The 72089-nt window shown below is 41.8% G+C and overlaps 1 protein-coding gene and 1 pseudogene across 2 annotated transcripts; both read left to right on the forward strand.

The window, feature by feature from the left end:
- Window positions 1-2462: 2462 nt before the first annotated feature.
- On the forward strand, window positions 2463-3476 carry OXGR1 (oxoglutarate receptor 1; the record flags this gene model as incomplete). The annotated part of the gene is made up of 1 exon (XM_080798784.1): window positions 2463-3476. The coding sequence occupies one exon, from the start codon at window positions 2463-2465 to the stop codon at window positions 3474-3476; it is 1014 nt and encodes a 337-aa protein (XP_080654910.1).
- Window positions 3477-12878: 9402 nt separating this feature from the next.
- LOC308340196 (polyadenylate-binding protein 2-like) lies at window positions 12879-17656 on the forward strand (annotated as a pseudogene). Its single transcript has 2 exons — window positions 12879-12893; window positions 17014-17656. The product of its transcript is annotated as a polyadenylate-binding protein 2-like (transcript).
- Window positions 17657-72089: the final 54433 nt, after the last annotated feature.

Here is a 72089-nt window from a genome sequence, read left to right on the forward strand (position 1 = left end):
ACAGGAAGGGAAACATTTGCTTTCCATCTGTAATACACAACCCAGTGAGCACTGGCCTCTCCTCCCAGAGGATCCTAGTGGCTGCCCAGTGGCAGTGGATATAATTCATATCCCTAGGCTAGTCTTTCCCCAATTCATAAGGAATAGAAGTCATAAATGTTTAAAGGCATCCTGATCTGCACCCTGAGTGCGAGCTGGAGAATATATTCAAGGCCAGGGAACAGGGCAAGATTCGACCGGTTCAGATTAGTGAAATTGGGCCAGTGTGAAATATACCTCTTTACTACACTGATGGAAAGCGTGAACGTGTAGATTTTGGTACCAGGTACTAGTAATAATGATGGTAGACAATGATACAACAGTTCGTATGTGTTAGGCATCCTTCAATGCACGCTATGTATATTAATACATTAACTCGTTTAACCCCCCCAACCCAAAGAGCTGAGTGAGTACCACTGCCATTGACAATCTAGCCCTGCATCACACAATTTAGGATGTTTGATTTACTTAACCCTTCTGCGATGAAGTCTAATTCAGCCTTGTTATTTTAGGGCACTTACTTTGATTCTTGCCTCTGCACTGTGAGAGGTAGCCCAGCTGCCCTGGTCTGTATTTTGGTTCTGTCCTAACTAGTAGGGTGACCTTGAGCAAATCACTGCTTCTTAGTGCCTCCGTTTCCTCTGTAAAAGGGGCTTGATCACAGAACTACCTCGCCAGGTTGCGGTGAGGATGGAATGAATGTATACATGCAAGACACTTAGAATAATAGAGCTTTGTCCACAGGAGGCGCTATGATTTTCATTATCAGCTCTTTTTCTTTCCAGCTTCATCTCCCACTGCTCCCTAATGTAGCAGCCACGCTAAGGCACTTAGAGCTCCCCTGAGCTTCCCGAAGTCTTCACATGTCAGTGGCTTTGCACATGCTTTTCCCTTTGCCTGGAATGCCTTCCCCTCCCTATTGCTACCTTCAGCTTAAATGTTCCTTCCTAACGATCTTCCTTTACTATCCTCCCCCGTTCTCCAGGTAGCTATTCCCATCCTTGTGTGCGATCTTGGTAGCTTCGTGCCATTTCTCCATCAAAGGACTTCGTGATTAACAACTACCCAACATTTATTGAGCACTTATCATGCACCCAGTAGTGTTCCAAGTGTTTTTCTTGCTTTTCAAAAAAATATATTGAGAGCTCCATGTGGTAGTGTTACATTTCGTTAAAATTATATCCGTGTCCATCTCCCCCAGTAGACTGCGATAGCGGCTTGTACATCTGTGTGTGTTATTCATTTTGTATCTCTAAGAGCTGGCGGAGTGCCTAATTAATACACAGTGGGCACTCCATAAATGTGTAAGTGGATGCATTTTACCAACATCTATTTACATTTGAATAAAAAGCTAATTGTAAGTAATTCTTCTTTTAAATAATCTTCATGCTTTTCTCATTGCAGAAATTCACTGACAAAATTTTAGAAAACACTGATAAGGGAGAAGAAGGACGTGAAAATCCCACTGCTCCCAGCCCGGGAGGACTTCAACAATGTGCTTAGGGACGCAGAAGTTCTCAGTGGCTAAACGGAGAATCAAGGTCAGGCCGGCTGGCGACAGAACCCAGAGCTCCCAACCCTGCATGAATCTGCTGCTCTTCCTCCCCCGGCAAACACACACGCCCTCCTGTGAACAAATTATGTTAGCTAGTAAAATAGGTTGGCAGAGCTGACCTTTGAAAATGAAATCTACCATACACATGATGGTGAAAGGCATGAAACCGACATTTAAAAAATGGCCAGTATTCCGTCTTCTCATGCTTTCCCATTTCACATCCCATCACGTATTTGGGGGAATCTGGATGGAGAGGCAGCACAGGGAGGTAAGGCAGAATAGAAGATGGCTTCTAAATCAGACTAACACAGGTTCGAACCCCGGCTTTGCCCCTAGATGCCATACCAGGGACAGGTGGCAAACATCCCTCAGTCTCCGTTTCTTCTGTAAGATAGAGATAATAAGAAACACTTCTCAGCATCTTGTGAAGTTTAGAGGTAACAGGATGGCGAAGTGCTTCATGCTTGATTAATGGTGGGTCTTGTGGTGAAGTCTCTGATGGTGACACCCTATGGCTTCCCCGAACAGCAAGCTTGCCAAACTGTTTTCCATAGCAAAGCGCCTTTGTTTTTTCCAATCCTTCATTTTAATTCTGGGAGTAATTTAACTTCTATATTATTATTAGATGTCTTGCCTCACAATAGTTTTCTTAGAAATTCAATCTCTTCTCCACAGGGTCTCTTTGAGATTAAAGAGAAAGAAGTGGCAAATTCAGGATCTTGGAGCAATTTTCATTTAAAAGAAGATCATTGTTTTCATTATCCCATCATTAATGCTTTCTATTTTCCTTTATCAGCAAGTTAAATCGAAGCCGATTTGAATTGCCCAACCCAGCTCTCGTTTCCCTGCAAGATGAAAGGGGACAGCCATGAATGAGCCACCAGACAATTTCGCAAATGCTTCTGACTTCCCCGAGGATGCGGCGCCATTCGGAAATTGCACCGATGAAAAAATCCCACTCAAGAGGCACTACCTCCCTGTTATTTATAGCATCATCTTCCTGGTGGGCTTTCCAGGGAATGCAGTGGCAATTTCCACTGACATTTTCAGAATGCGGCCCTGGAAAGGCAGCACCGTCATCCTGCTGAACCTGGCCTGCACTGACCTGCTCTATTTGAGCAGCTTCCCTTTCCTGATTCACTACTACGCCAGCGGCGAGAACTGGGTCTTCGGGGACGTCATGTGCAAGTTTATCCGCTTCGGCTTCCATTTCAACCTGTACAGCAGCATCCTCTTCCTCACCTGCTTTAGCGTCTTCCGGTATCTTGTGATCCTTCACCCACTTAGCTGCTTTTCCGTTCACAGAACGCGATGGGCCGTGGTGGCCTGCGCCGTGGTGTGGATCATTTCCCTGGTGGCCGTCATTCCCATGACCTTCCTGATCACCTCAACCACCGGGACCAACGGCTCCACCTGCCTTGACCTCACCAGCTCAGACGACCTCCCCACCATCAAATGGTACAACCTAATTTTGACGGCCATGACCTTCTGCCTTCCCCTGGTCATAGTGACGCTTTGCTATACGATGATTATCTACACCCTCACGCAAGGACCTCACAATCACAGCTGCCTGAAGCAGAAAGCGAGGAGGCTAGCCATTCTGCTACTCCTTGCGTTTTATGTATGTTTTTTACCCTTCCACATCTTGAGGGTCATCCGGATCGAATCTCGCCTGCTTTCGATCGGCTGCTCCGCCGAGAACCAGATCCATGAAGCTTACATTGTTTCTAGACCCTTGGCTGCCCTGAACACCTTTGGTAACCTGCTACTGTACGTGGTGGTCAGTGACAACTTTCAGCGGGCTCTCTGCTCGATGGTGAGATGCGATGCCGGCGGGGATTTGGAGCAAGCCAAAAAACCCAGTTACTCAAACAACCCTTGACGTACTTCATGTAGTCAACCAAGAAGAAGAGCCTGCTGAGACTTGAACTTCTAAGAAGTTCAGAATAGCTCCCTCAATGGCTCTCTGTAAATATGATATATTCGGGTAATTACGTGTCACAGCCAGCACAGATCTACCAGGAACTCTCTGCCACCCATTTACTGAGCTGTTCCCTAGGGTCAATGTAAGAATGGGATACGTGCCTATCAGTAGAGGATTCACATGGGGAATCGAAACTACTGGAACTCCGGGACATCTTGAGAAACGTCTAGTCTTGCTAACTTACTATGCATAAATGAGACCACTAGTCTCAGTAGTTTTATCAAATTAAAACGTCACACATTTGTCCCAGTTAAGGCAGTGCCAAAACGAGATGGACACTCCTCTTACTCTTGGTTTCCTGCTCCTTCATACTCAGGCTGTCTCTGTTGAACCCTTAGATTATCCAAGACATTATTTGTCTCTTTCTCAGTATTCTCTTGGTTTTCATTTCATGTCTTTAAGACTTTTTTTTTCCCTTCAAACTTTGCTTTGAGATCATTAAACAGTGTTTCTCACTAGGCCTTCATCAGTTTTGTAGATTCAAGCCAACCGGTACAATACACTTGAGACAATTCAAAGGTGTCAGTGCAGATGGCTGACGTGCCCGCGAGCTATTGGGGACATTATGTCTTTACTATTGTAGATCATTTTAGAAGTTGTTACTGAATTGAGAAAAATTACTAAGTGGTATTAGCAATTATCAACACATGCTGGGAAAGGAATGATGGGCCTCTTTCAGGGGGAACAGAAGTGCTTTTAAATATCATGTGTATATTAGGTATTAAGTAAAATTTAACAGTGCTTTGATTTCTGTGGGAAATATATCAGGAAACACCAATTCTCTTTAGATACCTTTCTCTTTTCTGACTCTCTTGAAAATGTTATCTATTTATGTAACAGCTAAAGCTATTTTTGAGTTATGTGTGTGCCTAATTATCACGGAGTGTAAATATTTGAGAAAGTGCGTAGTCTGGATATTTAAAACCTTAGTCAATGTGTTGATACAATTACTAAACTAATTTAAAATCACTGAATAAACTGGTAACATTTTTCTGTGAAAACGCAGCTTTACCGCCCTTCTATTTACATGAAGCGTATGTTCTCTGTGTTTAGGGAATAAAAATAATTTTAAGAGTCAGTTTTAGAATAAGTTTGGAATAGATGGTTGAAATAGAAGAACGAGTACCATGGGAATGCTTTGTGACTTTCAGGTGCTTCTAGAATATTTAGACCTAAGGGAGGATGTCTGCCAGGAACCTGTGTCAAGCATGCAGGGGGAGGAAAGAGGGAAGCCAGTGGCTCCGCACATGGACGTTTCTGGATGATGGCGCCATCTCTGCCATCCACCTCTGAGCCATCCTGTCTGGGCCTTTCTATAGCATAGGGCATGAGCTGTTTGACTGGAGGGCTTGACTAGCTCACGTAGGCTGACTGCACAGCATGGGGCAGCCTCCTGAGGTCCACTGGAAAGCTGGAGACTGGGTAGCTCTTCTCTCCCGTCTCTCAAATGCCGAGCCCAGCTCCAGGGCCCTCGCCACAGTGTGGCCAAGTCAGCCTTTATAGCACAGCTGCTGTTGTTCCAACCCTAGATGCAAAACCCTTCCCTTTCCCCCTGTCTCTCTCTTTTCTTATTTCAAAGATTTTGCCGACCAGAAGAAAGCCACCTCAACCTCCCTTATGTCGATCTCAACTTGTCCCTGTAGAATCTTTTTCCTTTTCCTCCTTCCCACCCGTGTTCAGAACAATAAATCGGTTCTCTTTCTGATACGAATTCTTCTGCTCCACCTTTCATCCTTCTACTTTCATAGGACCTTGCTCTGACACTTAATCCCACTTTCTCAAATTTTTAACCTCTCTGTTGCTCTGGATAACCGATCTTAGTTTGGGAACATGCCTTATTTTCCTTTATCCTCAAAAATACCTTCCCTCATTCAGCTGTGTTGTCATTCTCTTGTACCTGACCTGCTCTCTGCAGATCAGGGTCAGGCGCAGATGTCTGTCTGCCTTCCGGGGTTCTGCCCATAGGCTATCATCACAAAGACCCCAGCTAAATTGGATTCGAAGGGTCAGATTTATTTTCCAAAGTAAAGAGTTCTGGGCTAATTGTGTTTGGAACAGAAGCCAAAAAAGATATTGATGATACTTCTGAGACTAGAATGGGACCCAAGTGGCCTTGCCTGGTAGTAGTAGGCCAAGAAACTATGAGGACACAAGAGTGGAGCTGCTGGGGCTGTTCACCACTGTAAAGACTCCAAGTTCAAGTTAGGTCCATTGTACCTGAGGCCAGGGAATTTGGAAAAACATGTTCCAAATTTTGGGCACACAGTAACCCCTCCACTTTGTTTTTAATCAGTATATCATGGAAATTTAAACGGTCACAGAATTTTTTTAAAAAGTAACAAAATAACCCCACGTATCCATGACTGAATTTCACCAGTAATTAACATCCTTTCCTTGTCTCATCTATCCCTTTCCATGCTTTTTTGCTAGAATATTTAAAAGCAAGTCCTAGAGAACATAGTAGTTTTACCTATAAATGCTTCAACATTGATCTCTTTCAAAAAACAGAAAAACCACACAAAATTTAAAAAAATGATTCCTTAATAGTATCCAACATCTAATCCTTATTTTCTTTCCCTTAGTTATCTCAAACACATCTTTTTACAGGTTTTTTTTTTTTCTTTTTCAAATTAAAACCCAAACAAGGCCCATGTACCACACGTGGTTGAGAGGTCTATTAAATTTCTGTTAACCTATTAGTGTTCCCCTTTCCTTTATTTATGGTCATCCAGTAACAGAAGAAATTGCATCATTCGTCCTGTGGAATTTTCCTGATTGTGGGTTTGCCTGTCTTAATTCCATTTTGCTCTTTGTCATGTCTCTCTCTGCCCTGTATTTGGTGGAAATTAGAAGGCGGAGTTGGAGGTTAGATTAGATGCAGAGTCTTTTCTCCCACCTTCCTTCCCTCCCTCCCTCCTCTCTCTCCTCCTTTGCTTTCTTTCCACCAAAACAGTACTCGGCCTCAGGAGTTGCAGTGTCTGACTCCCTCCATAGAGCCAGGGTTTCAGAACTATCAGCCTGAAACTCGTTTCATAAAGATTTCCAACCTCGGGGCACCTGGGTGGCTCAGTTGGTTAAGCAACTGCCTTCGGCTCAGGTCATGATTCTGGAGTCCCAGGATCGAGTCCCACATCAGGCTCCCTGCTCGGTGGGGAGTCTGCTTCTCGTTCTGACCTCTCCCCTCTCATGGTCTCTCTCTCTCTCTCTCTCAAATAAATAAATAAAATCTTAAAAAAAAAAAAAAAAAGATTTCCAACCTTCTTTGTCCGGACCCACGAGGGCTTTCACAATGGTGACTTTTAAAATTCTAACACTCTTCTGTTTTTGTTCATTATGGCTTTTCTGTAAAGAACTTTGACCCATCAACTGTCCTTTACCTGTCCGCTGAGCGCAGACCCACGGATCAGACTTAACTCCGCCTCCTCCTTTGGGAAGGCACACGTAAGTGACAAAAAGAGATAGGTGAGGTGCCCCCCCAGTGCTCCCTCCATGGGAGTGTAAGTGTTGGCAGCGTTTCCTTTCTACAGCAGCCAGATTTTTATTCTTCAACTCCGCAGGGTTGGCAGCCATGCCTGTGATCCACAGCGTCAGAACTGTACCCTTGAAGAAAGAGCTTGCCTTACTGCTCCCATGCTTCTCGAAACCTACATTAGTGCCTTTGCTTGTCTTCTTGGACCAGGGCAGGGCAGTTTAACTTTCCCCGAGAAAGCTCTGAGAAGAGGCAGAACAAGACGTTAGTAGCTATGGGGCCATAGAGCCCTTGAAGCTGTTCTAATTTTCTGTTCTTTCTTTCTGTTTCTTCCTGTTCTAATTTTATTCTTAAGTTCTACCCAGCAACACGGTTTGATATGATCTACCTGATACTATACAGTGAGTCCAGATCATATTAAAGGATACAAGACCAGCAACACAAAAATCCCTGAAGTGGGAGAGCCCTTTCCATGGTGGAGTTCCTAGGAAGAAAATAAATTACTATGCACATTGACCTGTTTTCTTTCAATTCTATTTCCCTCTTCATGCTTCTGTCTGAATATTTTCTATTTATCTTTCATTAATCCTGGCTTGTACTGTACACAATCTGAAACCCATGCATTGAATTCCTAATTTCAAATACTGTATTTTTTTTAATTTATGCAATGAACTTTTATCTTTATTCTACCTCTTCTGTGACTTTTTTTTCATTTGATCTATTTTGTCCCTTTTCCTATATTTCCTAGAACTGAATAATCAGTTATTTTAAAGTCTTCTCCCGTTTACTCCAATATCACATAACCATTGGGTCTGCTTTTATTGCCTGCCATTTTACTCATGTTCATTGGTCATGTAATCTTGCCTCCTTGCATGTCCATTAATCTTTGCTTGAATGACAGAAATTGCGTTTGAAGGGACCCAAAGGGGCTCCCCTGAGAGGTTTTTTTATTTCAGTGATTTTACTTTTCAATTGTGAAATTTCTATTGAATTCCGCTTCTCTTCTGAAGTTTCCTCTCCTTCACTAACTACATAATTTTCCTGTGAACTCTTTAAACATATATAAATAGCTCCTTTAACATCTTTGTCTGTTAAATCCAGTCTCTGGTTCATATTCGTTTCCTCTGGATGCTGTAACAGATAATGACAAATTTAGTGGCTTAAGACAACACAGACTTACTTTCTCTCAGAGGTCAGAAATCTTGCCTTGCTTCTGCAGGTTCTGCACTACAAGCCATTTCCTTACGTTTCCCAGATGCAAGACGCCTGCCACCCGCATTCCTTGGTTCACGGCCCCTCCTTCCATCTTCAAAGCCAGCAGCACAGGATCTTGGAATCTCTCTGACCTGTGCTTCTAGCGGTCTATCTCCTCCGTCCGGCTCTGACTCTCCTGCCTTCCTTTTATTGTAACCCTTGCAATTACATTGCCCCCCCCCCCCGCCCCGATAAGTCAGGATAATCTCATCTCAAAACCCATAAATGAATCACATCCTCCAAGTCTCCTTTTCTGTGTAATTTAGCATATTTGCAGGTTCTTGGGATGAGGACAGGACATGTTTGGAAAGATGTTGTCTAGCTGACCACAGTGGTTTTTTGAAGACCAGCTGGCTAACCTAACAATAGCAACAATGTAACGGGACCTTGAGGCTAGTTTCTTTTTCCTTTTATTTTTTTAAAATATTTTTATTTATTTATTTGAGAGAGAGAGAGAGCAAGAGCATGCACAAGTGTGGGAGGAGCATAAGGGGAGGGACAAGCAGACTCCACGCAGAGCATGGAGCCCAACTCAGGGCTCGATCTCATGACCCTGAAATCATGACCTGAGCCAAAATCAAAAGTTAGATGCTTAACTCACTGAGCCACCCAGGTGCCCCGAGGCTAAATTCTAATTGCTTTTCTTTTCTTAGCTGTGAGACACATTTTTCTGTTTTGCATGTCTAATTTATTTTATTTATTTATTTTTTTTACTGCATATAGGACATTATGAATACATCATTGTGGAGACTTTAGAGTCTATTATTGTCCACTGTTGACTTTTCTCTGGCAGACGCATCAATTACTTGCTAATCACTTTAAAACTGCGTCGACTTGGTTTTACAGTTTTTTAAAGAACAGATTTGTGAAAAAACCCGAGATGTTTTCCACACCCTTCTAATCCAGCAGGACCCCAAATACCAAATTCTGTTTCTCCTTTGGTGTTGTCCAAACTTCAAAGCATGTTTAGGACGGACCTTACTTTGGGGCTTCCTCTTTACTACCAAGATACAGTTTTCTGCTGTCTCAGTGAGATTAGTTACTAGTTAGTTAGTTAGTAACATTTTTCTTCCCTGGCTGGGCCAGAATGGCAACCTCGCCTAGCATTGCTCCAACATTAGTTTTTCTCCGATGCCTTAACGGCCTCTTGCTGGTCAATCTCAAGTGATCTCGCCCTGCAAACACAGCCCTTGGCCCAGGAATCACAGGGAATCTCCATATATTTCTGCCCCTACGCTCCCCATGATTTCGTCATCCTTGGTGCTCTACTCCAAATATTTCAGATGCTTCGGCAACACCAAACTCCCATCTCCTTAGCTCAGTGGGACCACATGACCTCTGTTCTCTGCTTAAACTTCTGATCTCTGCACCGCAGTTAGGAAATGACACCCGGACACAGATCCGGGGTGACTGTGGGGCTCACACTATTACTTTGTCTATGGGCCTAGCTTGACGACACTGGATCATATGTGTTGTCCGGTCCTATTGTTGCTAACGGTGCAAGAGCATCTCCCTTCTGTTCCCCTACAGTCCGTGCCAGCTGAGGGAGCAGCACCCATGTGGGACGTTTCCCGCGTCTCCCATGAACCCTTTCCACTATTCACTCTTCTAAACTGTTGGGAGATTTTGATTTAAACATGGAGGTGGAACCACGTATCTCTTCCCCTCCAATGACACTAACATAACAACAGGAACGTAACTGTAAAGATATTAGAAAATTTAGAAACTGAAAGCCTGTGGCTGAATGGAGAAACCCAATGAAAACAAAGCTGGTCCAGTAGAGAATCCAGAAGCAGGCTAACGTAGTCCCTCTAACTACAAAATTCTCAGGGGTTAGAGCTACCCGCTATTTCTTGGAGAGGGTTGTAAGTGGGGCTGACGGCAAGGAGTTTGATTTAAAGCTTGAATAAGAAACAGCGGCATCTCTGGATACTCCCTCTTCTCCTATACAAACCAATGATGGACCCTTTTCCACAGCAGAATTCAAAGCTTTTCAATCTGGGAAGGTCAGACCAGGAAGTTTCTTGGGGACAACAGACAACACTGAAGGCAGCATCAAAGCGAGGTCCGATATATCTGGTAGAAACATGTGGCTCTGATACCTGATACTGGAAACTCATGTTTCCATTTCCCAGCAGAATATTGGTGCGTTCTTCTCTATGGAAATGAAAAGATGTCAATAACCAATATAATTTATTAGCACTAGTGATATGCTGGGCTCCCTTTTCTTCCTCCACTTTCTTCATGCACCTGGGTAATCTGACTTCAAAGACCATGCACAGAACCACTACACTCTCCTGACTTACATAAAAGAAGAGAAAATTCTCGATGCTAACAGTTGGGGCAGAGCTCAGCCTACTTACCCACCGTGCTGCCCACTAGTTGACCCGCTTGTCAACCCTACTTCTTAGTGCCTTACACTTCAGAACAAGCAGAGCCACAGATAACAAGGCAAGCGATGAAAGCCTATAGTACAGAGATTCCAAAATAAACAAACAGGGAAAAAGCACATTGGGAAACAGAAACACTGTAGCGAGCATAAGAAAATTTCAATAACACCTTTAAATTAATATTCTCTGGGACAACTTTGACATAGACCAGGAGGTTCTAAGGAATGACTGTTCAAAGAACAACACAGAGCTCTTGGATACTGACCTGGGGAAGATGAGTGGGGTTAGTCCACATCCCCTTCATTAATGGCCCACAGCTTGGCACGTACTTTGCTCTGGGGAGTCGAGAGTTCTCCTGGCATGTCCTTTCAATGTGTTCTAACTGTTTCATAACTAGAAGAAAGTCTATGAGGCTGGTCACAGGATGCCAGAGTTAGTGCCTGATTTCAGTGCAGGTGAAGCGTTCTCTGATTTTTGTAACTTTGTGCACATTTCAGAGGTTTTCAGAAAGTGGAATTTCTTTTGAGTGCACCTAAACCATGGAGTTTCTTGGAGTTGCTCTATTTCCTTATTCTTTTTTAGTCCTATGATTAGATATGAAATAAAAGTAGATGCTATGGGATTACATAATAGCATATAATTTGTTTTCTATGATTTAAAAATATGCTCATAGCTTGAACACATTGTTTCTCTTCTAGAAATGTTCACTAACACTACCTTGATGTTTCTAAAGGATGTGGTTGTTTGTTTTTTTTTTTTTTTTTTGATTAATCACAATGCCTTCCACAAACATTTAAAAAATTAAAACATAGATACATAAAATCCTTATTCTTTATTTAAATTGTTGCTCGTTGAGTAGAGGGATTTCTAGAATGGGGGCATGCGTGTTTAGGACTCAGTATTAGTTGGAACTCTATTCAGGTTAACTCACACCAGCATCTTGTAAACCTTGATGTTATTGTGCTGCCCCTGAAGACAGAGACCTTCGTGGTGAGCAAGTCCATGTTCAAAGATGCTGCAGTCTTGCAAACCAGCGGCATCATTCCTATGTACCTTTCAGGTTGGTTGTTTGTGCTGTTCTGCCTTTACTTATCAAATCTTAGCAAAATGTTTATCCAGTTCATTTTGTGTCCTAGTTTATTCTTATTCTAGTTATGTTCTGAAGAGCTCAATCCGAAGGGGATTATTTCAGGAACATGTATAATTATCTAAATCTCTCTTACCAATAACTCTAAGGGGTGTTCTAAATGGCAAATCCACAGAAATATCTTAGGGTGCTAATTGTACATGGTTAAATGCCCCATTTATCTGTTTAAATCCACCTAGGAGATGAACAGTGCTACAGTATTTGGTATTAAATACTTAGTGTTATCCCATTGTCAGAAGCAACATTATAAATATCTGAATCTTAAACCAGGAAAGCTAAATAATATAAAATAAAATAAAAACTACATATGTACCACAAATGATGCTCTCTGTATCAAATAGCAAACTACCTTCTTGCAAAACATTTTCTGATTCACATAGTCCATTTAAAACTTTAAATAATAAGGTTTTTTTTCCCCTCTAAACCCAGATATTATTTGTATTTAGGAATTAAAGCAAGGCCAATATTAAGGCCCTATTCAATTTTTAACCATTCACAAGAGCGCTGCTAAAATTCAGTGTCTTTTTAAAAAAGATTTATTTATTTGCTTATTTATTTGTTTGAGAGAGAGAGAGAGGGAGTGTGAGTGGGAGGGGCCGAGGGAGATAGAATTCTCAATCAGACTCTGTCCTGAACATGGCCCCCATGCTGGGCTCTATCCCAGGACCCCAACATCATGACCTGAGCTGAAACCAAGAGTTGGACACTCAACCTACTATGCCACCCAGGTTCCCCTAAAGTCTAGCCTTTGAGAAGCTTTCTCCAACCATCCAGCAATATGTGAGAAGATGTGATATATGAAACAACAACAAAAATGAGCCCTTCTTAGAATAAGAAATACCTGCTTATAATCCTAATTCTTACTTGACCAGTTTCTGGGTATGGAAAATTCATGCTTAAAGTGAGTCTGTGTATTGCCTTTGAAGATGAGGAAGAAGACCGTTATTGCTGATAACATGCTAAATTAAATCTATTGCATGAGCTTCCAGATGGAAACAGCAAAAATGGATAAACAAAATACATTCATAAACACCCGAAAAATGCTCACTGAGTTGGTAGGAAACTAAAGAATCCACAAAGGGTAAAAATACATATACGGATGAGAGAATAGAAGTCAGCGAGCAGCAAAAGCTGTAATTTTCCAAATAGTACCTGGTGTTTTGAGCCAGATACCAAAACAGATACAGTTGGGATGAGTAGGGTGCGCATATATCCTGGTTTACCGAGGACAGCATTAGTTAATGTCTGTTGTCCGGGTCTAATTATTAACAGCACCCACTCTTATTCTTAAAAGTGTCTTGAGTGATACATTCTAACTATAAGAGGTAGGACAAAACGTAGGAAACTCAAAAAAGTAGGGATTCCAGTAAGAGATCTTGCAAAACTCTGCATGTTAATGGGCTCTACTTTCCATGTTAGGAAGAATGATAAATAAGGCTACAAAGCAGAAGGGAGCAGCACGTGTAATGGGCTGCATTTATTTTGACACGGGATAGAAGGAAAACGAATTGCCCCTGAGAAATCATAATCAGCATCAAGCCCTCATGTAAACTTGTTGTTATCTGCACGTTAAAACTGAAGTTCATGTGGGGCGCCTCTGTGGCTCAGTGGGTTAAAGCCTCTGCCTTTGGCTCAGGTTATGATCCCAGGGTCCTGGGATCGAGTCCCACATCGGGCTCTTTGCTCAGCAGGGAGCCTGCTTCCCTCTTTCTCTCTGCCTGCCTCTCTGCCTACTTGTAATCTCTGTCTGTCAAATAAATAAATAAATAAAATCTTGCAACAAAAAAATTGAAGTTCAAGTGGAGAATTGCATTTAAAGTGGTTTCCAGATGGGGAATACCACCAGGCAACTGACAGAGCACACAGGAAAACTCTCTGAGGGGACACAGCTCTAACCTAGGTCTCCAAGAATTCCTAGTGGTAAAATTTCCAAGGAAAATGAGAAACACATTAAAAAAAATCCCAAGAAATACCAACAAAAGGGCACAATGGGTGAAATATATCAGAGTTGGAGGATAGAAGAATCAGACCATCAAAAGTCTCCTATGTGAGAAATATCAGGAACGGGCTATAAAATAGAATGTGTATTTTGTTTAAAAAATTTAAGAAAGCTTTGAGAGGAGGAGTGATGAGAAGGAGACAACAAAATGATTGAGCAAATTTAGAAAAACAGACTTCTAGAAATAACAAATATAAGTTGAAATAAAAAATATTAATGGATTGGTAAGACAGAGATTGGACACAGCAAAAGGAAAATTAATTAACTGGAAATGGGATAGGAGAAAAAAAAAACTACTTAGAATGCAACCCAAAGAAACAAGAAAATGAAAAGTAAAAAAGAGATCTGGAGTGAAGTCTGAGAAGCCCTGCATATACACAAGCAGATATTCTGAAGGAGATGGGAAAGAGAACAGAGAAAAAGCAAAAACAGTTGTGCAATTAGGTCATAACTGTTTTTTGTATTGTTTGACAAGTGAACAAATGGACCACACAGAGGAAGGTTTTGCATAGAACAGTGATGAAGGTGCATCTGGGTGGCTCAGTGGGTTAAGCTTCCAACTCTTGATTCAGGCTCAGGTCGTGATCTCAGGACTATGAGATCAGGCCCTGCATTAAGCCTCATGTTGGGCTTCGCATTGGGCATGGAGCCTGCTTAAGAGTCTCTCTCTCCCTTTCCTTCCCTTCCCCACCCCTCTAAAGACACACACACACACACACACACACACACACACACACAGAGTGATGAAAATCTGTCATAAAGCAAGGATTACAACGAACCCAATTCTGTTCACCTGGGAGTTATAAAAGATAAGGAAGTCAGCCAGCCAGTAAGGAAATAAGTAAATATCAATCTATCCAAATGAAGTCAAGAAAGAAGAGGGAAAAAGAAGCAGAAACGTGGGATAAACAGAAGCCATAAAATAAGGTGGAAAAATCAATACAAATATGTCAGTAATTACAATAAATGTGAAAAGGCTAAATATCCCAGTTAAAAATAATAGGACTTCCAGACTACACTTTAATTGAATATAATGTATGTTCTTTTAAAGAGACGTATTTAAGACATAAAGCAACTTATTAACTTATGGAAAAATTTAAAAATGCAACATACTTATAACAATGAAATAAATAGGACTAGAAATTGTCTCAAAACAATAGAACTTTATTATACACTAAAAAAAAAAAAAAATCACTGTGGATGTTCTTGGTCAGAAGATCGCTTGTGTCTACACAGTGAGTCATGGACCCAACAGCTTTTCATCTCATGGGGCCTCCACTGCCCAGGGACTGGGAGGTTTCTTCTTAACCACTTTCCTCACATTCCACCAGCAGTAACTGGTCTAGCTGTAGATCCTCATTATCTGGCTATTTAGAAATTAAAAGACTAGTTATCTGGCAACCATCCCACTCTAATACATGGAAACCGAATAAATTAAAGATGTTATCAATGTGAAAGCTCCTTCAGAAAAAGGAAAGGAAAGAAGACAATCATCATGGGAACATTGGAATCCTGCCATGCAGTCATTGGGAAGACTCTTTTCCCTTGGCTGTGGGGTTCTTTAGCTTGATTAGGCTCAATTCTGTTCTCTAGAAGAAACTTCCTTTCCACCGCTCCCTGCTGTCCAGCATATATTTCCTGATTGTTTCTTCTCTGAGGCAAGGCTTTCAAGCTTTAGCAAGCATCGGAATCCCCTGGAGGACTTACTGCAGTGCAAATTGCTAGGCACCATCCCTATAATTTTTGATTCAGTGAGTCTGGTGATTTACATTTCTAACAGTTTCCTGGGTGATGGTGAAGCTGTTGGTTTGGGGACCATACTTTGGGAAAACACTGCCCTAAGGCCCCACCTGAAATGGGCTGGAGGCATACATTCTCCTTGAGGAAGTTGTTTTCACTGTCGACTTCCTACAGGGGCAAGTTTGGAGGCATGAGAGCTACATTATAGTCCCAGGCTTTTTTAAAACCAGACTTCAGTTTATTTAGCAAGAGAATTCCCACAGATACTTACTAGATTCCTTATCTATTTGCTTCCAGTAAATCCCATGTATGGATAACCATATTAATTCTACCCTGGATAGAATTAGCTGATATGTATCTTTGCTTTCTGTGCCCTTCCTCTCATGGTTGACTCTCTCAATGCAATGACAGGTATCTTGGGGTTATGTCATAAAATAACCTTGAGTTGAAAAGAAATAACCTTAATGCAATCTTTGCCACAGGTCTTAATCCCTTTGTGTAATTAAGAACCCCTATTAGAACTTTGTTGTTCAAAATCCTTTTTATTCTAACTTTAAAAAAAAAAAAGATATATTTATTTATTTGAGAGAGAAAGAGTGAGTGCGGGGGGAGGGGTAGAAGGAGAGAATCTCATGCAGACTCTGCACTGAGCCAGGAGCCCGACTTGGGACTCGGTCTCACAACCTATGAGATCATGACCTGAGCCAAAACCAGTAGTCAGATGTTTAACCAACTGAGCCTCCCAAGCACCCCTCATTCAAACTTTTAATTCTGGCTTAGAGTGCAAAAACAGTTTTGACAAGCCCAAGTTTCTAGGCTTTTTCCATAACTTTCCATCTCTTCTCTTGAGCTAGCCACTACTTGCTGGGATACGTCTTCTTTTTTTACACTTTGCTATAAACAGTGAACAAAAACGAACACACTAACAGTTTTCTAGCTCCTTCCAACTACTGCTTGCAGATCTACACATCTCCTAGGCACCAGATACACTTTCAAAATTACAGCAGGTAAAGCTTTATGCTACCATGGAATGGAACTCTGTCTTTCTGTCTTTCTTTACTGATTTCCTCACTGCCTCCCACCCGCCTATAATAGGTCAATGCTACAAATTTCAGAATTTGTTAAGGGAGCTTCCAACTTCAAGATGCCGATTTCCATACTGGCTAGGATAATGATGGCTGATGAAACAAAGTAGCCCACAAATGTAGTGGTTAATACAACACAAATCCTATTGTTGTTCAAGTGACTGCCCAGCACAGGTGTTCCTTGCTGGCAGGCTATTTACCTGCGTGCAGGGATTCAAGCATCTTTGTTCCTTCCATCTGCAGCTTCACCAAATCCCAGTAGAGCAGAGTCCTTGAATCTTTGTGGATGAGGAAAAAGAGAAGGCACACGCAACTTCTATTAGTGTCCCATCACTTCTACACATATTCCAGGGTCAAGAGGAGGAGGAGGAACTGGGATTGTTTGAGGGTGACCCGCGAGGGGGGGAAGGAACCTTTGAGGACCCAGAGCTTTAAGTGGTCAAAGCTCAAGTTAGGGAGGTGGAGGAAGAATTGGAGAAGCTAAAGGAGCTACAGAACGAGGTAGAGAAACAGGTGAATATGAGTCCACCTCCAGGCAAGGCTGGCCCGGCGATCATGTCCAGTGAAGACAAGACGGAGGCTGAATGTCTGTTCCATCTATGTCGGCAAAGCGGACTATGATGCAACAGCAGAAGGACCAGAAGCACCCTTTCATGGCTGTGGTTCAGTCAACCGCATTACCTTACTCTGTGACAGGTTTAGTGGTCATCCTAAAGGGTTTGCGTACGTAGAATTCTCAGACAAAGAGTCAGTGAAGACTTCCTTGGCCTTAGATGAGTCCCTATTTAGAGGAAGACAAATCAGGGTGATCCCAAAAACGAACCAATGGACCAGGGTTTCCCATGAGCCTGAGACCATGCTGGACCACCAACTACAACAGTTCCCGCTCTCCATTCTACAATGGTTTTACAGCAGGCCCTGGGGTTGCGTCTACAGGGGCTAGGCTAGAGCAACAACATGGTATTCCCTTTACTTAAAACAAAGTGTGTATTAGGGGGTGAGAAGGGGAAAAAAAAGAGGAAAGAAGGAAAAAGAAAAAGAATTTAAAAAAAAAAAAAGATGACCTTGATGGAAAAAAACATTTTTTTTTTTTTTAGCAAAAGAGAGTCATTAGATTCCATCTCCACGCAAAGATGAATTAACTAATTGTTGACTAAGAAGCTACTTCCCCACAGTAACTATCCTCAGAAAGGGGAGAGGGGCATGATGTAGGGGAAGCCTGCAGACAATCAAATTTCCTTACCACAAATATGAAAGATAACATAGTAATACTTCAGAAGGCAAAGGAGTCTGAAATCTGAAAAAGGAAAGGATCTTTAAATAAGCCACAAGAGTTACAACCCTTTAAATGGATAAATTCGGGGCTCCTGGGTGGCTCAGTGGATTAAAGCCTCTGCCTTCGGCTCAGGTCATGATCCCAGGGTCCTGGGATCCAGCCCTACGTGGGGCTCTCTGCTCGGCAGGGAGCCTGCTTCCTCCTCTCTCTCTCTCTGCCTGCCGCTCTGCCTACTTGTGATCTCTATCTGTCAAATAAATAAATAAGATCTTAAAAAAAAAGTTATTTAAATGGATAAATTCAACACATAAAAAATGAAGAGTTTCTATTCATCAAAACACACCATAAAGAGAGCAAAAGACAAGTCTCAAATGTATTGAAAGCCTGTCTTAGAAGATATTTGCTGTAGAAACAGCTGACCCTACATATCCAGAATACACAAAAAAAGTCCTTACAAGTGAACAAAAGAGATAATTCAGTAGAAACAATAAGTAAAAATACGGAGCCATTTCCCAGAAGTAGCGTGAATGGCCGACAGAGAGAGAGAAAGCAGCTTCAACTCATTGGAATTCAGGGAAATGCAAAATTGGACAGCAGAGAGCAGCCATTTCAATTCCAGCAGATTGGTTAAGAGTTTGAAAGGTGGACAACGCAAAGTATCAGGGAGGAGATGGAGCAAAGGGAATTCTCTTACAAGAAAAACCATTCATACACTAATTTGTAAGCACGGATTGCCATTTCCTCATCAAGGAAGTGGGTATGGGGGGAGGTCCTTGTTTTCTCATTGTTCAGTAGTAAACTGTGTGTATGTGTGTGTGTGTGAGAGAGAGAGACAGAGACAGAGAGAGAAGAGAGAGATCTATTTCACAATATAAACACTGACCACAGTACTCTTGCAAATACAATGGAAGAATTATGGAAAAGATGGTGGTCAGTTACATTGGACACATTTGTGACATCTCATACTGCCTCTTCCCAGTCCACCTATTTAAAAGTGGCCCTTTCTTCTATCGCTGGATAAGCAATGGCTGGCATTTCCTCAGATCCACGTGAAATGCCGGCCTCAAATCCATCCCATCTTTTCAGTCGTCTGAGTCCTGGGGACCATGGGAGGAGTGAGCCGAGTGATGGAATCTTTTCCATCCCAGCGCACAGCCCTCTGCTCGAACCTCACAGAGTCAGCGCACCTTCTGTTGATGTCAGAGGGGTTAATTAAGAGGAGTTGGTGTCATTTCCAATAATTACGAGAGATCAAAATTTACAGAAGGCGCTCCGAGGGCCTGGAGGCTCTAGCAAACAAATCTGCCTCTGACCACACAGCCACAGATGTTACATCTCAGAATGGATTTTTCAAATCACCGTGGCTTGTGGAAGGCCGGAGCAGGAGGATAACCTGGTTCCCACCTCGTGCGTCGGACTTGAAAATGGGAAGAAGAATCCCACAAAATGCCATATGGCTGTACTCAGCGGTCTTAAAGATGGGCACAGTTCATTTTCCATTTCTCAGAGGAGTGAAATTTAGAGCTTTTTCTCCAGCAGCCAGGATTTAAGGACAGAAATAGGCTCTTCCCTGTCAACTTTCAAACTGAAATAACCAATTCTTATAATAAACTATCAAATGCAGTCTAAAAGAGGCAGAATTTTACACGGCCCTGTGTTGGGGAGCACAAGAAAAGAGGTTGGAAAAAATAAATTGGAAGTTTGAGCTTGTCTTTGTGGAACGTGAGGTGAAGCCATTCTAGAATTTTCCTCTCTCTGAAGGCGCTCCCCAAACCATTTCAAATACTACGAGCACAGCAGGCTCTCCTTTATCCCCCTCAGGCGAAATTTTGCTCCCTAATTGCACATTACTTTGCCTCAAACGCCGGAAACAAAATAACCACTAGAGGGCATAGAAAACCTTATTAGAAATAAAAGTGCCTCAGAGAAAGCCCTCAATATCTGAAAAAAATGAAAAGCTTAAAATGCTGTCTTTGCCAAAGACAGCTGGGAAAGGCAAAGTGAGGATGCATTTTAAAAATACAATCTCTTTCTATAAAACACGATCCTCCTTTTGGAATATGAATTAAATAGACAAAATTGGTACATGGGTGCATTTTCCCACCGATGTGAAACAATTTCTAACCTACCTTACAATTTAGATTAGCTCGTAGATATCAGTGGTTTTCCTCCAGAAAGTGGCTATTAAACATTACAGTACTATTGGTTTGCAAAACCGACACTTTCCAAATTCACTGTGCTTGGAAGCTTCCAAGGGACCCCTGAACCATAAGAGGTGGGGGTCTAGTGTATAGAGATTTTGGGGGGGAAACAGTAGGATCATCTGTTTTAGGAATCTGTGCACTGAACTCGCTGGGATATAAAGCAATGATCATTGAGCTAGCTAACCCTTCCTCTGGTTGGTTTGTGGTCCTTTTTTGCACTGATGCTGGTGGGAGTGATTGGAGGCTGTTGTGGTGTTCATCTTGGGTCTGCGGGTCTTCAGGATATAAGAAATGCGTGTCAGCTTTGGAATTCTGCTTGGTAATAAAAATGAATTGCTAAACCATGCTATGACTTCATTTGCCAACTACATTCCTTCTGTGTCTGCGGAAGTACAAAATATTCCAAGGGTGCTAAAATCAGTGTGAGCTACAAGCAAACTGTTTTTTTTTTTTTCCTTAAAAATCTTTTTTTCTCTTAAAACTCATATGATTTTTGTACTTTATTTTATTTTATTATTTTTTACTATGTTATGTTAGTCACCATACAGTACATCATTAGTTTTTAATGTCGTGTTCCATGATTCATTGTTTGCATAGAACACCCAGTGCTCCATGCAATACATGTCCTCCTTTAACACCCGTCACTGGGCCAACCCATTCTCCTATCCCCCTCCCCTCCAAAACCCTCAGTTTGTTTCTCAGAATCCACAGTCTCTCATGGTTCATCTCCCCCTCTGATTTCCCTCCCTTCATTTTCCCTTCCTTCTCCTAATGTCCTCCATGCTATTTCTTATGTTCCACAAGTAAGTGAAATCATATGGTAATTGACTTCTCTGCTTGACTTATTTCACTTAACATAATCTCCTCCAGTCCCATCCACACTGATGCAGAAGTTGGGTATTCATCCTTTCTGATTCAGACCATCAGAAAGGTCCATATACACATATTCCATTGTGTATATGGAACACATCTTCTTTATCCAGTCATCTGCTGAAGGGCATCTGGGCTCTTTCCACAGTTTGGCTATTGTGGACATTGCCGCTATGAACACCGGGGTACAGATGGCCCTTCTTTTCACTACATCTGTATCTTTGGGGTAAATACCCAGTAGTGCGATTGCTGGATCATAGGGTGCCTCTATTTTTAATTGTTTAAGGAACCTCCACACTGTTTTCCAAAGTGGCTGCAAACTCTTAATAAGTATGGATGCATCAGGAAGACGGGGTTGTGCCCTGAGGCTGCACCTGCCTGGGGAAGAATGAGGCAGAGGGTGTGGCCTGGAGAGGAGATGCTGGGGGAACTTTGGTTTATTCCAACAGATAATCATTTGTTTTAAACCTGGGGGGAAGTGGAAGTCAAAGGAGAAATTGTCAAAAGGGAGAATAAAAAGTTATCTTGTGAGTTATTTGGTTACATAGAGCTTGTAGCAGAATGGAAAGGTAAAGGAGGATTACAAATGAAACAAAAGGAGATAACACGTTATGACAGAGCATATGTCCATAATATTTCAACCTGGAGACGGCTCTTATCTTTTATCTTATCTTCAGGGATGGAAATATGGATGAAGTGGAGAGAAGCTTTTGGAAGAGACTCTCATCTCTAGTGACAGGTACAGTTTCCCGACCAAAGAATTCAGTGGAATCTCATCTGAAATTCCCTTGAGTGTCAGAAACATCCCGAGTGAGCAGAAATTTTGAGGATTAAGTTTTCTCCTGAAAAGGCAATCCGTATGCTTCCATCTTTACTGCGTGCTCGCTTGGTATGTACAATAGTGGAGACGTTTCAAGTCAGAGTTAAGAGGAACCATTAGACCATAGAATTACGATGATCGTAATGATTACGATGACGACAGCAAATTCTTTAGAGGGCTTAGTTATAAGCATTCTACATATATTAACTCATTTAATCCTTACAATGACCCTACCAATTAGAAATTACTATTATTATCCCCATTTTATAGATGGCACTGAAGCACAGAGAGATTAGGAAACTCACCCAAGGTCATGGGAGCAATAAACAGTGGAAATGGAATCGACCTCAAGGAATCTATCTCAGGCTCTACAGTTTTAACCACTGGCCAAACTGTTTTTCTAATCAACAAATATGCTTTGCTAGCATTTTAATTGTCTGTTATTGTATTATATTATATTACATTACTTTTTAATACTTTATTGTCTATTAGCACTTGTGTGAATGAAAGGTAGTAACCTGTAAACCCTTGTAGTTCAGGTGTTCTGTACCAACTGATGGACCCTTGCATGGGTTTAAAAGAAAGCCCTCATAGAAGAGTGAGCAGTAAATAAATACCCATATCTGCACACGGTTTCATCCTGATTGTGTATTTTAAAATATACAGTGGTGTCTCAAATAGTTAATCCTAAGGAAACAGATCTCAACAATGTTCTTCATATTAGAACGTGCCGGAAATGTTTGGATTCCTAGTTACCTGGAAGAAATAGTTTGGGGAAGTCCTAAAGCAAGTTCAGACAACTGGTGTCACCAACTCAGCATGTCTCATCTCCTGCATTATCTTATTCCCACATCTTTCTCCTCCAGACTTTTCCTCAGACTTATGACTGTAGACAATTTGTTCTAGCCAAGTGGTCCAGAAACTTTCATAAGAGAGATACCACACAGTGTTGAAGCTTCCTCTGAAGGTAAGTTTCCCTCCCGTTAGTCATATTTAAGTAGAGCTTAATTTAAAACTTTATGACTTTGATCGAACCTAATGGAACTTCTCAACCAGAAAATACTGAAGGAATGCCATGAACCACTTGTTTGCATTGGCATAGTTCGCCTGTTCCCATACTTCTCCCCACCAAGATAGAAGACTTCAAAATATAGGTTTTCTATTTAGTCCAATCATATGAATTCAGGCACTTTTCTTATTACATTTATTTGAGCATCCCCCTGAAAATTTCTAATCATTTCTTTCAGATAATTCTTTAGACATTCAAAAACCATAAAACAATGCTCCCCTTTTCACAAGTATTTTCTGCTTTGCTCAATATGGTTATCTTTCAGAAATATGCATTATTTATGTTAACATGTGATGGGTTTATTGTCATTATTAAGTTAATAAATACATGAAAAACTTTTTTTTTGCTTTAATATCTAATATCACATGGATAGATATAATCCACATGAATCAGAGTTCTTTGAAGTCCTCAGAACTTTTTTTATGAGTTGGGAGTGGTCCTGAAGACCAAAGAGTTTAAAGACTTCTGCTTCAGACAGTTGACTTTAATGGTTGCAACCTCTGTCAGGAACGGTGCCACCCTACAGTGCCAAGACCATAGGGCTGGAATCTACAGACCTGATTCTGATCGGGACTGCCCATTTACTAGGAGGTGAGCCCTCCAGCCTTTCACCTGTAAGGCAGAGATCATAATAACTATTTCTAGGAATGATAGAAAGCTGGTGTAAGTTGCCCCAGGTAGCGTGCCTAGCCCAGTGCCTGGAATCAAGTAGGCAAGAAATACACAGTAGCTTCCTTCCCCTCTGTTTGACCCAGGCGACTGGTATCCACCTTACCATTACATCATATTGTCTTTAAATCCTTTATTTTTACCCCAAGAGTATAACAAAGAACACCTGCTTATCTCTTTCCTAGTTAGTACTCTTTCTAAATCTCTCTTCATGACAAAATCTTCAAACCAAAATGACAACTTACATTTATATAACACTTGCTATACACTGGGCATCGCTGTCAATACTCCTGTCTTCATTCACTGAATCCCAGCTACAAACCCAAGACTTAGGAGCTATTAGGTAGAGCACGGTTTTACAGGAGAATAAACTTAAGTATGGATAGCAAGTAAGATCATCCAACCAACAGATGCTAGGCTAGAGTCTGCACTTGAACTCCAGATTCTGTGGGCTTGACTTCTACTCCCAGTGCCAAATACTTTCTAAAGGCTCCTAAGGAACTCTGTACAGGACCCCACTGGTTCTGTACATATCCAGTCAAAATATGACTAATGGCGAATTGACTTAAAAATATCAATATCTGCTCAGTTGAGAAATTACAACAGTGTCTTCTCTCTTGTATCAGTGTCTCCGTTGCAAAACAGATAGACCTGTCCTCATTGAAATAGGGTAGGACTGACAAACCCATGCTTGTTCTTCTAGGTGATAGTTCTCTGGGACTGCAGGTACTTAAACACAATCAGATAATTGCCTCTGGCAGATAAACAGGAACAATTTAATATTTTCCTTCCAAATAATTGCATTTCAATCAATTGATTGGACTAAGCCCTCGGCATCAATCGCTGCTTGACAACCTGTGTTGGCCGTCTTTAAGTTGTCGGGTTTGGAGAGAACGGGGCGTTTGATATTTTTGCTTCTGTTGGCATGGGTGTATCCACAGATACTGGAAACTTTGTTTTAATAACATAATTACATAAATGTACGACACACATTGTGTATGCACTCAAGTAGGAATTTCAAAACACATTGTAATTTTTAGAACAGACACTACAAAACTGCTGGAAGAATCCAAACAAGCCGTTGTTTGGTGACACGAGAATACTTCTCTTAATTTGCTTTTTTTCCCCATCACCTAGGTGTTAAAAGACTGTCATTATCTGTGTCATCTCCAGTGCCTAATCCAGTTAATTCAGAGCACTGAATATTTTTCTACAATAGGATATAACTTGTACTAGTTTCCCCAAGCTCAGTGGAAAGTTTCGAGTCATAGAATATTAAAGCTGGAGGGGCCCTGAGGGACCATCTAGTTTCTCCCTCTAATTTTACAGGTGGGGAAAATTACTGGTATAAGGTTCACGTGGGGTCTATGGTTCAGGCAGGGATTTGGAATGTGGGGAGGATGGTATTTCTATGTCTATTTCTTTTTTAAAATCTCCTTGCCAACTCTGGTGACCCAGTTTCTTCAGAATTCTTTTTTCTCTGATCTCTGTGCCTTTCTCTCAGTCTTGGTCACACGAGGGGTCACAGATCTATCTCCTTCACACTCCAAAAGTTCCACTCACGTCATGGTGCCACAGAGAGGAGGTTTTCACTGGAGGTAAGCGGGACTAACAGCAGGGGCATTGCATCTCCTGACCACGTGGCCAATGAATTTAAATTGAATATTAGATCCGTCTTTTTGTAAATGTCCCCGCTTTGTCTGGTGACGAACATTCCCACCTTCTCCCCCACCCCATCCTCTTGAGGTCGTCAGCCCATCCCCCAACCTCTCTGCCCTCGCTTCTCTCCCAGCTCCGTATGGCTTTTTGTGGATCGCAGTTTTTTCATCTGTCTCTGTGTCATTCCTATTTTCTCCTGAGGCCTTATTTTCTGTTAGCTGCAGCTTTTCAGTGTATTTTTCTAAATAAAAATCGTTCTTTCCCTAATGGGAAATCTGGTGCCAACGACAAAATAATACTATTCTTTTTACCCAGTTACCTCATAACTGAAATATATTAAAGAGTATTTTGAGCAAGGAGGCAAACGCGCTTAATTCTCTTAGGAAAGTTCCTCTATGGCAACATTCGCTCTGGGAAACGAAGGAGGCAAGGTGGGACAGGAAAGCACAGGCAAGTAGAGTCACCTGGAGGCAGATACAGAACAAGCAGCGATCTGTGGGGCACAGAGGTGCCTGAAGGTCACGGCTCCTTTGGCTGTGGGAGATGACATAGGCAGTTGGTTGGAGGGGCGGACAGCAAAGGGTCTTTATGTCATTGTGAAATATTTAGGTGGGGAGCACAAGGTACCAGGATCTGCTCTTCTGGATCTTTAACTTCTCTAGGAATCATACTGTCCATCCACTCTGCTATGACCATGGCTACCATATCTTTTTCTTGGACAATTACATCACTTTGAGGTACAGAGACAAGTCAGAACAGGATATCTTAGGCACGTGGACTGTTAACTCAGGAAAGTTAGAGGAAAAATGTGTGGAGGAATGACGGGAGATGAGAAGAAGAGACAAGCAGGGCCAGGGCTCTTTCTAAGGCTGATTCTGCACCCGCTCAACTCTTAGATCCCAGCTAAACCAGATGATGGTCTACCCGAATCTGTGTATTCAACCTCTAGGAAAGGACATTTGCACCATCAAAACCTTTCTCCCCACCCACCTCTGAAAGAAACATGAAAAATTTATGATTCTAGCAAATTTCTAGTATAGCACAAAACTTTCGTATAAAAATGACTATCAAAATAACAATATTTCATTGATACAGATCAAAGAAACTAGTAGAGATGCTCCACATTTACAGGAACTGGTGGTAATGATGTTTAGTTATTCTAGACCATCTGTGCGAACATGGAGATAGCCTCATTATATGTGTAAACATATACTAATATTAGTTATTAAAATTTGATTCTCTTTGTAGTGTATTCAAACAAAACGAGAAGCAGAGAAGCTAAGGTGCATTTTCTATGAATGTGGAATCGGGAAAATAATTAGATGTGAACAGAAACTGTAGAGTTTAAACTTTTTTTCTGGGATAACTATTATTAAAAAAAATTTACTTATTTGATGGAGAGAGAGAGAGAGAGAAAGAGAGAGAGGGAGCAGGAGGAAGTGCAGAGGGAGAGGGACAAGCAGACGCTGCACTGAGAGTGGAGACAGACGTGGGGCTCAATCTCATGACCCTGAGTTCACGTCCTGAGCCGAAACCAAGGGGCGAATGCTTAATCCACTGAGCCATCCAGGCACCCCAGAAATACCTGTAATTTTTATTAGAAAATCCAAGATGTCCCATAGATTAACTAACTACTGGCCTAACCATAAGCACCCAGAGCTGGCAATGTTCTGTAGGAGAAAGTTCAGAGTCATTGGAACAAGCTGCCGTTGGATGTGTGCTCTGCCACACCGTGCTGTGCTCTTGTACTGACTGAGTAAGATCTTCTCTCTCAGGTCCCTGACATTGACTAAGCCTGTAATAAATGACAGCTTCCTGTCCTTGTTGGGTGGGAAAGCCCTCTGCCACCTCCACTGGAGGTTTATCTTTCTAACTTACGTTTTGACTCTTTTTGCGGTTATAGAAAATATGGCAACAGTTTGGGCGTCCCCGGTACCTGGTAAGCTCTGTGCACCACAGTTTTTCATGCGTATATGCCCGCATTTTTTTTTTTTTATACTCAGAACTATCCTGTACTATGGGTTTTACCATCCTCATTTTATAGATGAGGCAAAAGCATCATTGCATGTGTGCTCAAGAAAGACTGGAGAAGAGATGAGCGAAAGAACTAATATTTGGTTCAGGTTCTTGGTTCTCCAAAGCGAGTCCTCTTCTTGTACCTTCCTGTTTTCATGCCATTAGCTTTTCCCCGTGGGACTCGTAAGCCACCTGAAGAGCCTTAAGCCTTTTCCTTAACATACGTTGAAAAGAGATGTCCAAGATTTTGAACCATCTCAGTTTGGGTTTTATAGTTGAAGCACATTGACCATTCACTCACTAGCATTTGAAACTCCTTTGAAGACAGGTGGTTCTCCCTTTGCAGATAGCTGCTGAAGCCGTGCACAGTGATTTGAATAATCAACAGGAAAAAAAAAAAATCACGATTGTTCCTTGGCCTTTAAAATTTATGTTGAAACATTAAGCACTCTCTTATGTCAGTTGTAAAACGTCAGAAACATTGAGACTGAAAGTGTTTTCTTTGTGAAAAATGTATCAAGAGTAGTTTGAAGAGCGCTTGCTTTCTTCTCGTTGTAGAACTTGGAACATGGAGTAACCCTCTTTCCTATGCCTCGTTGCATTGTCATCCTCCTGCCTAAGCTTGGATCTGCTCTCCACATTGTGTTCTTTGTGCCTTCAGTGTCATGAAACACCTCTGAGAATTCCTTTCACCTGAAGTTTTTTCACCAGCTTTGCTTCCTCTGGGACATGTTTATCTTTTCATTACAACCATTTTCCTCATTTATGCTGATAAGTTCACTTTCAATACGTTCCTTTTGCGGCACATTCAGAGTCTCTCAAGTGGAGGCAGAACCAACTTTCCTGTGTCTAGCTTTTGCTTCTATAATTCCTTTTTGTTTGATTTAAATTTCACTTAACATTTGTACCAGTTTTCATTTCTTTGTTGGCCATCTTTGTTTTCAATTTCCTCTTTAGATCACCCTCACTGGTAAAGGCAAATATACAGATACATACAAAATACTGTAATGGAGGTATGTAGCCCACTTTTAACTCTAATATAAAAATTAAAAGATAAAAGTATTGAGAATAGCTACAAATACAGAAAATTTCCAGTGGATATACACTATAAGATGTTAAGTATAGGGTCTAAAAGGGACAGTATAGGGAATACGGTCAATGGTATTGTAATAGTGTCTTATGGTGACAGATGGTGTTTATGCTTGTGGTGAACAGAGCATAATTTACAGACTTGCTGGATCACTATGTTGTACACCTGAAATGAATGTGACACTGTGTTTGAACTATATTTTTTAAAAAAGATGCAAATATGACATCAATAACGTAACAAAAAGATGTAAGTATGACATCAAAGACATCAATACTTCAACTTAAAAAAAGGGGTATAGCCAAGATACCCTTCAACAGACAAATGGATAAAGAAGATATGGTCCATGTATACTATGGACTATTATGCCTCCATCAGAAAGGGTGAATACCCAACTTTTGTATCAACATGCACAGGACTGGAGGAGATTATGCTGAGTGAAATAAGTCAAGCAGAGAGAGTCAATTATCATATGGTTTCACTTACTTGTGGAGCATAAGGAATAACACGGAGGACATGGGGAGATGCAGAGGAGAAGGGAGTTGGGGGAAATTGGAGGGAGAGACAAATCATGAGAGACTGTGGACTCTGAAAGACAAACTGAGGGTTTTGGAGGGGAGGGAGGTGGGGGGCTGGGTGAGCCTGGTGGTGGGTATTAAGGAGGGCATGTATTGCATGGAGCACTGGATGTGGTGCATAAACAATGAATTCTGGAACACTGAAAATAAATTTTAAAAATTAAATAAATAAAAATTTAAAAAAGAACGATATAAGTGTGACATCAACAACATCAAGGGGAAGGGCCAACATGTAGGGATTTTGTATGTGATTGAAGTTGTTACCAGCTTAAAATAAATAGTTGTAACTATGAGATGTTTTATGTAAGCTTTATGGTAACTACAAAGAAAAAACCTATAGTAGATATACACAAGAAAAAGAGAGAAAGGAATCAAAGAATATCACTACATGAAAAATGTCAACAAATCACAAAGGAAGATGTCAGGAGAGGAAAAGAGGGAGGGATGAAAGAACCACAAATCAAACAGAAAAAAACTAGCAGAATGGTAATAGTAAGTCCTTACCTAGCAATAATTCTTCTGAACATAAATGGATACCGCTCTCCAATTAAAAGATGCAGAATGAAATCAGGAAGTGTGATGACTACAGTTCTGTTTTTCTTCTTCAAAATGGCTTTATCTATTCAGGTTTTTGTGATTCCACACGAGTTTTAGGATTGCTTTTTCCTTTTTCATGAAAAATGCTGTAAAAATTTTGGTAGGGATTGCATTGGTTCTGTAGATTTGGGGGGCAGAGGTAGCATGGACATTTTAACACTATTGATTTTCCCAATGTATTAATATGAGATATTTTCCCATTCATTTGTTCCTTTTTCAATGTCTTTCATCAATGTTTTCTAATTCTCAGTGTATAGATCTTTTACCTTCTTGGTTAAACTTATTCCTAAGTATTTAGTCTCTCTGATGCTACTGCAAATTATCTCAACTTTTATTACAAAGCTAATAGAATAGGTACATATGGTGCTTACATAAAAATAGACACAAAATTAATGGAACATAATAGAAAGTCCAGAAATAAACCCACACATATACAGTCAATGGATCTTTGGCAAGAGTGCCAAGAATAATCAGTGGAACAGGGTGGTATCTTTATGAAATGGTGTTGGGAAAACTGGATATTCAAATGCAAATGAATGAAATTAGACCTTTATTTTATCATACGTAGTAGATATACACAAGAATGTAGAACTCAACTCAAAATGGATTAAAGATTTCAACATAACTACAAAAATGCTAGGAGAAAATATAGGGAAAAATCTTTCTTAACATTGGTTATGGCAATGATTTCTTGCATATGACACCAAAACCACAAGCAACAAAAACAAAAACAGGCAAATGGGACTATGTCAAACTAAAAAATTTTGTTCAGTAATGAAAACAATGGACATAATGAAAAGCCAACCTATGGAATAAAAGAATGAGAGAAGATACTTGCAAACCATATAGCTCTTAATGGGTTATTATCCAAAATATATAAGGAACTCATACAAGTCAATAGCAAAAAAACAAGCAACCCAATTTAGAAATGGGCAAAGGACCAAACATTTTCCCAAGGAAGACATATAAAGGGCCAGTGAAAAGATGCTCAATATCACTGATTATCTGGGAATTGCAAAGCAAAAACAGAATGAGACATCATCTCCACACCAGTTAGGATGCCTATTATTTAAAAAAAAAAAAAAAAAAGACAGGTGTTGGTAAGGATGTGGAGAAAAGGAAACCCAAATACACTGTTTTGGGGAATGTAAAATGGTGCAACCACTATGGAAAACAGCATGGAAGTTCCTCAAAAAATTAAAAATGTAAATCCCATATGACCCAGCAACCCTACTCCCAGGCATATATTGCAAAGAATTGAAGTCGGGATCTCTAAGTGATATCTGTGCTCCCATGTCATGGTCGCACTATCCACAACAGCTAAATTATAGAAACAACCAAAAATGGTCATTGACAGATGCATGGATAAAGAAAATGTGGAATATTAGTCAGCCTTGAAAGTAAAGGAAATACAGCCCCCTGTGACAACGTGAATGAACCTGGAGGACATTTTGCTAAGTGACATAAGCCAATCACAGAAGGACACATACTGTATGATTCCACCCACAAGAAGTACCTAAACTAATAAACTCAATGCACGGACTAGAATTGTGGTTCTCAGGGACCAGGGAGAGGGGCAAATGAGGAGTTGTTCAATTGGTCTAAAGTTTCAGTTATACAAATACTTCTAGAGATCTGAGGTCCAACGTAACGCCTAAGTCACCAATATGTATTATGCACTTAAAAATTTAAAAGCATAGCTCTCAGGTTAGTATTCTCACTCCCCCACTGCAAAAAATAAAATAAAATAAAATAAAATCCCTAAAGGGCCAAAAGGACAGAAGCCAACTTTGGAAGTGTTGAATATGTCTATTACCTTGATTGCGGTGATGGTTTCGTGGGTATATACATATGTTCAAACTCATCAAACTATATACGTTAAATATGTGTAGATTATTGCATATTGACTGTACTTTAATAAAGCTTTTTTTTTTTTTTTAAGCCAGCTAAGTGTAGAAAAGGAAAAGTGAATTTCTTGGAGAACCTCAGAGACTTGTTCCTGCTTCAAGGACCCCATGAAATAGTTGTCCTCTGTCTTTACAACACACATTTTTAACTCTGCTCTTTGGAGAATTATTTCCATGATCATGTATTTACCCAGTTCTTGGAGTCAATGAAAAAATTGCTTTCACTAATATTTACTTACTGCTGTTAACAGATCTAAATGTTGAATGGCAGCTGGCCACCTCAGTTTCCGTTGGGAGCTTTTATCTTCTTTTAGAGACAAGTTTGTTTGACTATGTCATCCCAGACTTTCTTTATGGTAAGTCAAGATATTTGCTCATATAAATATTTCAGGAAGCAATCCAACGAGCCTCGGAAAGAATTCTTGAAGAGGATACAGATTTAAGTCCAGATTCTTTTCCTATGACACTTACATTCTTTCTTCCTATTCTTTGAACACAGTGCTAAAAATATCTTATCAGCGCAATCTCTCCAGATTTGAAGTGTCTTCCAGAGAGGGTCTAAAATAGGCCTAAGCAGGGATTGACAGCAGAGCTGCTCTGTCTCTAGTCTATGGCCTGTGTGGGGCATTGTGCTCTCATCACAGTACAGGGCTCTGTAGTGATGGAATGAAGGAAGGAGTATTCAAAACAAATATCTTGGTATTTTGAAGAACCTTAATTATGACAGAAGTGGCCTTTTGACAATTCTTTCAACACTGTGGAAGAAAAAAAGCTTTGCGTTCAAATGGCTTACTGCCTTGATTATTCCAAAGGTTCTCCGCCTGTGGAGAGGGTCTCCACACTGCCCCCACCGCCCCGTGTAAGGCAGAGCACTTGGGCATTCAGGGGGAGGAGGTGGTTCTGAGTTCCACAAAGTAGATTAGCCACAAGGATGCACTTAAATGAAAGGAACAATGGAGGTCAAACTGCATGGTAGTGAGTGTAACCTTCCAGTTCCTTCTAAGCTTTGGAGTAGATGAAGTTCAGGGCCTGCTGTCTGCGAAACAAACAGTAATGATTCCAGCTCTGTCCTCTCCTATACAAGCCACTTATTCCTTCAAAGAGCTGATGATGGAGTCAAGTTTCAATAAATAGCACATGTCCTTTTTTGGTAGAACAGGTAAGACATCTTGGTGTGTCTTCCCAAAGGAAGTGATATCGCAAGCCTGAGCTTCTCATTTGGAAAACGGCAGTTCAATCATCTTCAGAGAAACTGTTCAAGGATGCTCTAAAGCAGTAAAAAGAAATTTTTTTAAAAGATTTTATTTATTTATTTGACAGACAGAGATCACAAGTAGGCAGAGAGGCAGGCAGAGAGAGAGAGGAGGAAGCAGGCTCCCCGCTAAGCAGATCCCAGGACCCCGGGATCACGACCCAAGCCGAAGGCAGAGGCTTTAACCCACTGAGCCACCCAGGTGCCCCTAAAAAGAAATTTTTAAAGGAGAAGAAGATCATCAATAAAGCTATTAATAAGTAAATATCAAATCTATAGATAATTAAAATTAATTAAAATAAATAAATAAATAAATAATTAAAATTAATTCACCAGATGTTTAATATTTAATCAACGAATACTTTGTGCCAGGCAGGTCTGCCATGTATGATTGTGCAGCATGTAGACTGCACAAAAACTCCTGGCTACTCACAAAGGAACCATGTGAATTAGTGGAGGCTCTAGGTTCAGAAAAAGTTTTCGGCTCTGGGGACAAAACGGTGAACCAAACAGACAAAATCCCTCTCCTAACAGAGCTTATGTTTCAGTGGAACATGCAGACACATTGGCAGGCACTAGTGTAACAGGGTGTTGGATATTACATATGTGGAATGCCACGGGCACACTCAAGAGGACTCTGATCCAGGCAGAGGCTGAAGAGGGCAGAAAAATAGCCTAACAGCAGAGGGAGAGTAGGATCTAGACAGATTCACACACAGAACGTGGACAATGGGAGTGTTTCAGACGGAGGGAATGAAATTAATAAAAACACAAAAGTGCTACTGATTTTGATACCTTCAAGGCTCTGAGTCAATTCCATTTTAGTTAAAGCATCACAAGTAAGGGAGGACAATGAGGTTGGAGAGGCACGCCAGGACTCACCCCTGTGGAGCTCAGCTGACCATAGTACAGTGGTTGGAGCAGTGAGTAAATGTTTTTGAGCAGAAAGGGTGGGAAGCAGGGGTGACAAGTTCTGCCTTTTGAGAAGACCATAATGCGTGCCTGGTTTAGACTGATTTAAAAGGAACAGGAGACAACGAGACTGCTTTGAATACACCCCATATTGTAGATTTTACTTTGGAACCATGTGAATTATTTCAGCCACATTGAAATAAATGAAAAAGTAACTACTTAAAATTGAAAGTAAAATTAATGGATGACCTTAGCTATGTATTTATTTGGAGACAAAACTACACAGAGAAGTTATTCCAAGTGACTTTAAAAAACAATAAATTGATTGTCTGACCCTAGTGGGATAGACCTTAAAGAAAAAAAGCTCTGTGAAAAAAATCCATAAGCTGTTTTTAGCAATCATTCTGTTGAAGGAAATGTTAATATAACGATTCTGTGTTTTTCTGTATGTTTTAGGAACAATATCAAACGAGTGATTATGTGAGCTTTTCAGCAGAGTTGAAAGAAGATATAAATATTAGATCAATGAGGTTAAATGAAAACTTTATAAGCCTGAATTTGAATCACAAGTATTACTATAAATCTATGCTGTATTTTTTATTTAAGAAAAAAATATATGATTTTCTGCTACCTCCACTGAAAAGTTTAGAAACAATGACCGACCCATTTACCATGATACCATTGGTGCCCAGGATGTCATCCACAAATAATAAAAGGAATCCAGGATCTTGGGAGAAAGAAATTATCCTAGGTCTTAGGCCAGAATATGTACAAAATGAGCCTGGAATGTCTTTTGCACCAAAAGAGCCTATCTGAATTAGTTCCTGCTGGCCAAAGATGAGGAAATTCAATCATTAGTGAATACGATGGATTGAAACACAATGTTTCTAATTAGTATGTTTGGGCTACTCTAGCAGAAATACCGCAGGCGGGTGACTTACAAACAATGGAAATTTCTCAGAGCTCTGGAGGCTCAAAGTCTGAAACCAGCGTGACAGTGTGTGCAGGTCTGGTGAGAACTGTCTCGCCCAATGCCCTTTGCAGACCACTGACTTTTCACTGTGCTTCAGAGGGAGGAGAACAGAGAGGAAGTATGCTCTCTTCCCGGGTCTCAAAGGACACTAATGTCATTCATGAGGGCCCCACCCTCATGACCTAATCTAATGCTAATTACCTCCCAAGGGCTCCTAATGCCATCATATGAATGGGTAGGGTTTCCACGCGTGAATGGGTGGTATGGGGGCGGGGAGGGGGTGGCGCGCATACGTTCATTCTCGAACACACAGCAAATTATGTTTAAACCCAGGTACTCATACTGGAACCAAAACAAACCAAGAAACAAACAAAACCAAAGCCTCACTGGTCAGTATTGGAGGATGAGAATGACCAGCCTGGTGATCTACGGTCCTTGCAGGCTTTCAACGTATCTGAAATCTTGGAGCAAGACAGGCCAGGCCTGCAGACAGGGTTTAACCTCAAATTTGAGCAATATCACCCATGTCTGTGGGGTTTCTGTTTTGCAATGCTTAAAAATCCCATTTACACTCTGGGTCTGAGAGAAAGCCCATTATTACTTAAAGCATTGGTCTCACTCACCAGGCAGATATACCTTTCCCATTATAAATGGAAGTACAGCTCTCTTTGGGCTGCAACCAAAAATTTTCTAAGGAACATCCATCACCTAAATGAGATTTTGTAATCGTTTAAGCACAAGGATTTTCCAGCATTCTAAAGAAATTGATTCCACTCCGTTTAAATAAGAAAATGTGTCTCTCTTTTCAGATATAAACAGTGACAGCTACACAAATACTATATCAAACACAAAAAAGAATTTCTTCCATTAAGTAATTTCCAGAGATTGTCATTTTTTTTTTTTTCTCCAAAGGAAAAAAATTTAGCTGACTGGGAAAATCCTGAATTTTGCTAATTTGTGTCACTGTTATTTCTTTCTTTTCCCTCGAACAACTGCACCAAAAATAAACATTATTGGGAAGCTTTGTAAGTTAAAATAAAGTTACCATGGAGAACCATGTAAAGAGTTGCTAACCCTATATATTTAGTTGATTAATTGATTTTTTAATAGTATTTTTCAAGGCAGGAAGAGTTCCATGCATTTGAAACTGTCAGATATTGAGGGGTAACCTAAGAAGGGCCCCAGTTTGTACTGAGAATCCCACTATACAACTCTGGTTGGCCTGTGCTCTCTCAGGTTTGAGAGTTACTTGCAACTTAAACAGAAAACGGACATCAACTTGCATTCTTAATGCTCTTAATTAGTCTTTCTTACAGATCAATAAGGGAAAACACATAAATAGGAAAATGTGCAAGGGACGTGAAGTTGCTACTCCCAGAACAGGGAAGCTGAGGGTAGTGAGCACATCCCACTTACAAAGCGAGAAAAGCACATGAAGCAGCAAATTGGTCATGCCGTTCCACACCCGCCCAAAAGATCGGCCAAGAGAAGTCGGACCGGCGGCAGCTGGGTGAGATGCAAGCAATGGGGACCCCACTCACTGCTCGTGGGGTTAGTGGGAATGCAAGTTGGTGCAGCCACTTTGGAGAACAGTGTGGAGATACCTCAAGAAATTAAAAATAGAGCTTCCCTATGACCCTGCAATTGCACTACTGGGTATTTACCCCAAGGATACAGATGTAGTGAAAAGAAGGGCCATCGGTACCCCAATGTTTATAGCAGCAATGGCCACGGTCGCCAAACTGTGGAAAGAACCAAGATGCCCTTCAACGGACGAATGGATAAGGAAGATGTGGTCCATATACACTATGGAGTATTATGCCTCCATCAGAAAGGACGAATACCCAACTTTTGTAGCAACATGGACGGGACTGGAAGAGATTATGCTGAGTGAAATAAGTCAAGCAGAGAGGTCAAGTATCATATGGTTTCACTTATTTGTGGAGCGTAACGAATAACATGGAGGACAAGGGGAGATGGAGAGAAGGGAGTTGAGGGAAATTGGAAGGGGAGGTGAACCATGAGAGACTATGGACTCTGAAAAACAACCTAAGGGTTTCGAAGGGGCGGGGAGTGGGAGGTGGGGGGGAACCAGGTGTTGGGTACTAGGGAGGGCACGGATTGCATGGAGCACTGGGTGTGGTGAAAAACAATGAATACTGTTAACGCTGAAAAGAAATAAAACATTAAAAAATAAATAAATAAAATAAAATATTAAAAAAAAAGAAAAGAAAAGAAAAAGAAATCGGTCCACACATTCTGAAGGAGCATTTTGTATCATCTGGAAAAGCTGAGTGTCATTCTTTTTTCTTTTCTTTTCTTTTTTTTAAGATTTTACTGATCTATTAGAGATAGAGAGAGAACTCAGGCACGAGAGAGAGTGAGAGAGAGAGAGCAGAAGTAGGGGCAGAGGGGAGGGAAAAGCAGACTTTCCACTGAGCAGGGAGCCTGAATTGGGGCTCAATCCCAGGACCCCAGGACCATGACCTGAGCTGAAGGCAGATGCTTAACTGACTGAGCCCCCCCAGGCGCCCCTAGTGTTTGTTGTTCTGATGCTTCCTTACTCATGTATGTTTCCACACGCCAAGTCCTCGTACTTTACATAGACGATCTTATATTGTACATTCCTTCCTGGAACTTGGTTGGTTTTGTTTTGTTATCTTTTTGGGGTTTATCCATATCTACTTCTCTGTATATCCATGATAGATGGGGCTATAGTTCATTCATTTTAGCTTCTTAGAACGTTGCTTTGATAAATACACTGCAACTTATTTTTTAATCCCCTACAGAGGATCAGTTAGTTTTATTTTTTCCAGGATTTGTTGTTGTTTTTGTTGCCACTATAAACAATACTGCAATAAGCCTTTCTTTGTAGATAGTTCCTGGAAGATGTGGGTGAGTTTTTCTGGGTATGGATGGTACTCTAGCACAGAGTAGTCTAGCTCAAAACTTCCCAACTTGGAATGCATTCGAACCTTTTTATTTTAGTTACTTATTTATTCTCTTTTTAGAAATGATCTCTACACCCAATGTGGGGTTTGAACTCACAACCCTGAGATCAAGAGTTGCATGCTCTACCAACTGAGCCAGCCAGGGGCCCTGCATTTGAATCTTTGGCAAAAGCAGATTCTGCCTCAGTAGGTCTAAGGTTGGAAGAGGAATTCATCCCAACAAGCTCCAAGGTGATGCCAGTGTTGCTGGTCTATGGACCACAGGGGGCTTTATGAGATGTTAATAGCCATTTACTTTCCAGGTAGCTTCCTAGGACGTTCCTGCACACATGTCCTCATGTACCCTATAAATGCAATTGGCCTGCTCTACTATTTAAAGCTGAATGGACCACTTCTCATGATATACTCTCTCCAATTGATTCAACATACCATAACAGTGTTTTTAAGAGCTAATGTTAGGGTTTCTTTACAACATCTTAACGTTGCCATAAGATACACCACAATTTTCACATACAGGTGAAATTATATGTAAGCCTTGGCCAGGCACAGTCACTGAGCAGTCACTGGGCACATACAGGGCTTCTGATTGTCAAGTGAAAAAAATGCTTTCTCCCTTGCCTCATATTTTACTCTTTTTACTGATGAGTGAAATTGTGGGGTGCATATGTGTGTGTTTTATTTTAATAATTTAATAAAAAAGTGATGAATACACTTGGGAAAAAATACCAAACTGTGAAAAAGAATGAAAACTGACTCCAGCCTAATCGCGTGATGTTATATAAGGTTCTATCACTCATCTTGCTTGAGTTTTTTTTGCTATCTTGCTGGCTTTGAGGAAGCGAACAGCTCTGCTAGGGAGTCCCACGTGTCAAAGAACTTTGGGCATCCTTTAGGAGCCCAGGCAGGGAGGGGGGCTGGATCTCAGCTTCTGCCAACAGGATGTGACTTTGAAAGCGGATCCATCCCAGTCAGAGTTTCAGATGAGAATAGTCTGCCTGCCACTGTGACCGTGCCTTGGAAAGACCTCAACCAAGCCATTCCCTGACTCCTGACACACAGAAACTGGGTGATAGTAAACATGCGCTGCTCTAATCATTGTTTGTAATAATTGATGCATGGTAATAAGAAATGAATATACTACCCTTCCATAAATGGTAAACACGTGCAAAAGATTTAGACATTTCTTTTTTTTTTTTTTTTGCACCAATCTTAGAAATTATTCAACATGGTCATATATACATCTACTCTCCTAATTTCTAAGGCTGTCTTGTATTCCTGTGATTGGGGTTCCACAGTTTACTATTTAATGGACTTCAAGGTCGTTTTTGTGGGCCTCCAAAAACTCCCATTCTGTCACTAGGAAAGAGTATGAAAGTGGCTTCAAATGCCACTAGGGACGGTCAATCATTTTTAAACAACTATCTGCTTTAGTTCCTGCTTCCCAGTCCCTCTGTCTTTCTCTCTTTTCTTCCAGCTGAGGTTTTGGTTTTTGTTTGTTTGTTTTTAGAGGGTGGGGGAGGGACAGAGGGTGAGACAGAGAATCTCCAGCAGGTTCCACATTCAGCACAGAGCCCAGTGCAAGGCTCGATCTCATGAACCTGAGGTCATGGTCTGAGCCGAAATCAAGAGTCTGACACTTGCTAACCATGGCCACCTGGGTGGCCAACTGAGCCACCCTGGCATCTACCCCGCTGGATTTTTAGCTAGGGTTACTAACCACCTTGGTTTGCTCAGGACTAGGGTTTCCGGAATGTATGAGTTCTGGTGCTAAAGCTGGGACAGTACTTCTGCCCCCCAAATGGGGCAGTCGATGGCCCTGTAACTCCTTTAGAGGTTCAAATACAAGGAAAAGGAGTCGTTCTCAACCACTTCAGATGACTTCCTCAAATCCCAGCTAACAGTGAAGGAAGAGTAGTTCCCGTGTCTGTCTCTGCTGGGCAGCCAGAACTACGCATCTGAGCTTGGAGCTCCCTCTGAGGCCTCGGCTAAAAGTAAATATGTAAGTGTCTTCATCTAATGCAAGGATGAAAAGAAGACATTGGATTTTCAGAACAATAATCTACCTCTTTTTATCAGAGGGATAAACCACTCAACCTAAAAGAATAGTTCCCCACACAGGGCTTGGATTACCGCCTCATAAAACAGCGGGGCTCTTTGATTATCACCTAAACAAAGCTGCCATCAAGCTGGAACAAATAGGCCAGGCAGACAGAGTCTCTGAGAAGCACGAGGCAGCGAATTTTCAAGGCTTCAGAAATGCGCAGCAGGGTGGTGACGCTGGCGTCGGGAATCAGCCCCGCTAGCGCCCTTGAGCAAATGACTTCCTGCTTCAGAATGGCTGTTCTCATCTGTGGTGCTGAATACAGGGTAGGCACTCCCTAAATATATATCCCACCATCTCCCTCTCCCAGAAGAGGACGCACGGGTCATGCTGGGTGGACCGGGGGGGGGCATTCATTTCCAAAGGGCAGACAAGAACATTGGAACTCTCCTCGGGAAGAGACCCTCCTCGCCGTGCTCAGAAGGGCGAAGGGAGCACACGGACGCTCTACCCAGAGAGAGAGACATCGCAAATCTCCTGGGTAGTGATGTAGGAAAGACGTTAGGGTTCGAAGCTGACAGCCAAGAGAGAAGTCTTGAGACGTCTTTGGTGCAAAGAGGTGGTTTTATTAAAGCAGGGGGACCCGTGGGCAGAAAGAGGACCCGTGGGCAGAAAGAGCTGTGCTGGGGTCATGAGGAGTGACCGATTATACGCTTTCAAGTTGGGAGGGGTCAGGGATAGCATAAGCAATGTTTCCAGGACCTTGGGGGACTAGCTGTTGTTGGGGAAAGTCATGTATCACTGTCTAGTAAACCCTTCATCATGACACCCTTCAGATGTATATTGGTGGGCCTTATGCTTGGGGGATGATACCCAGCACGTATCTTGGGGCTGTAGAGATAAAGGAAATTTCTAAAGGAATTTTTAAATGTTAAAGTAGGCTGACAGGATCAGGAGGAGTGGGGGAGGGCTAGGATTGCCTTTTGCCCTTAGCAGAGTGTCTACATGGAGGCAATTGAGTCCTTAGAGGAATGTCACTCTGCCTGTTTCGAGGACATGCCAGTGAGCTCTAGGTCATGAGGAAATTTCGTAATTTTTCTTCTGCCTTTGTTTCCGCCATCAGGCAGCACTTTTGAGAGTTGCCACAAGACTAATGGTTAGGGGCTGCTTTCTTGTGCCCCATGGAAGAACTTCCCGCCTTACGTTGAAGACATCCCATTTCGTTGTATGCATTCAAAGCTACCATTCTAAGGGGGGAAACAAACCCTCACACTTTCACATCTTGGCAGCCTGTAAATTAAAGCACCTTTTAGCCTTTTCTTTCTCGGACTCAAAAAACCCTCTTTACATACCATTTCCTCAGGAACAGCAAATACATTTGCGTGGCAGCTCTCAGCCCTCCAACCAGAGTCGTCACTCCGCAGTCACGGTGTTCAGAGACTCTGGGAGAAAGCTGTTACCTGCTCTTGCCAGTTCAGTAGTCAGGCTAAGTGGAATCGAAAGGGGCCCCAGGCAGTGGGCGCCCTCCTCTCACTCATGATGTTTCTAAATAGAGACACAGGTGCTGGTGTGTTTGCTATTTTTGTTTGCAAGCATCCTGTCTGCAGAAGGCCATTTGAAATAACAACAAAGAGGCATTTGTTGGGGAAGGAAAACAAAATTATCGGTTGAGAGTAATGAAAGGCTCCTGATGATTACAGAAGGCATTATGGATTTTTAGAATAGACAAGAATCTGGAGTCTCCCGCGTTTCACATCGTAAGGTGTTTCCGAAAGAGAGCTGTAGCGAAGCCAGTGTTCCTGGGCGGTGGGGCAGGGAAGAAGATGGAGAACCTGCGAGGAGCCGTGGACTGACTTCCCTCTGTCTGTGGGCTCAGAAAGTAGAAGAAACAATTCGCAGCTTCCCTTTCTCTATTTTGTCCTCTTACCTCCCTTATTCCCCAACTTCCACACTCTGACTCTGAGACCATTTAGTGATGGGCTTTCTGAGGCTGCAAACCTGTAATTTATACAGTCATTTTAGGAAGAAGCTAGGATTGCACCCCTGAAAATGTCACTCAGGGTTTTTGCAGGAATCATTTTGGTCTCCTTGGTTCCTCCAAGCCATCCAGATGCTGTGTGCGTCTTTCCCAAGCCCATGCTGAAAGGGGAGAGTTGAGAAGCCAAGCGTCAGGCCATTGAGTGTAGACGCCCACGTTCGGTAGCAAGGACAGTAGAAAAGGCAAATTGGTAAAGAGTTCATTAGTAACTCAATAATGATGCATATTTCCACTTAGAACTTTTTCAGTGTCCTGAGTCATTCGTTCATTTACCGGGTATCGATCTATCTGGCCCTCGCCACCAAGCCTCTATTGTTCACACCTTCTGCAAACACCTTGAATTCCCTAACTCTCTACCAGCCTGGTCGATAGCAATACCGGAGCAACCAAACACCCACTTATTCCATTCCTGCCGAGTAGCCAAACATTGGCTTAGCAAAGCACACAATTCCATGTGTTTGTCTCACTTTAATTCGTGTTCATACATTTCAAAACAGGCACACGATGCTGCTTGCTAATCTTATTATAGATCCCTAGTGGTCTCTTTCCCATTCCCTAAAGCGACTTTTTAACACATTGCCCTCTCTACTCAAACGTCTCGCCTCCCCTCCTCCACTTCACTCCTGACAAATGACCTTGCTCTGAAGTTCTCAGAGAAATTAGAAACAATGAAATAGGAATTCCTTCTCCTTCCCTCCACTAAATGCCCCTTGAGCCTAAGTTCTGCCCCTTCCTTTCAAGGATAGGGAATAAACTGTCTCCACATGTGTAGACCTCATGTCAACCATCTCTCTCCTCAAGAACATCAACGTGTTCTCCTGCTTCATCAGTTTCCTCTTTGTACCAGATCATTCTAATGTGAAACAAAAGTGCCTCCAATCCTAATACAATATAAAAGACAGAACCACATGATGCTCCCTTGACAATCAACCAGTCTATTAATCTTCTGTACCTCCCCAAGCAAACCTTATTGAAAGAGTTGTCCAGAATTCCTGTCTTTACTGCACGCTGGGGCTCCACTAACACTGCTCATTACAATCCCGAATGACCTCGACTTTGCCGTATTCTTTCTCTATTTTTGCCTTACCCAATTTCCAAGTAATAGTTGATGCAGTCAGACATTCCCTCCTTCTTCAAATGCTTTTTCTCCTTGTCTTCTGTGATACCACACTTTCCAAATTTCCCTTCTACTTCATTATGGCCACTCTTTATTTCTTTTTCTTTCTTTCTTTTTTTTTTTTTTAAGGTTTTATGTATTTGCCAGAGCGAGAGAGAGAAAGAGCACAAGTAGGCAGAGCAGCAGGCAGAGGGAGAGGAGAAACAGGCTCTCTGTCAAGCAGGGAGCCCGATGCGGGGCTCCATCCCAAGACCCTGGGATCATGACCTAGGCCAAAGGCAGACATTGAGCTCACTGAGCCACCCAGGTGCCCCCTGAGCCACTTAGTTTCCTTTGTTGACTCTTGCTTTTCAGCTGGCCCTTAGATGTTGGAATATTCCCAGGGATATATCTGGGACTCCTTCTCCTCCCAACCACACCCTCTCTAGGTAGTGTCAAGCATTTCATTTCAATGTCATTTATTGGATAAACAGTCTCACATTTGTGAAAATGCAGATCTTTTAAATCCCAGACTCCTACATCTAACTGTCATGCAATACCTTTCCTTCTCAATAATATCCCCCAGTCTTTCTTCTATCAGTAAGTGACACTTACAACTGAAAGTCAAAAACAGGATGGAATCTCCTTTTCCCTGACCCGTCATATCAAACTCATTAGAAGGCTCTGAAAATTTCTCTTCCAAAACACACCCTAAATCAATTGGCTTCTTTCCATTTCTAATGCTACTACCTGAAGGAAAGCCAATGTCATTACTTCTCTAAATTATCCCATTAGACCATCCATGATCGCTCTATTTCCATGTAGGTATTATCTTTATTTTACACATGAGGAAACTGAAGTTCAAAAGGGTTAAATGACTTTATATATTCATTCAAAAGTATTTCTGGGCACCTGCTTTGTACTGCCAGATTCTTGTCTGAGTTGCATGATATACATGTCATTGCCAGTTCTATCTGACACGAAAGCCCTGTTCTCAGTCTCACATACCACACTGGTATCAGGAGAGTTCCAGAATATTCCCTCCAGGACAAGAAACAAATGCATAGAAAATATACTGGCATAAAAATAGATCATATGCTTTCTAATAGCAGAAACCTACTAACTCAGCCTGAGGCTTTGGGAAGGCTTCTGAAGGAAGCCAAACTGATCTACAGAAATTTCTCCCAAGGAACCTGACCTCTTTTCCTTTACCAAGTGGCTTCCTCTACTTGGAATACCTTGTAGATCACATGCCTGGCTCATGACTACTTAACCCTGTAAGAACAACACCTTACCGAGGAATGGTCTCTCCTTAGCTTATCCATGTCAACAAAATTCTCTTCCTTTGTGCTCCTTAGTTGTCTGGGTTCACTTGTATCATGCTATTTATTACACTGTCTTGCAATTTGGGGTTTATATCTACACAAAACTTTGTGAAGTGCCTTTAAAAATATTAGGTACAGTTGATAAATCTAGATGTAGATACTTAAAAAGTCCGCAGGGGAATGTCTGAATATTTAACTTTCCTTTGCAAAACCTGATACTCTCCATCCCATTCTCCCTTACTAGGCTAAATTCCCTGAAAACAGAAGAAGTTAAAAGTATTTATTGGACACATGGTTGAATGGAAATGTAATCCACTCCAGTGACTACACCAGAGCGGAAAACAAATACAGTCCCTTCTGTTTGTTTTTTTCCAATGAATCACAAGACTCATCTGGTTTTCTTAGCACAATGGTGGGGATGTGGAAAACAAAGGCAGAAGAAAAATTGGTAAATTTCCTTACTATCTACAGCTCACTGATAAGTCCTTGAAACAGGCAGAGTGGCATTCCCCTAGGGACTTAACTGCTTGATGTTGATACTTTGTTAAGGGCAAAAGACAATCTCAGCCCAACCCCCAGGATCTATAAGTCGACTTTAACATATAAAAATTCCCTTGGAAACTTCCTTTATCTCTACTGCCCACGATAAAAGTTGGCAGTCATCCCCCAAGCTTATGACCCACCGATATACATCTGAAGAGTCGCATGACTGACTTTTTACTAAACAGTAATAAATGACCTTTCCTAACAATAGCTAGCCCCTTCAAAACCTTGGAAACCTTGTTTCCAAAATACCTGGGAGGCTTACACTACCCCTAACCCTCTCCCAACTTGGAAGTATATAATGGGCCACACCTCATGGTCCCACTGCAGCTCTTTCTGCCCACAGGTCCTGTCCCCGTACTTTAATAAAACCACCTTTTTGCACCAAAGACTCTTAAGAATTCTTTCTTGGCTGTGGGCTTCCAATCCTAAGGTCTTTTCCTACATCAGTGTTGCAGTCCTGCTGCATTCCCTGGGGCAAACATAAATCTGAAACAACTCCACTCCAGGAAGTTGAGACTCTGTGACCCTGTTGCAGAAGACTGAGTCATCCCAATCATCGAAGGAAGTGGGAACTAGGTGTTTTGTTTGCACATATAGGTATTCGTTTTCATTCGGAATGACTTGGGTTTTAGATTAAATGACTGTTGAGGATCCTCATTCAAGGCTTTTCATCTGGAATTCATCTGTAATCACACAAAGTTGGGTTTGTGAATACGCGGTGCAGCAAGCAGACCATGCCCCTTAGGGAACTGTGGGACATTTCAGTCCAAAAGTTTAGTTAGCAGAGGATTTGGGCTTCAGCAAGGTGTTTTGGGGAAGGTTTAAGGAAGCTGAAAAACTCTCTACATAGGGTACTGTCAGAAAGCAAGGGTAATTCTATAATTGAATATCTTAATAAATTTTATCCAGAACTATGCAGAGAAAGGGGAACCCTCCTACACTATTAGTGGGAATGCAAGCTGGTGCAACCACTCTGGAAAACAGCATGGAGGTTCCTCAAAAAGTTGAAAATAGAGTTACCCTATGACCCAGCAATTGCACTACTGGGTATTTACCCTAAAGATACAAATGTAGTGATCCGAAGGGTCAGGTGCTCCCGAATGTTTATAGCAGCAATGTCCACAATAGCCAAACTATGGAAAGAACCTAGATGTCCATCAACAGAAGAATGGATAACGAAGATGTGGTATATATACACAATGGAATACTATGCAGTAATCAAAAGAAATGAAATCTTGCCATTTGCGACGACATGGATAGAACTAGAGGGTATTACACTTAGGGAAATAAGTCAATCGGAGAAAGACAAATATCATATGATCTCCCTGATATAAGGAAGTGGAGATGCAATGTGGGGGGTTTGGGGGGCAGGAAAAGAATAAATGAAACAAGATGGGATTGGGAGGGAGACAAACCGTAAGAGACTCTTAATCTCACAAAACAAACAGAGGGTTGCCGGGCGGTGAGGGTAGGGAGAGGGTGGTGGGGTTATGGACATTGGGGAGGGTATGTGCTATGGTGAGTGCTATGAAGTGTGTAAACCTGGCGATTCACAGACCTGTACCCCTGGGGCTAATAATACATTATATGTTTATAAAAAAATGTAAAAAATTATTTAAAAAAATTTTATCCAGAACTAAAAAAAAAAAGAAGGAGTGGAGTTAAAAACTTTAATTAGTAAAGGAGATGTTCGCTAGGAGAAGGAGATTGAGATATAGTGATTTATAAGAAATATACATGTTCGATCTTCATCCACATTTCCTGGCTTACAGCTCCCCAGATGCTTGGAATTTCCTAAGTGACAGGAGCAGTGGGAACACCTTTTGTTAAAATACTGGGTCTCTTGTCCTCGGTTCCTGAGAGTGCTTCAGAGACAAAGGTGAAGCGGATGTCTTGTTATTCATAACCAGCCCCTCTCCTCCACAACTTTTGAAAAGTAGACTTTTGGAACGTTCCTAAGAATGGGGGGCTGGTTGTCAGGGGACCCAGTCCTGCATTGGAGGGGTGGAACTTCAGTCCCACTCCCCGATTTCCTGGCAGGGAGAGGGACCGGAGATGGAACCAATCACCAAAGGCCAGCGAGTTAATCAATCAGGCCTACATACTAAAGCTTCCATAACAATCTAGAGGAGGGTGCTTGGAGAGCTCCCAGGTGAGGGTCAAAGAAAGCTTCTGCAAGTTACCACAGGGGCCCCTGGGGGCCAAGGTCCAAAAGGACAGAAGCTCCTTTGTACAGGCTCTACATCTCTCTTCATTGGCTGCATTCTTTGTAATCTAGAGACTAAATGGGCTTCCTCGGCTCTATGGGCCATTCTAGCAAATTAATTGTACCCAAGGAGGGGGACGTGGGAATCTCTGATACAGAAGCAGTTGATCAGAGGAGCAGGTAACCACCTGGATTTGTGAGTGCCATCCTGAACCGTCCCCAGGCAGCGGGTGGTTGGAACCTCCTATTTGTAGCTGGTTGGTCAGAAGCACTGGTGACAAGCTGGGCTTGTGGCATCTGAAGTGGAGGGCAGTCATGTGTGGTGGAGCCCTGAACCTGTGGCATCTAGCGTTGCTCCATGGGATGGTGTCAGGATTGAGCTGAATTCGGGGACAGCAGGGTGTCTGAGGATTGTTTGCTGAACTGTTCTCCTGTCTCACCGGAATTGGGTCCAGGAACCCAAAGAGATGGATGTTTGGCCATTTTTGTGCGTGGTGCGGGGACCCTGGTTTTGTCTGTGCTTTGAAAAGGTCGTGGACCAGACGTATTTTTACTGCCCTTCATCATCTCCTCTGACGGTGGTGGTCGGTGAGATGGACTGTGTTCAACAAGAGAATATTGAGGCCTGGCTGTGAGTGCCAGACCAGGTGTTGGACTATCAGGGGTTCCCTCTTCTCTTTCTCCCAGACCCTTAGATGAAGGACATGGAAAGGGAGACAAAGTCTTTAATATTAGATGATGAAGGGGAGTGGATGGGGGGCCTAAGTGAGGAGAGATTGGAAACTCACACCCCAGATAAAATAGTGGTTCACATTTGGGGCCATTGCCTGAACGATGCCCGTAGAGCGTGCCAGGTAAAATTTGTTTAAGTTTCTAGAACTGCTGAATCAGTCCTTGCTAGCAAACTACCAAGTCATCATCATCTGCCTGGACAGTGGGAACCATCTGGCTTTTGGAGGAGCAATGGGGTACCAATGCTACCTGCTTTTGGTCTACCCCCAACTCTGAAGTCAGACTACTTGAGTTTGAAGGCTGACTCTGCCACCTGTTTTCTAGCTCTGTCCATCTATGCTCTGTTTCCTCCACCGAGATAGTGTATGCCTTGTAGTGTTATTGTAAAAATTGAATACTTCCATGCACATGAAGTTTCTAGATCATTGCTTGGTATACTGCTATTGTGTTACCTCTTAACCCCACCATGCACATGCCTTCCCGGAATCCTTGGACCCCTGCAGAATGCTGAGGTGGGGCCCCTCTCGTACCTGAACTTAGCAGTTACACAAACTCAGAGCACCAGGGGGAGGGGGCTTGTGGTGAGTGGGCATTTGGTGGTATCTGTGGAGTGTGCAGAGACCGGAGTCTGAATCTGGCACGAGGAGTCTGGATCGGTCCTTGCAGTCCCGCGGGCCCTCCACAGGGCTGGGGTCATGGACCACGTGTGCCGATATACACACTCCTGAGGGCAGTGGGCTGGAAGCGACACTTTTCCAGGTCTCTGTCTTCCAAATGTGCATTTTCAAATACAACAGACCCCAGTAAAGCCCGTAAAACAACCACAGTTTCCCTCTTTTAAGAAAGGCCGGCTTCCAGCTACAGGGAGGGGCTGTGTGCAGCAAGCATTAATGCTGTAAATCACAAGGATGGGCTCGCACATGGCGACTCCTTGCTTATAAGCCTTTTAATGTCTTCTTCCGTCACTGTGGACTATGTTATTTACTCTCCGCCAGAGCTTTGGCTTCTGCCCTTCTACTTGCCATAAAAGTAATAGCCAATGTTTGTGCACAATGACAAATCAGACAAGGCAAATATTATACCTGCGGAGTACAAATCCTCCTGAACTCCTTTTGATCCCTATCACAGGGTTGGGTTATTTCGATGTGTCGCAGTAAGAGGCTTTGGTTCTGTTTCCTTGTCAGTGTAAATCTTACAAGCAAGCAGAGCGAGTAGGTAAATACAGAGCTGGATCTGAGGGGCACAGACAGGGGCCTCTGTCCAGCTCCCCATCCTCCGCAAAATCTATCCTTTCCATTGATCTATGGTCAGATTTCAAATCTGGGGGTATTTGCATTTCAAGGCCTGGCAAGAGTTTAAGTTGAAGAATACACCTCCAGTCGCATCATGCAACATCAGTTAGTCTGTGGAGGAGGCATTTGCTGCCACATGGCAGATTGAGGGCCAAGGATATTGGGCCACAATTCGCTGTGCATGTGAAATTGGGTTAGTGCCCTCTCAGATGCTAACGATATAGACGATTCTCATTAGACTGTGTGTCCCATTGTGGCTACTATATTCTGCTTTGGCTCAGTAGCCTGCTTAGGATTCTACATCGTAAGCAAAAAGCCGTCAGCATGGATCATGATGAAAGTAATTTAATTAGCAGCTTGATGGAAAGTCAGAAATTCCAACATCCCAACCTCCTAAGAACTTATGCTAGTTTCTAGGAGCAAATTCCCAATTGGATAGCATATGTATGAGCTTGGAGAAGGCTTTCCTGGGGCTTTGTTCTAAGGGAGGCCCCATGTTCTGGCCAGGGGGAAAAAAACTATAGACTCAGGTCATCTAGAAATCACAGCTCAACCATCATAAAAACGCTTTTTCATATATTCAAGATGGAGTTTGAAATTGTTTTCTAGGATATTTATATTATGTGGTTTTGTAAATACTTTTCTAAGGATAAGGATTTGTGGGAGCATTTCCCTAGGGATATGGGGGGGACAGGTAAGGGATGACAGGATGGGGTCAGAAAAGCTTTAAGTCCTTAAAGTGGAGAGGGCATGAAACAGAAACAGCACTGGAGGGAATCAGCGAGACAGATTTTCCCTTGGTTCTGCCATAAAACTGTCCTCTGTGGTTGGGTTTTTCCTCCTGGACTCCATTACTCTCAGCTGTGTAAAATAAGGAAGATGACTAGCAAAAGCTCGAAGGTTCCCTCTGGTCCTCAAGTTCTATGGCTCTCATTTCTAGCAGTCCCAGGGGATGTAAGCACCACCGGTGCTTGTGGTAAAATGGCAACATTCCAAAAACACTTCACAAATCTTGACAGGGAACATGGGCTCTTGCTGCCTCAGAAGCCGTTACTGAGAATCTATCAGTCCAATGAGGGCACAGCTGTCCTTGCTTTTTTAGTGATCATCCAGCCACTGGCCTATCTCTTTTGCCAACTACATCTTCTTGCAGCTTTCTAAAATGGAGGCCCCGACAGGGGAAATAAAACTACTGTTATATTCCCTCCCTCATACTTTATTGGTCATGTCATGGGTATAGTATTCTGGATTGAAAATGACTTCTCATTTCAACTTCGATGGTGATGCACCACTATTGGCTAAACTTGTAATGGTAGCATTGAGAAGTCTAAAACCATTCTGACTCCTTATCCTTAGTTTTTTATCCCTGAAACATTTAGGGAAATTTCACTACACTGTGATGTTTTGACTCTTGGCAAATATATAGCTTGGTGTTGCCGTCCTTGCTTTAATTATGCTGGGTATTCATTTTCTTCATATCTCAGAAATCTATCATATTTCATTGATACTGTCTCCATTTTCTCTGTTATTCCTTTCTCTCTCTTTTTAAAATATTTTATTTATTTATTTGTCAGAGAGAGAGAAAGCAGAGGCAGCGGGGAGTAGAAGGAGAAGCAGGCTCCCTGCTCCCAATGTAGGACTTGATCTCAGGACCCTGGGATCATGACCTGAGTTGAAGGCAATTGCCTAACTGACTGAGCCACCGTGTTATTCCTTTCTTTTTTCTTTTGTTAAGATAGACTCCCAGGACTCAAATTCACAACCCGGAGATCAAGACCTGAGCTGAGATCAAGAGTCAGACACTAGACTGTCTGAGCTCCTCTGTTATTCCTTTCTTGAAGGCATTTTAAATGGATGTTGATGTCCTAACTTGATTGTCTACATTGCTTACATTTTCTCTTCCATTTTTCCAACTTTGTTTTGTTGTTGGGCTATTTGATGTTTTGTAAAGAGTACATTTCCAATTATTTTAATTAAGTTATATTTCCATTTGCCTCAAATACTCCATTCAGAGTTTATTCCTTCCTTTCCTACTTCAGTCTGTGCATGTTTTCTGTTCAGTAGTGTCATTTCATTCAAAAGATTATCCAGAAGCATCAAGACACAAAACAAACAGATAAACCCACAAAACTCCAAAAGTGTCCTACAACTCTTGAAATACCCATGGTACTCTTCTACTTCAACGTCCCCTCTGTGGTCACGGGAGTTGAGATACTCTCGTAGCTCTAGAGGACAACACTGAAGTTTTCATCCTACCTCTAAAGTTCTGATTCAACCAGAACTTTCAGGAAAGAACTGTTTTCACTGAATCCCTACATGGAAGGGTTATGTGATCACTGGAACCAAATGAATGGGCAAAGCCTGAATTAGTAGCTCTTTTAAAACACTGATTCAAAGTATGGACAATCTGCATTCTAGAGGGGGTAAAGTGTAGAATCACCCTTCTGCTCAGTTTCAGAATTAAAAGCCAGAATGCATCACTTTTACCAACTTTAGAGGATCAGAAAAGCCCCAGAAATGATTGTTGTTATTATAAATTTTCTTATTGGCAACCCAAGGTCAAAGTTTAGTAGTAGCCATATGCATGTACCTATACTTTGTTGAGATGAATTTTCACAAAGAAATGTAGTTTTTTTTTCTGTTTGTTTTTTTTTTTTCTTTTTGGGGGTGTTGATATCTGGATTTCATAACTTCAGATCTAAGAGTGTTAAAGCCTTTCAGCTATAGGCAGTTCCCTATTTTAAAGATAGATTCCAAACTGGCATTTATCTCCAGTTCCAGAGTTGGAGAGTGGGTAGCAGCTTATAAGTTCCTCCATGCCAGGAAAAAGAAGGGCTCCTGGGGTCAAAGAGACCAGGAGAAAGCAAAAACAGAGCTTGGCAAGTTGTCTGAGAATTAGAGTTTCAAATATGCACCTTCCTGTCTCCATAGACACAATAGTAAAAGAAAAAGTGTTGTAAAGGCCCTATTCACTCTGAGTATGAGGGGTCTTTCTGTACTGTGAGTCTGTCCATTGGGAAGTCTGATTTCAGCAAATCATGTAGAAGGCAGCTTGACAACTCTTTCTCATCCATTCCTTAGCCTCACTCCAGAGATGCAAACTTATTAATTCCATCAAGGCCAAATATTTCCATTAGGATAATAGTACAGATGCCATAAGTGTGTTATCACACTTCTGGAAATTTATTTCACAGAAATAATTCTAGAAAAGAAAATATAGTTTTAACCTGTTCTTTGTAGCAAAATTATTCATAATTGGATAACTTTTGGGATGAACCTTTGTGTCACACAAGAGGAATGGTATATAACTTATGCCATTTCCTTAGTGAGTCAGTAACAATATTAACTATTAAAACCATGTCTTTATTAAAACCATGTAACAGTAGGAAGAGATATTTGCAGTTAAATTTGAGTGAGAAAAGAAGAACTCAAAATATCACCTATGTTATGACCACAAATTTTAAAATGTATTTATAGGGACCATAATGAGAAAAAAAATGCGAAAATAAAAAAATATTTATCAAGGGTTGCTGGAGGAAGTTTGGCCATTCTTTCTTTGTTGTTATCTGTCAAATGGTGGGTACTGTGGGGTCTAATTTTGGAACAGCTGCTCTGCAGAGAAGCAATTGGGAATCCATGGTCTCTGATAACACTTCCTAGGTGTGTTTCATGTTACACTAGTTAGGTCTAGGATATCAAGGCATTCCCTGGGAGCAAAACAATAAAAAAGCATTTTTGGCCAAATGAGTGTTAAAACCATTTGCTCTCAAAAATGTTACTGTGGGCCCCCTTAGACCTTCAATATGCCAATAGAGAACATGAAATTCCGAGAAGGGAAATAAATATGCAGCCTTTTCAAGACATCTCAGTCCATAGATCCAAACCCCTCCGCCAGCCCTATCTCCCTCTCCCTCTTCTCCCCTCCCCCCCCCCACTTCCTTCTCTCCCAGAAACACACGCACGCAGAGGCATTCGGTAGGACTGGCGTCCCGTTGAACAAGCTGTGGGTCATTTCTGACTGGGACTCACGCAGTCCCTTAGCTCCGCCAGAACGAAACAAACACTTCTGCGTGTTCATCACCCAACGGGGTAGCCGAGCAATTTCTTCTCATCTTTCAAGGTTTCCCTCAAATGGCACATCCTCTATGAGACCCTTCCCCACCCCCCCCACCCCCAACCCCACCCCCACCCCCAACCCCAACCCCAGGCAGAACTAATGTTCCTTCCACTTTTCTCCCATCCCCCTTTGCCTGTTGCTGCGGTGCACTGTGTTCCCGGGCAATTGTTTGCGTTTGCTCTTCAGTTGGAAGAGGGATTTTCAGTCCTCACTGTGCTTCAGAAGGAGCTGAGGACCTCACTACAGCACACACGCGCCACCCCCCGAGACGGGGTTTCTTTGGGTCGGGGGTGAGACCTTGCGGGGGTCTCGCGAGACCTCGAGACCACGAGACCGAGGTCCACAGAGAGAATCCGCCCCTGAAGGCCAGGTGTGAGTTGTACTGACCTTTGCATGAGTAGCACCTGTCACTAGTGGGCAGTCACAATCTTTTGCTCCATTAATGTGCCCTAGGGAGAAAAGAAGAAATGCTTGCTTACAAACTGTTAAATTCCTCTTTGTGAAATAACACGTTTTGATTAGCTAGGCTCCTTCCTTCGGCGTTTTAGAGATGGAAAAGATAGCTACTGAGGCATCCGGGAGAAGAGAGAAAGAGCGCGTGAGGTCAGCATGGGGGAGCCCGCGCAGAGTGGTCCTCTGGTGAGAACTGGGATGTCCACTGTCCCAGTTGGTCTCAATGCCACACCTTGCTTTTGCTTTCGAACCCTGAGGAAAGAGGACTCCAGCATAAGGCTCTGAAGTCCAGCTGGGCAAGGCCTGGGCTGGGCTGTCCCTCAAGTTTTACCAACAGGAAGGTAAGGCCAGAGCCTGGATTAGGGCCAGACGAGCACGGTGCACGCCTAGACACCAAAAAACGATGTAATCAAGATAAATCGTATTTTAATGCAACATTTGAAAAAGCCAAAATGGAAGCAAAAATAAAAATCTGTGATCAACAAAAGAACAAATTTTAAATAAAAACGGAATATGTCGCAGCCGTGTGCCTCATAGTACTAGAGCCTGAGGCAAAGGGAAAACCAGTGAAGCTGAGCCTGTCTTCATTTAAAAGGTGGGTATCACATTCATCTTGGAGTTTGGGGTTCATTTGGACTGTTTAATATATTTCACTAAATAGTATATATCAAAAACTTTACTTATCTTGATCACTGAAGCGTTTGGCGCCCCCTCCAATTTTGTGTCTGAAATGCCTCACTTGCTTTCCCTTAGTCCCGACCCTGAGATGGACACTTGGACACTCCTTTGAAATCGGCCTCCCGGGTGCCTGGGTAGCTCAGTGGGCTAGGCCTCTGCCTTCAGCCCAGGTCATGATCTCAGGGTCCTGGGATCGAGTCCTGCATCGGGCTCTCTGCTCAGCAGGGATCCTGCTTCTCCCCCATCTCTCCCTGCCTACTTGTGATCTCTCTCTGTCAAATAAGTAAATAAAATCTTTAAAAATTTTTTGAAAAAAAAAATTGAAATCGGCCTCTCCACTTTGCAAAGGCTGCTATTTAAGAACATGCGTGCCTCGTTAAATTCCAAGGACGGAAGATAACCAGCAGATCGCTCCGATGACACAGTCTCACCCAACATCCATAGTCACAGAATATCTTAAAGAAATATAATACTGTTTTTTGATAGTGGAAGGCTTCAGGCTGATCTGGAAAAGGATCCCCACTGGACTAGCCCACTTGAAGCAGACTGCCTGCACCCCCAACCTGGGGGTTGTTTTGGGAGTGGCAGAAATTGGAAAGGGGATGTTGAAACAGGATAAGAATGCCCAACTGTCTGCTTCAACAGTGACCTGTCTCTGAGACAGAAAAGCCAGGAGCCCCTATACTGGTTCAATGTCTTAGGCACAGAACTTCAAATGCCCCAGTGCCAGGAGGCTTATGCCTCCAAGCCCACGAGTGTTTGTTAGGGTGAAATACAACCAGGGCTTCTGGTCTACCACATTTGGGTGCTGCGCATACACTGACGCATATAAGCCACTTTCTCTTGGGCCTCAGGGCAAACAACTGTTCAGATTCCCCACATAAATGATGTGTTTCTTTCCTCCACCCTCCCACATTCCTTTAGGGTGAAAATTTGAGGAGTAGATACCCTTAAGGGGGCTGCAAAGATTTTGCCGACAGGAGAATATAGCAGAACCACCCCTCTTCCCCCCTGCAAAAAACCACCATTGTTGGCCTATCCGCTGGTGGCAGGACTCCTTTCTACCGGGATGGAGAATTTTTTTGTGTTTGTAAGGAGATCCCTCGGTGGGTCCTTTTGGTTGGAGAGAGTGAGCACCCAGTCATGGCCTGGATAGTCAGGGGAAACCAGAGGGAGCCATGCTGTGCTGGCTTGGGAAGTGGGAGAAGCGGTGAGTTTCAGGACGTTACCTCGAGGCACGGGATGCCCCGCGGGAGAGTGGGCACGAAAGGAAATGCTATAGGGAAGTTTGACAACAGGACCAGTGCCCTTGGGGCTCTGGGAGCCTGGCTCTCTCTGTTTAAAGTCACCTGCGATGAGCTGCTTTGTGCATTTGTGGCCTCACGCTCTCTCACTCCACCACCAAATTTGTCAATAAAAACCTCTCTCAACACAAGTGGCTTTTGCAAATGGTGTTTTGAAAGCAAAGTACCTCGGAACCAAACAGGGTTAGCATTCTGCCTTTGGGTTGCTAGTGGCATGAAAGTGGAGTGAAATGAATAGTCAGAGAACGTGAACTTCGGGGGAAATGGAATGAAGTTGAAATAAAACGCAGAAGCAAGAGGAGAAAAGAAGAAATAAAAGCCCTTGAAACTCCTTGGCCTGTGGCAGGTGGGGGATGGAAAAACTGGGAACGAGGGTGCTTCCTCGTAGGGGGGTGAAGCTCCAGCCACCCCATCTCACAATTACAGGAAAAGGTGACCCCGAAAGGTGGGCTGAGGTGAGGACTTCCAGGTGACTGACATAGAAGGGAGAGCTTTAAATGGCATCACGTGTCACATAATGGCATATTAGAGTTTCTTTTCCTAGAATAATAATGATGCACTTGACAGAAGGCTTTTACATGAGTAAAGAGAACATAATTTCTGAATATTTAATGCAAAATTGCCATAGAATAAAATGATCATTAAATATGTAAATGCTATTTACACGTGCTTATTGCTCCCATAACTCATCTCTTATATAATATGATCTCTGTGCCCTAATTTGTTACTTGGTCATGGGCTCCACAAATCAAAATCTGGGGCAGCCCTTCACAAAGAAGCAAGTTGATGAAATGCACAAAAAATATCTCCTCTCTGTGCTAACAGGAGATTTCTGAATTTGGCCTTTTCGCTCTTGATCCAAGGAGGAAAGATGGAGACCAGCACCCTACCGGGGACGGGTGTAATGCCAGGTGGCGAAGGGCCATTCAGATGAAAGAGAAGCCCAAATATCCAGTCTCAAGTAGGCACCAGGGGTCTCCTTAGTCTCCTTTAATGTACTACTAAGCCAAAGATTAAGAAAGTTTTAAAAATGGTCCTTTGATCATCACAAGCGAGCCAATTTTCTGCTTTCTCGTGAGGGCTGCTTAGGTGCTATTTATTATTTTAAAAAGAAATAAAGTGAAGCTGGAAGAACAGCCTCCTTCATCCTGCTCTCCTCATTGTGCATTTTTTTTTTTTTTTTCATTTTCATCCAAGGAACCAAGGCCTGTTATTCAAAGTGCAGTCTGGCCCAGAAGCACTGGCGTCACCCAGAGCACCTGCATCAGAATCTACGTTTTTAACAGATTCCCTGGGTGGATTGTATACACATCTGTGGTGGCTTGGTAATGGTGTCATTTTGGATAAAAAGGCCCCAAATTAGGGTTGGCCAAACAAAACTTTTGCAGGAAATTAACAAGCCAGAAGTGAAGCAGCACGCATCCTGCTCCGGGGGACCCCCTCGTTGCGGCTTTCCCTGCAAACATGTGCTGGGTCCCAGGATTTCCCTGTTCTCTCCCCGTCCATTTCCAGCTCTTCTCCCAACTGTCAGCCTTGCTAATAAAAGGAACCCTAAGTCCACCTCCAGACACAGCGGCAACAGCCTTCCATACACTTCAGCATCCCTTCTCCTATCCACTGGCTTCCGAGATTTCCCTCAAAGCTCCAAGTTGCTCACGTACGCCAAAGCTTCAGGAAGTTTCCTTAGTGGCCTTTCTGATTCACCAGTTCCACTGACCAGACCTTACTTACCAGTTCAACCCACAATTATAAAAGGTTCAATTCCTATAGTCAACCCCTTCCTCTTTATTACTCAATGTGGTTTTGCTTTCCTGGTAGAACCTTTACTAGTAATGAGTTACAGTTCAAAAGATACTCGTCTAGTTTATGGACGTGATTAGCAAGGAACACTGCAACTTATCGATTTTCAGCAAGCCCACTGGTCCCATCCTTTAGAAGGTTTGTCTGAATGAAGTATGTGCTTGCCAAGCAGTGGCATAGGGAGCTCTGGAAGTCTCTGGTAATTTCTGGTAAGTGCCCCTTATTTATATGAGAACTAGTTAGGTGGAGACAGGTCACCCAGGAAAGATGTTGAGTCCCTTTAACTGGGTTGGATGTTTCAGCTCAGAAGAGGAAAAGGTGAGTTGTTCTCAGATAGGACACTTGATCCCAGTCCCTAAAAGTTCACTGGTCTGTTTTTGAGTGTTTGTGAGTTCTTTGAGTTCTATGTTGGTTAGGTCTCTTTCATTTGCAAGTAATAGAAACCGACTCAAAACCAGCACAATTACACTACTGGGTATTTACCCCAAAGATACAGGTGTAGTGAAAAGAAGGACCATGTGTACCCCGATGTTCATAGCAGCAATGTCCACAATAGCCAAACTGCGGAAAGAGCCGAGATGCCCTTCAGCGGATGAATGGATAAAGAAGATGAGGTCCATATATACAATGGAATATTACTCAGCCATCAGAAAGGATGAATACCCAACTTTTGCATCAACATGGACGGGACTGGAGGAGATTATGCTGAGTGAAATAAGTTAAGCAGAGAAAGTCAATTATCATATGGTTTCACTTACTTGTGGAGCATAAGGAATAGTATGGAGGACATTAGGGGAAGGAATGGAAAAATGAAGGAGGGAAAATCGGAGGGGGAGATGAACCATGAAAGACTGTGGACTCTGGGAAACAAACTGAGGGTTTTGGAGGGGGGTGGGGTGGGGTGGGGGGTTGGGTTGGCCCAGTGATGGGTATTAAGGAGGGCACGTATTGCATGGATCACTGGGTGTTCTATGCAAACAATGAATCTTGGAACACTACATCAAAAACTAATGATGGTGACTAACATAATTTACAAAAAACAAAAACAAAAACAAAAAGGCAGCCCAAAGTGGTTAGAAATACTATTTTTTAATTTTTTTTTCTCCCTTAACTAATGTTTTTTTTTTTTTTTTTTTTGCCTGGGGAATGGCTGCTGGAGACAGTTCATGGGTCTAAAGTCCAGTGGCACACACAAAAAAGAATATCTTCTTTCTGGCCATGCAGGTAAAATCTCTGGGACTATCCTGATGGGATCTAATGGACTGACTTATGCCATCTGCTTCTTCATGATCTAACCGCCTGGCCAGGAGAAGGGATGCTCTGATGGTCCAGGCCCAGGTCATAGGCCTATGTCCACCCTAGACGGTGCGATTGGAATAAGTCTGTACCAGAAGTACCCCGCAGTCCTGGCAACTGAGCACAAGTATGGCAGAGGTGGTTTTCTACAGGAAGAATAGAGAATCGCTGTAAGTAGGCACAGATCCCCACCAGCACCACAATGAAATGAATAGATGGTCACCTGAAGTTCACACTATAACACGCTTTGGATTTTTCTGTTCAGATTCTAGAAAAGAAATAAGAATATCATGGCCTCTAAATTTACAACTCATCAAACGTGCATTGTTGACATTTTAGAAAGTATAGGAAAGCATATAAAAGAGGGGCAAAAATCACAGCGATCTTACCACCAAGTGAAAAATCATTGTTATTGTGTAGGCAAGTAAACTTTTTTCCAAGTAATTTACTGACGAGTATTTTCCATATCATTAAATATCCTTCTACACTGTGCTTTTCAACAGATGCATTGTTTTGCATTGTATGCTCCTGCTACACATCCAATCCCATTTTATAGACTTCTCTATTGTTTCTAAATTATGAATACAATGTACAGAATGCTTACATGTCAATCTCTGTGAATATCTGTAATAATTTCCACAGAATAAATGTCAAGCGGAGAACCTGTTAGGTTGAAAGGCATCAACATTTTCCCAATTTCCAACATTTTGCTCTCCAGAAATGTGTCAATTTGTTTCTATCAGATGTGCATTTTGCTGCTTCCTCAACAGTGATTATTAAAAATTATATTTTAAACTTGCCAATTCCATTAGCAAAAATGTCACTGTGGTTTTCGTTCATGTAACTTTGTGACGTTAACATACTTGTTTATATGAATATTGGTATTTTTGTATTTTGGGGTGTTGTATCTGACTCCCTCTTGAGGTTGTCCATTTAAGACACTTTTAGTTTTAGTTTTAGTTGGACTTTTTCAGTCTAACTTTTAGTTTTCCCTTTTAGTTTTGTTAGACTCTTTGTGTACTAGGGATATGAATTCTTTATATGTTATAAATATTTCCCCCAGTTTAACATGTATTTTTTAATTAATGGAAATTCAGATGTTTCCTTTTTTTTTTTTTTTTTTTGGTAGCCCAAGCAACCTTTCCACTTATGTAACTTGCCTTTAGTATCATTATTAAAAGGCTTCTTTGACTGCAATTAAGCGGGGGGTAGGGGGGGGGACATAAGTAAAAAATGGAAATCTCAAAGTTCTTTTCCAGGCTTTCTGTGCTATTTAACAGTTAATCATAGCTATTTTGTTACCCACTGATTTGAATTACACTTGCCACGTTGCTGTCCTTCCCAATCTCTTCACCCAAGAAGGCAAAAGTTGTTGAGAGCCATTTGTGATATAAAATAATGTTATTTTGCACTGCATTTCCCATATGACTTTGGGCTTTTTTTTTCATTTGAGTCATTTGTTTCCACTCATCTGTGTGTCTGTTCTAGGCTCACTGTTACTTGGTAGTATATTTTATTTGCTGCAGTTGTAAGTCACATCTTACTAAGTTGATTATGTAAAATTTGACTACTATCTTATCTTTTTTTTTTAATACACCAGAGAATAATTTTGTCAAGCTAAACAAGTCCTTCTGAGATTTTTACTAGAATTGCTTCAAACTTATGAATTAACTGGGAGATAAAGTCTTTCTTTCCATTCAGTAGGATTTCATATCCCTTTCTTTTTCTCAAAGAGCATCATCCCCCAAATTGAATATGCGTTCAGCTCCACAAAACCGTGACACCTTTCCTCCCACATTTAGAAATCTCAGGCTTGGAGCTGACAGCTGTAATACAGTTTATTTTTCTTTTTTTCTGGTCAATCCACTGATCTTCTAGCATCGCCAAGGCTTTCTAGTGAGGGCCAGGGAGCTCTCTGCAAAACTCTTCAAAGCCAAATGCGATCTGACCTTGATCTCCAGCCCTGTGATGAGAAAGGGAGGAACTAACAGCCCCTCCCACATTCTTCCCTCTTCAAGGGAAAAACACATCTTGCAGACACTCAGGCCAAGTGAGACAGGCTCCTCAAGGAGAATTGGCCAGAGCTCACTGTGGCAGAACTGGTCATTTTCCTCAACCTCAGAGCAAATTCTTTTAGAGCAGCAGGAAATGAAATGGTATTCACACTATCAATTATCCCAGCTGTTTACCTAACGAACTCAGCTGCAGAGACAGCCATTTTCAAGACCAAAAGAATATAATAAGCCCTGGGAACAGAGCAGTAACAAGCACCTTGGCGAACTCGAGATCTGAATTCACACGATTACAGTCTAGCTGCCAGGAAGATGCCATCCCATCATTGACTTATAATGCCATGTTATTTATTGGGATAATTATGCTTTTCTACCCTTCAGGGGCGCAGAATCAGAGAAAGTAAGCAATTTATTCTTATTCATTCAGCATGTGAGCAAATTTCAAATTAGAATGGATCTCTCCAAGATCTATTATACTGTGTGGGGGCACTCCGCAGGCTTTGGTCCCTACCCCTAAAGATTACAGGGGCTTAGAGGCATTGTAGGAATCCGTGGGCAGTCAGTTCTTCTAAGTTCAGTGAAACAAATTTCTGTTTTGGACAGAACTCTCCCTCTCCGCCCCCAAATGTTAGCATCTTGTGCCTGCTCTCTGAGCTGCCTTGTAATATTGCGTGCAGTAAAATGAAATTTTAAAATACCATTACATCTCTTCTGTACAACACTGCAAAGGAGTTATTATTGTAGATAAGGGAAGGGAGGCTCAGAGTAGTTATTAGATGACTTCGTTGGTAGACACAAGTTAATAATTTTCTTTTCACTGGATGTAATTCACTTGTTTGCTTGCCTAACTTCCCACCAGGCTTCCAGGTCCTTGAAATCCGGCATCTTCTAGCTCAATCTCAAATACCTCTGGCTCTGGTATAGGTCTTGACATACAGTGGGAACTTAACAATTGGCTAGAAATTGGTAAAATGCTCGGATCTAGTCTCAGTGCTAATGATCATTATTAGCCTTGTGAACTTGTGTCTATCATTCTCCTCTGACCTTCATTTTTCTCATCTCTGAAGGGAGATTATCATGCCAAACTTTTCTTTCTCCTTCTCACAGTTTTTTGTTTGTTTGTTTGGTAAGAACTAAATAAAATCTAGTGGAGGAGAGGGCTTTGAAATAAATTATGAAGTACAGATAAAATGAAATCCATTGTATTAGGTGCTTCGTAATAGAAATTGACTAGATGAGAAGAGGCCATTATGAGTCATCTTCTTTTGCCTCTTAATATGCAGATCAGAACTGTTTCTGTGTTATCAGGGTTTACTGAGTCTACTCCAATGGACCCTTCTTTCTGTTGGGTGGTCTTTAGGCTCAGGGCCCTTTTAAGTGGTGCAGGAGAAAGATCTCTGAATACAGAATCAAAGTATTCAGGCTTAATACCTGTTTCACCACTAATAAACCATATGGTCAAGTTAATTAAGCCCCGGGTTTTAGGTGGTATTTTCTTTTCTGTAAAATAATGATGGTGATAGTGTTGGGGGTCATATATATGGAGAGAGGGAGTGGGATGGGGTAGGAGGGAGGAGATTGGGTATACTATATATCCAAATTTTGCTGCAGCTTTTTTTTTTTTTTAAGATTTTATTTATTTATTTGTCAGAGGGAGAGGGAACACAAGTAGGGGGAGCAGCAGAGGACGAGAGAGAAGCAGACTTCCTGCTGAGCAGGGAGCCCAATGCTGGACTCGATCTCAGGACCCCAGGATCATGACCCGAGCCTGAGGCAGACTCTGAACCGCCTGAGCCACCCAGGAGCCCCTTGCTGAAGCTTTATTACTCCATGTTTTCACCTTTGTGACTCTGAGGTCTCATCGTTAATGTCCGCCTAGAATTTAGCGGGAGTGTGGTTGAATAAGGTGGAATGTTTTGAGTTTGAGGTGCATGTACAGGCACAAACATCACCACTAAAGAGTGAGAATCAAGATGACCATTTCCACTTCTCTCCCTAAAAGGAAACGTTTGACATAGGGCAGCTGGGAGTAAATCCTGCTCTGGACTTGGAACTACTTCCACTGGAGTTGAGGTAAATTCAACTCCAAATCCATCTCGAAGTGCCTTCTAAGTTGGATGACTTCCTAGGGAGCTCGGAGCTCCGGCAGCCAGCTTCACCCAAAGGGTTTGAGCTGTTGACTTCTTCAGTGTGGGGAGGAGACTCGTGGGGGCCTCCCGTGGAACTTTCTGAGGCCAGCGCAGACTGTTAGCCCATGACTGCTTGTGCCCGGCTTTGACCATTCCTCCAGTACTTTCTCCTGGAGCTGTCCCGGCTCCATTCTCCTCCATTTTCCTGATGAATCTTGCCCAGAAGTTGCAATTCTGCTCCTGCCGTATGTCTGAGAAATTCCTCACCATCTCTGGCCAGCTTTGAACTTAGCTGCTTGCTCAGAGGAGAGGGTCTAAAATACAACTGGCTTCCGTAGCAGTGGACTGATACAAATTTCATAAAAATCCAAGTCTCACCTTCTCTGTTGTGTTTCACGTGAGTTTCACGTGACTCACGCAAGTTGCCATATTTTACCTCGAGAAATGGGTGCTTCACGTGGGAAACAAAAATGTGCCCTCGCAAGGTTTTCCATGGAAACTTCTCCTCCATCAGCCGTGTTGCTGCACTTGCTCACGACTGGGATGTTACAGACCCTGCAGAGGCCTGATTCATATTCATGGGAAGAGAATACAAACCTCTAAAGACATCTCGAATGTAAGGGTGAAGAAAAATGCCTTGAGGAGACATTTCAGCTACAGAGTACAGCTCAGAGCCCCCAAATCTCTGAGAGAGGGGATGATGAAAGACAAAAACATTTTTTAGTCATGGGTTTTATCGGCTAAACCCCGGGGATTAGTTCTTGGTGGTGGAAGAATGTGAGTCACATGGGCAAACAGCCTGCTCGGTAATTTTAATGACCTTTCCTATGAATAAAATAGTTTTATTACTTCGTACCTTTGCTGAGGACCTAGGGCTCAGGGAAAGACAGGCAGGGCAGAGAAAGATAGTTAGCTTTGACTTCTGCAGTGGAAAATAGACTCCCCAAATAATCCTGCGGAGATGTGCTGTGCCACAGGAAGAGCTATTTAAAAACAAAACAAAAAACCACTGGAAATGATGGAGATCCAAACTCAGCTGGGGTCTGAGTACGGTCCTGCCCCTTCATCTCTCCTTTTCGACTGCTGCCTTCCACTGTTCCGAGTGGCTGTTTCAGGTCTTCTCCGTGCATCTCCAAGCACGCCAACCTACCTCCCGCATGGACTCGCCAAAGATGACCTTGGGTCCAAAGTCATAATGCAAGGAACTACCACCAAGTCAGAACCCCCTTGACTTCTGGCCTCACACACAAACGAAGCATGGCTGGTACCCATTAGTCAGCTAGCGCTGCTGTAACAAAGGGGCACAAACTGGATGGTTTGAATAACAGAAATGTATTGTCTCACAGTGCTGGAGGCCAGAAGTCCAGGATCAAGGGTGGGCTCCTTTGGAAGGTGCTAGTGAAGAACCTGTGCCAGGCTTTTCCCCTAACACCCAGTGGAGTGGCAGCGCCTGCAGCCTCCCTCTGGTCTCCGCCTTCACCTTCACGGGGCATGCTCCCGCTATATGCATGTCTCTGTCCAACTTCCTTCTTATAAGGACATCGGACATATTGGATTAGAGGTCCACCATATCCAATATGACCTCATCTTAACTGACATCTGCATGGACCTATTTCCAAATAATGTCCCATTTGGAAGTACTTGGGGCTAGGACTTTGACCTAGGAATTTTAGGAAAACAAAACTCAATCCATAACTCTATGCCTTCATGTCTGATCTTTCCAAAATTACTATCTCTTCCATGTGGCTCTTCTCTCCACGCAGGTTTTGGAGACCAACCATTCCTGCCTCCCCTAGAAGGGCCTCTCTTCATCAGGTGCCGTTGCTCCTTTAATATCAACCCTTCTAATCAGCCTTTACACATACTCACGTCTCTCCCTTCTGAAGAACCAGCTGCAACACAAAAGCTTTCCGTGGCCCTCATGTACCACTTCAGCTGTGAACCTTCACCCTATTTTCTCTCACCACGTCCAACCACTCCGTCTGTGCGCTGTCTGCCGTCCACCCAGCTCCCTGCAGTGTGGCCCTCCCCTTCCCTGCTTTATTGACGGCTCTAGCCGAGAACAGTGGATGCCTTCCTCCTGCTACCGGCGGGCTGTACTGGCTGCGTCTTACCTGACAGTTCATCATGGCTTAACACTGGCTTTAACAAGGACCTACTCCCGACTTCAGGGAAACGCTCACCAGTTTCAGCTTCCCCAGCTCCTCATTCTCCTGACACCATGTTGACTGGGTTTCTTCCTGCCTCATTGGCTGCTACAACACAGTCTCCTCTGCTGGCTCCTTTTACTTGGCAGGTCCTTAACATGTCAGCCCTTCTCAGGGTCCCATCCTCAATCCTCTAGGCTCCCTCCTCCTGTGACCTCTTTTACCACCAAACTCCAACAACCATCTGTATGCTATAACTCTTTTTAAAATATATTTTATTTATGTATTTGAGAGACAGCACAAGCAGGGGGAGTGGGGCAGAGGAAGAAGCAGACTCCCCACCGAGCAGGGACTCTTCCCCCCACCCCCCACCCAACCAAGGCAAGGTTTGTTGATCCCAGGACTCTGAGATCACCATCCGAGCCCAAAGCAGCTGCTTAACCAGCTGAACCACCCAGACACAGCTCTATGCTATACCTTTCAAATGTACTTCCAGCTCCAGTGGTTCTCCTGAGCTCCAGGCCCGCGTGTCTAATTATCTGCAGACATCTTCAGGTGGACACACCCAGACGCCTCAGCCTCTTATTCGCTCCAATCTGAATTTATCACAGACAATCCAAATCTATTTCGCTCTATGCCCAAGATCTTAATCAGTGATACTATAGTTTTACCTAGGGTTTAGCCTTGGATTCTTCTTCATTCTTTCCTTTCCCACACACCACACCTCACCACACCCATTCTTTAGGTTCGCTTTTGTTGTCTTTTGGAATTCTGGTTCCAGCAGTGGCTTCCTCAGGCTGGTGGCATCAACTTACCAGACTACCACAGCAGCCTATGGACAAGTCTTCTTGCCTCTGAACTCACGGGATTCTAGTCCATTCTCCACACCACAGCCAGAGCGACCTTTCATAGGGCAATACCACTCTCCAGCTAAAAGAGATGTTCAGTGTTTTCTGTTGCTCTACAATTACAATGCAAACTCCTTAACCCTGGAATTTCACAATCTGCCCTGTGATGGACTCCTCAACATCACTGCTGAGGATCCTAATGGAAAGTCCCAATCTTTCTGAAGTACTTGCACATCCCCAGTGCGCTGTGATTTCTCTCACTTTACAACCTTTATGCCTATTGCTGCTGCAGGAAACATCCACTCTTGACTCCTTTCTCTCTGCACTACCAACTCTTCAACCAGGAAACTCACCCCCAGAGCTGACAGAAGAAGCCTTCCATTTTCTCACCAAACAGGTTCCTGCCAGCATTTCTAACTTCACTACATTCTATGTTACAGCTGCATACACATTCATAAATTCCTTGACTTTGCAATCTACGGAGAAGAAACAGCCCTAGTTCAGAGCACACAGCACAGAGACTGGCATACAGTAGCTGGTCAATAAATGTCCATTAAATAAAATGAATGGATTAAGCCTCCAGAGATATTCAACTTAAATAACAAAACAAGAGTCAGTACGCTGATCATTTTGAAACACCCACCAAATACTGTCAAATCCAGGTAAGTTTAAAAAAAAAAAAAATCAGAAAAGTCCCCCAAAGCTAGAGTATATGGATAACTTTTAAGGACATATTTTGTTGACAGTTTTAAAATACTACCTAGGGGTTTATAATGAACACTCAGGGTAAAATTTGAAAGAAAATATAAATTCATCTTCATTTGCACGTTGATTTAAAAAATAATCCTCCTACTGTTCCAGGTAAGCAAAAGCCCTACCAAACAGACTTACTGAGATCTGTGTGTAATGAAAATGAAGCCAGTGGCAGATTTATGCTGCTAGGAGAAGCACATTCAAGGCTGCTTCTGTCACTGTCTCTAAAGGAAGTCTCTGGATGAGCCCAGAGGGTTTTAAGCTAGCGTAATAAAATAGCATGAAGAGTATGGCCTCATAATTCTTCTATTTGTAATAATTCAAGGTATGATTGAGCCCTCTGAGGGGGAGGGGGAGACTGCTTGAGTCTATAACCTAATAATAACAAATTCTGCCATCTCTTCCATCAGAATATACCCCCAATCTAGTTACTTTCCACCACCCCCTCTGCAACTCCTTTGGGTCTAATTACCATCATATTTTGTCTGGATTATTTGAAAAGCTTCCTAACATCTGCCCTGGCACTCACTTTGTTTTCTTAATACAATAGCTAAGGGGATCCCGCTTAAAGAGAAACGGTTAAGTTTTCACCCCCATGTATAATTCATAAAAAATACCAAAATGCTGATAATGAAATTCAAGATCTTAGAAGTCTCCCCACCTCCAGCCACAACCACCCTGACCACCTCCACCATTGCGGCTCCTTCACTGTCCACCCTGCCTACATCCACTTCCTTCTTGTTGTTCACGCACTTCCGGCATGCTTCTGCCTCAGGGCCTCTGCACTTCCTCTCCCTTTAGTCCAAGTGCTTCCTCCAACTATCTCTCTGACTGGCTCGTCTGCCTCTTGAGATCTTTGCTGTGATGATTCCTTTTTCGGTGGTGTCTCCTCTCTTCACTCTATATTAAATTACAGTCGCTTTTCACCACTGGCACTCCCTATTACTTTCCTGCCTTGATTTGCTTTGTAGCACACAATTCCTCCCGGCATGCCATTGACTTGATGTGTTCATTTCTGTGGCTTGATTTTTCCACATTGTATGCTCTTTGGGAGTTTTATCTGCTCTTGGTTTTGCATTTATAGCAACCCCTGGCATATAGTAGCTACTCAATAAGTGTGGGATGCAAATATAAAATCAAATTTGAAGACTTGTACTTTCACCATAATGGAGTAAGAGGTACCAGCTTAATTTTAGAAAAACCTTAAAAGGGGAAAGGTATAGGAAATACTGTTTCCAGATATTGGACAATGGGCAACACAGGAAAGTTATCTGTGGGAGAAGGACATGAAACAAAATGAGACTCGAGATTGCTCTAGTTTACTGCCTTGGGTAATTCATAGGGTGTAATGCAGGGAGGGACTCAACAGAATCCCTAAGTGGAGGAGACAAAGAGAGTTGGGAGAGTTCAAAGTGGCTAGAACTCATAGGGAAGAGTAATGTGTGTCTATAGCTCTCTGTCTATGTATCTATATCTATATGTCTATTTATAGAGAGAGGAAGAGAGAAAGAGCTCTCTGGAAATCTATAGAAGATTCCCTTTGAATCTTCAGCTGGTTACTGGCCAGTGCATACATGAGAAAACTACATGAGACCAGGAACAGACAGTAGGAAAGGTCAGATGGCCCATCCCCAGTGATCACACAAGGCCAAAAATAGTTTGTTTCCCACTAGCCAGAGTGGAAAGACCTCTCAATACCTGGGTCATCAAATATAATGCTTAGAAGGGTATTGTCACAGTAGCTGGGCAAATAAGAACCAGAATAAAACTTGTTCTGAACTTATCTAAAAATGATTAAAAGAAAACATAAACAGATCAAATTAGTTCCAGGTAACTTAAATGTATCATGGAACGAAGCCCCACATTATTTAAGGGAATTCATAATTCTCTAGTGAATCATAATGTTAATTTTAAACATCTTTCATCCAACCAAAAATTAATAGGCATGCAAAAAGGCAGGAAGTTCAACCTATAACAAGGATAAAAATAAGTCAATAGAAAAGATCCAGAAGTGATATTGTTATAGGTTGAGTGGTGTCCCCATCACCCGAATTCATATGTTGAGGTCTTAATCCTCAGTACCTTAGAATGTGAGGCTATTTGGACATAAGATAATTGCAGATATAATTAGGTAAGATGAGGTTATTAGGGTGGTTTCTAAACCAACATGACTGGTACTCTTATAAAAAGCAAAATTTGAAGACATGAGGGAAGATGATGTGAAGAAACATGGAGATGATTACCATCTTTCAAGCCAAGAAGAGAGTCCTGGGACAGATTTTTCCTTCACAGTCCTCAAAAAGGAACCAATCTTGCCAACACCTTGATTTAGGCTTCTAGCTTTTAGAGCTGTGAGATAATACATCTATTGTTAAAGTCACTTATTTTGTGGTACTTTCTTAAGACAGCCCAAGCAAACTAATGCAGACATCAGTGGTAAAACGAATAATAAAAGCTAGTATAAACGTAAAGTATATGTTCAAGAAGGAAGAAGAAAACTTGCATATAACAAGAAGAGACTTGGGTAATATGTTTAAAAGACTCAAATTGAAGTTCCATAAATAAAAACTATATTATCTGAAACTTTTTTTAAAAATGGCAAGAATTAGTAACAGATTCTACCTTGTAGAAGAAAATCTTAATGAACTTGAAGCCACAGCTATAGAAACAATTCAAAATCAAATGCACAGAACAAAACACACAAAATAAGAGCAGTATCAGTGAGCTGTAGGACCACTTTAAGTAGCGTATCACACAGGTAATCAGAATCCTGCAAAAAGAAGGAGTTGAGGAAGAATAAATATTTGAAGAAATAATGGCCCCAAATTTTCCAAGGAGCTCAAAGAATTCAAGCAGAAGAAACAAAGGAAATTATACTGTGACAGATCATACTCAACCACTGTTAATTTAAAGCTAGTGTTAATGAAAAAAAATTCTTTTAAAGCAACCACAAAAGCAGAAAAGAAACATTGTATATGCAGAGCAAAGTTAAGAGTGACAGAAGGCTCAGAAATAATACAAGCAAAAAAGTAGTATAGAAGAATTTTTAACATCTGGAAGAGGGAGAACTACCAACATAAAATTCTATACCCAGCAGAAATATCTTTTGAAAAAAAATGAAAGCAAAACAAAAGCAATGTGAAATGACCAGTTGGAAGCTGCTCACACTGTGGGTTCATGCTGCAAATAACTCCAAGATTAGGAAATTCTGATCTTCTAAAGGGCCTGTAAGAAATATATCCAACTTTTGTCTTAGAGACATAATCTTTATTATCTTGGTAAGGAAACCAATGTGGCCTCTCATCTGAAGAACATTTCCGGTCTGTTTGCTTAGAAATCTGAAAAGGACAGCTAGGGGAAAAAAAATAAAACAAGAACCACAAAAATCAATACACTGTTATTAATTCTCCTCTGTTGAGAAAACACACAGAAATGCCAGCAATCCCTGGTCACTTCTCTCCCAACAGTAATCAAAAATCTTTATGCACTTAATAACAGAATTTAAAATACACAAAGTAAAACTGTTAGAAGTGAAAGGAGAAATAGATACATCTAGAATTGTATAGAATATTTTAATCTTTCTCTCAACTGTTGATGAAACATGTACACAGAAGGGTAGAATACCTGAAGAACTCAGTTGACTAACTTGACCTAAATGATATCAGTAGAACACTCTACCTAGCAACAGCAATATACATAAATAAATATATGTGATATTTATTTATTTTTGCAAGTCTACCTGGAGCGTTTACTAAGTTAGGCCATATACTGGTTGAGAGGATATTGAGAAGTTCTCAATGATATAAAATATGTTACCTGATCACGATAGAATTAAATTAGAAATCAGTAACAGAAAGGTGTATGAAAATTCCTTAAATATTTGGACACTAAACAGCATACTTCTAAATAATCCACGTATCAAAGAAAAAAATCACATGGAGAATTAGAAATTATTTTGAAGTGAGCAGAAATGAAAATATGATATATATCAAACATAATGGAATGAACCTAAAGCAGTGTTTATAGGTAAATAGCCCTAAACACTAATATTAGAAGGGGAAGAAAGTCTCAAATCAATGACCTAAGCTTCCACTCTAGGAACTGAAAGAGGAATAAATTAAAATCAAGCAAACAGAAATAATGAAATAACAAACATAAGAAGAAATACTAAAATACTAATAAAAACCAATTTTCAAAATCAATAAAACCAAAACCTAGATCTTGGGGAAGGTTAAAAAAAAAAAAGATAAATCTAGCCAGGTTGATCAAAATAGCTAGGAAAAAAAATTGGAAAAACCCACAAATTACCAATATCAGGAATTAGACTGGGGCCTTTCTACTGATAGTGCATTTATTAAAATGATAATATGGAAGAAATATGAATGGTTTTGTGGCAATAAATTTGGCAACTTACATAAAATGAACACAGTCCTTGAAAGTTATTGACTACCAAAGTTCATTCAAGAAGATAACCTAAATAGATCTGTATCTATTACAGAAATTAAATTCACAGTGAAAAAGCTTCCTGCAAAGAAAATGAGGCTAGTATCCCTCTGTAAAAACTGACAAAACCATTACAAGGAAACTACAGACCAATATTTCTCCTGAACACAGATTAAAAATGTATTAATAAAATTTTGGCACCTGATATTCAACAATATATAAAGGTATATTCCATAGTGACCTAGTTGATCAACCACATTACTCAGAATAAAGGCATAAAATCACATTATCAACTTGATCAGTACAGAACATTTAACAAAATGTAACACCTACTTATAAATTTTTGAAAAACTCTCAGAACACGAAGGAAGGAGGAAATACCCTCAATATAATAAAGGAGATGTACAAAAATCATACAGCTAACATAATCATTTAAAGTCTGTGTGGACCTAACCAAGTACATAGGAATTCTGCTCCTAGATATTTACTCAGAAGAAATGAAATGTCATAAGGGTTTTTTGTATATTCTTTGCAGTGCTGCAACTATCTCCTCTCGCTCTGCAAACTGCATTTCCCTCTCTCTCTCTCTCTTTTTAAAATATTTTATTTATTTACTTGAGAGAGAGAGAGTGCATAAGAGAGCAGGGGGGCGGGAGGGCATGAAAGGGAGCATAGGAGGGGCAGAGGGAGAAGGAAAAACAGACTTCCAGCTGAGAAAGAAGCCCATCGGGGGGCTCCACCCCAGGACCCCTGGGTGATGATCTGCGCGGAAGGCAGGTATTTAACTGATACACAGGTGCCCCACATTTCCATCTCTTAATATGACTTTTGGTCAAGAGGAATTCTTAATTTGGAAGTAGTTACTGTTTATCAGTCTTTTCTAGTTATTGGTTTGTATGTGCTGGTTCAAACATACCACCACTAAGATGATGTCATAAGCAAAACATGGAAATGATGCAAATGTCCATCAACAATTTACTAGATAAACAAATTATGGTATTTTTACCTGAGTATTGCTAAGCAAAGTGAAGAAACCAGGTACAAAATTATGCAATTAATTCTATTTATAAGATACTGTAGAACAAAGAAAACCAATCTCTGCTTCTTACAATCAGAAGGGGAACAGAGCCTGAGATGAGAAAGGGCAGGAAGGAGGTTTCCGGGCTGATGGAAATGTTCTATATCTTGACTGAAGTAGTTGTTCCACAGATATGTGCATTTGTCAAAATTCCTCAAGCTACATTTAAAATCTGTGCATTTTTATTGTATATCTCTATATGTGAAAATTATTTTATTTTTTAAAAGATTTATTTATTTATTTGAGAGAGAGA

The sequence above is a fragment of the Martes martes genome, assembly GCF_963455335.1.
Source record: "Martes martes genome assembly, chromosome: 3".
Lineage (NCBI taxonomy): Eukaryota > Metazoa > Chordata > Mammalia > Carnivora > Mustelidae > Martes > Martes martes.